General features: G+C 38.5%; 4 protein-coding genes and 2 pseudogenes across 4 annotated transcripts; 5 read left to right on the forward strand and 1 right to left on the reverse strand.

The window, feature by feature from the left end:
* Positions 1-1,288: 1,288 nt before the first annotated feature.
* LOC122114054 lies at positions 1,289-4,296 on the forward strand (annotated as a pseudogene).
* A 5,739-nt stretch (positions 4,297-10,035) lies between these two features.
* Positions 10,036-10,962, reverse strand: LOC122114069 (putative olfactory receptor 52P1). The gene has a single exon (XM_042687164.1). It carries the CDS (start codon positions 10,960-10,962, stop codon positions 10,036-10,038), a length of 927 nt encoding a protein of 308 aa, XP_042543098.1.
* Positions 10,963-25,666: 14,704 nt separating this feature from the next.
* Positions 25,667-26,656, forward strand: LOC122116627 (putative olfactory receptor 52P1). Its single transcript, XM_042690379.1, has one exon. The coding sequence runs from the start codon at positions 25,667-25,669 to the stop codon at positions 26,654-26,656; it is 990 nt and encodes a 329-aa protein (XP_042546313.1).
* Positions 26,657-47,702: 21,046 nt separating this feature from the next.
* Positions 47,703-48,662, forward strand: LOC122116398 (olfactory receptor 56B1). Its single transcript, XM_042690080.1, has one exon. It carries the CDS (start codon positions 47,703-47,705, stop codon positions 48,660-48,662), a length of 960 nt encoding a protein of 319 aa, XP_042546014.1.
* An 8,758-nt stretch (positions 48,663-57,420) lies between these two features.
* On the forward strand, positions 57,421-58,386 carry LOC122115914 (olfactory receptor 52N4). The gene has a single exon (XM_042689523.1). It carries the CDS (start codon positions 57,421-57,423, stop codon positions 58,384-58,386), a length of 966 nt encoding a protein of 321 aa, XP_042545457.1.
* A 1,614-nt stretch (positions 58,387-60,000) lies between these two features.
* LOC122114085 lies at positions 60,001-68,653 on the forward strand (annotated as a pseudogene).
* The last annotated feature ends 3,436 nt before the right edge of the window (positions 68,654-72,089 follow it).

The raw sequence follows: 72,089 nt of genomic DNA on the forward strand, positions 1-72,089 counted from the left end.
AGACTTTTCTACCTGGGCTACTTTGAACCACAATCCTCAGATTTCAGGCTCTTGAGTATCTAGAATTACAGGTGTGAGCCACCAGCACCTAGCAGCAAGGTACTTTAAAAAAAATCTTCAGTAAATTGCTTCTTTTGCATTAATAAAAATACATATGGCCATACCAGGACCTAGCAGGAAGGACGCTGAGGCCAAAGAGGCTGTGTAGGCAAAGGTAATGTGGATTGCAGAAGATATACAGATGAATGTCTAGGATGAAACCCTTGGTCTGGGACAAACATTAGAGAGTGAAAGCCAGAAAGGATTGGGACTGACTGCTGGGTGTGTGGGGGAGGGCTGTTATCAGGAATTTTGCTAAGGTATTCATCAACAGGTGTTGCCCCTCTAATGGCTTAATGGACCTGATTATTATTTCAGCCAGCGTAAAGTCTCTTCTAGTTCTCACACTGGCTCATGCCACAGTTAGTTCCAGATTATGTTTAAAAAACTGTTACTGTGTACATTTAAGGAGTATAATATGCTTTTATAACATACCTATCAGATTAAAATGGTTAGCATAGTAAAAAATGTTCATTATCTTATATTCATTTTTTTCTCCACTGTATCAAGAGAAGCTACAATTTACTCCTTCAACAAGTCTTGATACAATATGCTGTTACCATGTAGAGTGTTCACGTGTACATTACATCTTTGGACTTGTTAACCTTACAAATTTCCTGTTTTATGTCCTTTGACCTACATTTCCCCATTTCCTCTGTCCAACCTGCCTGCTAGTAAAGACCACTTTATTTTATGTATCTATAATGTGAATTTCCCCCCAAACTCCACACATAAGTGAGGCCATGCAATACTTTTCTTTCTGTGTCTGATTTATTTCACTTAGCATAATGCTCAATAAATGCATCAGCGCTATGACAAATGTCAGAATCTGCTTTCTTGAGGCTGAAAATATATATACACATATATGTGCAAGTGCGTGTATATACACACCCATCACATTTATCTGTTCATTCATTGATCATCTTTAACTTTGTCTGCTCCTCAGGTTCCTACAAAAAGGGCAAAGACTGAACATTTCCAGAATCTTTAAGATGAATCAGCCCCATGTCCTGAGAGCTCAAGCAACCACAAGGGACTATTTTTTTTTTTTTTAGCTTAATAGTAATGGTGCCTTTGTATATGGGAGTATAGCAACCAGCTAATTCTAAAGCCCTTAGGGATCCTTTATTTACATTACTTAAAAAGCCACCTCATGAATTTTAGATGTCCAGAAGTAAGGTGTGAAGAGATGTGGGGCCATGAATACATCCATCCACACGAATGTTTGCTAAAAGACACCTGCATGTATATTCTCACCCAAACACAGCTGCAGGTGTCTGCGAACAGCTTCCTATTCTCTTACTGCCTCACAGTCAGGTAAGGGGTTTTAGGTGAAGGTGGGGTTCCTTTTCACATTCCATAGTCATCTAGTGCTCGTCATCTACCACCCTATGCCTCACTGTGTTCTTCATCATTATGGCAAAGTTATTAAAAAGCTTTCCGTTCACTCAGGTCCCACAACTGCTAACACTATTTGTTAAGTTTGGAGGGCAGAAATTATTTTGAGCTTTTAATTTTTTGTTAAAGAAAAACTATTGTTGGTATATCATGTCTGTGGGTTTCCGAGAGAAAGTTATTTCTATTTTTTTTTTGTAGTTTTGCCCGTAGTTTTACATACTTTGGTGCAAGGTTTTTGGTGGAAATGTTCATTTTATAATATGTCATAATACATTATTTTTTGGTCGATCATGAGGCGTGAACTATGGGCCTGAGCACTGTCCCTCAGCAATTCAGCTCAAGGCTAGTGCTCTACTACTTGAGCTACAGCGCCATTTCCAGTTTTCTGGTGGTTTATTGGAGATAAGTGTTTAACACTTTCCTGCTCGGGGTGGCTTTGAATGCAACCCTCAGATCTCAGCCTCCTGAGTAGCTAGGATTACAGGTATGAGCCACCGTCGCCCAGTTTCATTCTTATATTTAATAGCATTTTTTACCGAATAATAAATTAAGATTCTTTTTTGTTCATTCTTTGTTTTTATCTATCTGAAGAATTGCAATGTTTTAATTTTATTTTATCTCATTGTAAAGATGCTATACAGAGTGGTTGCAGTTACATGAGTAAGGTAATGAGTACATTTCTTGTTGAACATTGTTGCCCCCTCCTTTGTTTTTCTCCTACTATTCCTTCCCTCCCCACCTCCCCCACTCACCCCCCAGAAGTTGTAAAGTTCATTTCCAACATAGTGTCCTGTGGGTATCATTGTTGCAATGGGTCATCCTGTGTCCTTGTTTCAGCATTTTGTTATTTCCCCTTCCCCTCCCCAAATTAGATAAATGTATATACAGGATGCAGGGAACCAAAATCAAATACAGTGACAACAGGGGTTATACTACAGGGGGAAGAAAACACAAAAGAAACAAAAAAAATACATAGTATGTTAAAAACATCAAGGTTAAGGAAAAATCTCTGTGTCCATATCTTGGGGTTCATTTCACTTAGCATCATCTGATATGGTCATATGTACACAGCTTTTGAGCTTTTCTGCTCATCTGATAAGATTTTTCTAGACATATACTAATTATTGCAAATAAGGGAAACCATGGGATCTATATTTCTTTGGGTCTGGCTTACTTCACTTAATATGTTTTTTTTTTTTCCAAGTCTTTCTATTTCCTAACAAAAGAGGCAGTGTCATTCTTTCTGATGGAAGCATAGAAATCCATTGTATGTATGTATATATATATATGTATTATATACCAAATTTTATTGATCCATTCATCTACTGAGGGTCATTTGGATTCTTTTGCTTTTGTTTTTATTTTAAAAATTACCCGTAAGTAGTTGTGTGCAGGGTTTCAATTCAACATGTCCCGTAGGGAGTACCATGCATCTTGATCAGTTCACCCCTTTCTTTCATCACTCGTCTCTCCCAACCACACCCAGACCCTCAAATTATCTGGTTCCATGTTTTACATAAATATACAGATATAGGTAGATAATATATATAGAGATATATAGCTGTAGATATATTAGCATGTTAGTAAATGAAAACATGACAAAATATCTTCTCTACAACATGGATGCTATTATAGAACATTGTTAATCAATGTTATATATACCACTGTACAGTGTGATGTGCACTCTCCCAATTGCAGAACCATTTGTGTGCATTTTGATATCCTAGTGTTTGTTTTTCATTTTGAAACTCTTTCTATCTTTTGGCATTAGCACTCAGGTCATTTCATGATGGCTTTCCTCAGGTACATCTCCAGGGTGCCACCATGAGGATGTGCAATGCCACCGGCCACCCTCCTTTCTTCATTCTCCAAGGCATTCCTGGGATGGAAGACAAACACCGCTGGATGTCTATCCCCTTCTCCTCCATGTATTTTGTCACTGTGCTCGGGAACTGCACCATCCTCTTCACCATCTCCACAGAGCGTTCCCTCCACAAGCCCATGTTCCTGCTTCTCTGCTTCTTGGCCCTCACAGACCTGGGCATGTCTACAACCACCATTCCTAAGGTGCTGTGCATCTTCTGGTTTGGTCAGAGTAAGATCAGCTATGAAGGCTGCCTGGTCCAGCTGTTCTTCATCCACTCCATCTCTGCCTTACAGTCTGCTATCCTAACGACCATGGCTTTTGACCGCTATGTGGCCATCTGCAAGCCCTTGCATTATGCCACCATTCTTTCTAACAGTCGCATTGGGATCATCGGCCTTGTGAGCTTGGTGAGAGCCATCGTGTTTATTATCCCCATGCCCATCTTCCTTCAGCATATGCCCTTCCATGCCAACCGTGTCATCCCTACCACCTACTGTGAGCACATGGCTGTGGTAAAGCTGGTGTGTGTGGACACCACACTCAACCGTATATATGGTCTCGTGATAGCCCTGTTGGTGGTTGGGCTAGATATCTCAGCCATTGCCTCCTCATACGTGCTGATCATCCGGGCTATCATGCGTCTGTCTTCTAAGGAAGCCCACCACAAGGCAGTGAACACCTGCACCACACATATCTGTGTCATGCTCATCTCTTACACACCTTCGCTTTTCTCCTTTCTTACCCATCGCTTTGGCAAAGGCATTCCACCTCATATTCACACGATCCTTGGCAACCTCTATTTCCTTATACCTCCAATGCTCAATCCTATCATTTATGGAGTGAAAACGAAGGAGTTTCGGGACAAAGTGACCAAGTATCTGTGCCTGAGGAAGGAGCCCATCACCACTGCTCATGGTCAGAAAATCGTTTGATAATTCAGCAGTTACAGGTATGGGGAAGGAGTAGTCAGTGAATGACGTTTGAAGGGAATCAACAAGTGGCAGAAAGAGGCCAAATTGGTAGGTTAGCTACTAAGAAATTTATGAGAGACCTTGGTTTCAGGAACCCAAAAGAAAGGCAATTATCCCTTGTGAATAAAGTAGCATCTGCTTTTCATCACCAACAGTGTAATTGAGTAAATTACATTATGATACAATATGTAAAATTTTTTAAAAAAAAATTGTAAATCAGTTTATTTTCTTGGAAAAATATTTCATCTTCTGACAATTGGGAATTACACTTGCTGAAATGCTTCTTAAAAATCCAGAAGCCTTTTACCTACTTTGATGTCTCCCCCTTTACATGTAAACTTTGTTAAAATTCTATTTTGAATCACAACATAAGCATTTTTTCCTGAAAACACTTGTAAGAAGTATTTCTGCTTGACCAGTGAGACATGCATCTTCCCGCAATCATTACATTCTTTTGTATTGTTCACATGTAGGCACGAGCGAGTGTGTGTGTGTGTGTGTGTGTGTGTGTGTGTGGTAAGTGCGGTACACCCCAGCTCAACATTGTTCTTTCTATTGGTGTGTTTAATATCATCAAAGCTTCTAGAAATGCCATGCTAATTCACACTTAAAATGAATTATTTGGCATTTAAAACAAGGCTTATCTTTCTGCTTTTTTTCTTTTCTCAACAATTTACACTTTTCAAACCCTTTGTCTTTGGTTTATTTCTAAATACTTTATTATTATTGTTCAAATTGTTAAGTGATATCTTAAAGTTTGGTCAATTCATTGTTAGAGAAATGCAGCTGATTTGTGTTAATTCTGTTACTGTACAAGTTGCTGAGCATTTGTTGAATCTTTTAAGGTTTTCTACATGTAGCATCTTCCTTTTCAATTTCAGTGTCCTGTTTCTGGCTTGATTGTGTAAAAACACTTTGGACAATAACACCCGTTCATGCAGGATAAAGTGGTATGTTTTCATATGGTGAATAACATAAGAGCAAACAATAACTGGCCCACCACCAGTGAGTGCTAGAATACTACTACTTGGCTTACCCAGGCATGCTTAAGTTAAATGTGGGTCTGGGCATGTATCTCTATTTGTGTGTTCAAAGGGGAATGGAGGATGAGAGTCATTTATTTAATTATCTCTAATGAAGAGACTTACATTTGGGCAACAGAACTTGCTGCTTCTTCATGAGCCTAGAAAAATTAGGTAGAGGAAATACCATCTCCAACTTCTAGAGAAACATTCAAGAAAAAGGAAGAAAATGAGAGGCTCCTTGGGTTCAAAGGCTGATATGCATTTTAACTAATCTGGTGTTAGTAAAACCTTCTAGAGTCAGCACTTCTGCTTGTTTCCACTAATTCCAGCATCTGTGAAGGTTCTCCTGAGACAAGTCAACTTGGAATACTTTTTAAGTGTCATAGTTGTAAAAGTTAATTTCATACCACAAATTACTATGAAATGATGGGTGAGGATTGTTTAATAGAAAACTCAATTTCATTGAATACAGATTTAAGACTTCCTTTGATATTAATCAAGGATTTACTACTGAAGGTCTCTCTGTAGGTTAAAAAATTTCCAACTTTTAGAACCTCAAAGAATCTATTTTTAGTAAGAAAAAACAATTACACCTAATTTAGATAAACTTAGAATATGTTCTTTCAAAAAACTTACAAAAGACAACTTCAACAAAGAAAAAGAGCTTCAAGAAAAGGTGTTGATAGTTTCTCAATATATTTACTTTTATTTCATTAGTTTATTAATTTTGTGCCAGTATTGGGGCTCAAATTTAGGTCATTGTGCTCTACTTTGCTGTTTTGCTACTGGATAATGCTTTTCTACTTGAGTCACACCTTTAACTCTAGCTTTTTTTTTTTTGGGTCCGGTCGTGGGGACTGAACTCTGGGCCTGGGCGCTGCCCCTCAGCTCTTCAGCTCAAGGCTAGCGCTCTACCACTTGAGCCACAGAGCCACTTCTAGCTTTTTTCTTTTTGCTTATGTGGTGCTGAGGAATCGAACCCAGGGCCTCATGCATGCAAGGCAAGCGCTTTACCACTAAGCCACCTTCCCAGCCCTCTAGCTCTAGCTCTATGCTGTTCATTGAAAATAAGAGTATCGGACATGATCTGCCCCAAGCTGGCTTTAGGTCTCACTCTCATTTCCCAGTCTCCTCAGTAGCTAGTATTATAGGCATGAGCCATCAGAGATTGACTGCGTATTTACTACGTTCTGAGTCTTATTTTGGGGGCAGAACTAAATAAGAATGTATTATCATTCAAATTTTATTATCCATGTTTTATTGTTTTTGAGAAAAATATGGTTGATAAAATAGTCCAAGGTAGTAGGATATTCAAAGTAATAAGCAAGTCTCCATGCAACTATATTTCCATAATTCTATAGAAAAATACTTCAAATTTGATTCTTTCTAAAATATGAGGAGAGAGGATAGACATAGACTATTTTAAAGTTAAGTCAAGATGTTGACATCAGAAGCAAGGGGAATGTAGGCCAGAGGTACTCATGTAAAGCACCAATGACTTTAATAGAAGCAAACCTTGTCGGTGTTTCCAAGATTGTCATATAAACTGTGACAGTTAATCCAATGTAAAGTTAAGGGGTTAGAGGCTGAGATCTGAGGACTACAGTTTGAAATCAGCCTGGGCACACAAATCTGAGAGACTAATTACCAGCTAACTAGCAAAAGCCAGATGTCGCTCAAATGGTAGAGATTCAGCCAGGAATGAAAAAAAGCCATGCAAAGTAAATAAATATTATGTGTTGGTAAAATTGAATCTAGTTGTCAATTTATACAAATGAGAATACAACAGTTAAAATCTGTGTTATTTACTAAATAATATCTTAGTGACTATTCCATATCTATCATATTTTAGATGTTTTTTTCAAAGCTTTGTAGCATTTCTTATACAGTGCTAACATACATTTAAGCAGTTGCTTATTGATGGACAGATGATTGTTTCTAGACCTTTGTTGTTTAAAAAGCTCACATGCGAAGCTATGTATGGTGTCATGTACTTGTATTCTACCTGTATTCTTAGCATTCCATAGGCTCAGGTAGGAGGATCATGAATTCAAGCCTAAGCTACCTAGGGAGACCTTGTCTTAAAAACAAAAACAAAAGCCAAAAACAAACACAAAAAAGACTATTAAGCATGCTGCTGTATTGACAGTTCATTCGTTTGGAGAAAGTAAGAATCACTCAAAACAGGTAGAAATAGAGTTATTAGAACAAAGGGACAAAGCACTTTGTACTTTTTACCATAGCAATTTTGAATAGTTATCAATATACACAACAGAAATGGTAAACATTAAAATGCATTTTGTACAATGTAAACAATCCTTCCCCACTTTCCACCAGATGATGTCTAGGAGGTATTTTAATCTATTTTTGAGATTTTTTAGAGCTGAAATAACATATAACCAACAGCTTGGCAGCTTAAAATAATAGTTGTTGCTGTTGTTGTTGTTTTTCCTCTTATGGTTCTGGAGACTAACTGCAAATCAAGTTGTTAGCAGGGCCCGGTTCCCTTTGATGGCACTGGGGAGACTCTTTCCTTGCCTGTGTCCTAGCTTCTGATGGTTGCTTGCAATCATTGGCATGCTTTCCCTTGAAAGTGTATCAATAACCTCTGCTTCTGTCATCTCTTTTGATCCTTCATGGGTATGTCTTCATACCATCCTCCTTTGAATCAAATACTCCTCTTCCTACAAGGATGCCAGTCATTTAGGTTAGATTTCCCTCTCATCCAGCATCATCAGCTCATTTTAACTTGATTACACTACAAATATTTATTTTATTTCTAAATAAGGACACATTCTGAAGTCTTGAATGGCCATGAATTTTGGAGGGCAAACCATTCAGCATAGTAAAACAGGTCTGTTCAGGCATATTTTTTATGCAAACAAAAATTCTGCAAGTGTTATTACTGCAAAAACAAATCAGTGGGGGAGGAAAGGGATAGTAGGAGAAAAACAAAGGAGGGAGTAACAATGTTCAACAAGAAATGTACTCATTACGTTACTCATGTAACTGTAACCCCTCTGTACAGCGTCTTTACAATAAAATAAAATTTAAAAACAGAAATCAAGTTTACAAATACTATTTTACAATTTATTGTTTAAATGAATACTATTTGACTTCAAGCCATGATAGCATATATCAATTTATCTCACTTTTAAAAACCTGTCTTGTAGTATTATTTAACCAACCCCATGTTAATAGACGTTGATTCCACTTATTCATTTTTTATAAATGATGCTGTGGTTTTAGAACAGAGGCTAGAAAATTACAGCTCCTGCACTAAATTTGATCTGCTGTCTATTGGTATAATAAAGTTTTTTTTTAATTTTTGGAAGAGAGGGGAATTTGTTTACTCATTATATGTGACTCTCATTGCACTACAGTAGAAGAGCTGATTAATTGTGACCTCGACTACATTAACTGACAAGTCAAAACATGTTCAGAAAAGTGTACTGATCTGTGCCTTTAAGGAATACAGGTGTAAGAGAGAGTGTGTATGTGTGTGAGAGTTAGAAATAGATTCTTCTTCCTTTATTGGCAAATACTAAGCTATTTCATCATATTTTGTGAATAGGACAGTGTGTCATGTAGTATTAGCTATTTTTCTCTCATGATACAAACCTCATAATATGTAGGGTTTGTTGTCCTCAAGGAAAACTCTCAAGTCATTTATTCTGATAAGATTCCATTAATTTTCAAGAAACATAAAGAGCTACAGGCAAACAAAAAGCTACAGGCATCACTGTGTTTTTGAAAACATTGTTAGTATATAATTAATACAATGGTATCTCATTGGTATAGTTATATACATGCATACAATGGTACTTTAATGAAATCTACCCCTCCATTATTCTTTCTTATCACATTTTCCTTTTTAATAGTCTCTGGATCTCATCTATATCCATCATCAATTTTCCTCCATTTTCACCCTAAGTATCATCATTGCCCACTTTGGGAAAAATATCAGAATCCTATTAAATTAAAAAGTCATGATAAAAATCAATTGTCTAAAGAGGTTTTACATGTGAAGGTGCAATGCAAAGACAAAGGGTGCCAGGTTCCTTTAGTAAGAAGGTACTAGTTAGAAACAGATACATACACACACACATACACACACACACACACACACACACACACACACACACACACACACACACACACACACACACACTAAGCAATAGCAAATACCAAAAAAGCAAAAAAGGTGTCAATACAAACTCTCCATCAAGACAACAAAAGAAAATCTGTTTCTATATAGAAAGAAACTTTGTGTCTAGTTGATATATGTGAATGCAGATATGAACATCATCAGAGAACTTGTACTGTCCTTGTCCTTGTTAAATACACATAGAAAGAGATCCCTTAAGATCTTGCTTTTGAAGATCATAGCTCAATAAAAGTACAAACACATTAGCCCTTTGTGAATGAAAGAGGGAGGGGAAGAAAAGGGGGAAAAGAGGGGGAGGGGAAAAGCAAGGAGAGAGAGGGAGAGGGAGAGGGAGAGGGATGGCGGGAAAGAGGGAGGGAGGGAAGGAAGGAGGAAAGAAAGAGAAAGAAGGAAGAAAGGACGGGCAGGTGAAGCAAATAATTTCTTTGTGGTCTATTCTTTGCACAGTTCACGCGGAGAAACAACTAAGTCTTAGATGGTTGAAGAAAAGTGTTGTCAGTTGTCAGCCTATGAAGTTCTTCTGCATAGGCATTTGGCCACCCTCTTCCTCATTTCCTTCATCTTTATACCGTAGATGATAGGGTTGAGCATTGAAGGCAAGAGAAGGTAGAGATTGGCAAGGAGAATATGGGCATGAGGTGGAATGTGGCGACCGATGCGGTGGGCGATGGAAGAAAAGAGGGCAGGCACATAAGTAACAAGGATGACAAAGAGATGGGCAGAGCAGGTGTTGAGGGCTTTGAAGGTGGCATCTCGAGAGTTGAGGCGTACCACAGCCTGCAGGATGAGGGCATAGGAGAAGCCAATGAGAAGCAGATCGAGTCCAACCACAAGCAATACCACAAAGAGCCCGTAGATGCGATTGGGTCTAGTGTGGCTGCAAGCCATTTTCACCACAGCCATGTGGTCACAGTATGTGTGAGGAATGACTCTTTGGCAGAAAGTCAGCCTTTGAAGTAGAAGAGGCATAGGCAGGATGAGGATCACACCCTTGGCCAGAGCCATTAATCCCAGACGCCCAACTAGAGAATGACTCAGAATTGTATTGTAGCGTAATGGCTCACACACCGCCACGAAACGGTCAAAAGCCATCGCAACAAGTAGAGCTGATCGGACGACAGATGCCCCATGGATGAAAAACATCTGCGTGAAACAGACATTAGCAGCTATGTCTCGATCCTTGAGCCAGAAGATGCACAGGGTCTTGGGCACAAAAGCAAGAGTGGATATAATGTCAGCCGTCATCAGCAGGGCCAGGAGTAGGTACATAGGTGTGTGAAGGGTGGGCTGTGTGGCCACCAGGAAGAGGATAGCTCCATTACCAAGGAGGATAGCCAAAAACATTGAAGAAAAAGGAACCGATAGCCACGAATGCTGTGACTCTAAGCCAGGAATGCCCACCAGAATGAAGCTGGAATGGTTGAGGAGCAGCATGGCAGAAACTGCTGGTGGTGGTACAAGATGATTTATACACCTGCCAATGAGACATGTTTGGTGAGATCCTTGTATTAGTCTGAGACTAATGACATGCTGAGTTGGGGTCTAGGGAGTGATTAATTACCTGTTTGAATGATGAAGTCTACTTCTGATTTTAGGTCAACCTCTAACCACCATGATCAGTTTTACAATCTGTCTTTTCTGGGGCTTTGTTTTCTTTTCTGTGTCAGAATGTTGTAGTGAACCTTTATTTTCAACCCTCACATTTGAGCAATTCAGGGACACCTGAAAAAAGAATGGTTGTACCTCTTTGGGAAGATTTCAATGTATACCCCTTATTCCAAGAGTGTTGAGTGGTTGAAGGCACAATATTTGCACTTTTATGTGCTCTCTTTCTTTCCAGGATCTGATTTCTATTGGTGATAACCTTTTCTTCTTCCTGCAGCTGTCTTTTTTTTTTTCTTTTTGAGGAGATATCAACCTATGGTACTTACAATGTCCAAATAAGGACACTATCAATTGATCATCTCCTAAATTAGTACATATGTGCTGTTAGACAATTAAAAAAAAAAAAAAAAGATTTCCTGAACCAATTTGTGAATCTCTTTCTCTTCTTAATTGGTCTTCATGTGTCAATTGTGTTTATTCTTAATTCTAAAGTATTTGCTCCAAGCTGGTCTGCTGGAATATCTAAGGACATTTGTTTTCTTCATTTCCTAAGATGAATTAATTAGAATTTCTGTTTTCCAGAAATCTACAGGCACTCTAAGCAGTAATTAAATCAAGAAAACTTTGCTATTTCCCTTCCCTTTCCCAAATTAGAAAAATGTATATACAAAATGCAGGACACTGACATCAAATACAGTGACAACAAGGGTTATACTGTGGAGGAAGAACATATAAGAGAAACCAAAAAATCACATAGTACATTTTAGATACATTAAAAACAATAGCAAGAAAGAAAAAAAAAGTTGTGTCCCTATCTTGGGGTTCATTTCACTTACCATCATCTTTAAAAAAATTTTTTAATGTGAAAATACCGTACAGAGGGATAAAGAAATTCTATATTGCCATTGTTACTTCTAGCAAGAATTCAATTTTCATACTACTGTGTTCAGTATGGGAGAAAAGGATCAGCAACACAAAGGAAAACCCTTGCCTGTATCAGGAAGTAACACTGTCACCAATATTCTTAGCACCATATTAGCACAACCATATGATTTATAAAAGTGATTCGAGGAACTCTTAGAAGACTTGCATTCATACAAACTAAGGAGATACAGATATGTTAGTTCTGACACAAGCAGGAAGCATCTCAGATAGGGACTACAAGAAGTATTTAAGATGAAAGTAGATATTAAACACTTGGACATGAAAAATTATACAGGACTCTAGACATCCACACAATGAGACTAATAAAGGATGTTCTTAGGAGAGGACCACAAAGGTTCAATAGCTTTGTGCATATGATTATGTACAATTTAATGGTTATCAAAATGAGCTCCAAGAAATGGAAACAAGGGGTATTTTGTTATTTTGCTTTCTGTTTTTGTTTTGGATTTTTTCTCCTTTGTTGCTTTTTTAAATTTCTGTACCTTTTGTCTAGTATGTAAGTTTATCTGCTTAGGGGAAGGTAGGGGGTGCACAGAAATGGTGGGAACAAATGCAGCAGCAATACTCACTGGACACTATGTTGAAAATGAACTATACAACTTGTCGGGGAAAGGGGTTGGGAAGAAAAAAACTGAGAGAAAATGAGGGAAGAGGTGACACCGTTCAAATAGAAATGTACTCATTACCTGACTTATGTAACTTCAACCCCTCTTTACATCATTTTTACAATAACAAAAAAAGGAAAATAGATATTAAATCAATTGTGCTGCATGGAGCTTCTTCCTATGGTAAAAGTGTACCTTGGAAAGCCTATCTATAGGAGGTGGCATAAAAGGATGTGATTTAGATATATTGAGTTAGAAGCCCACCACAGAGGACACACATGATTTTAATGATTTTATGATGTGAATCACTGAATTCACTAAAACTATTATAAGATACTATTATCGCCATAAAATGTAACATTAAGTTACTCTTTTAGAACCTAATAATATCTGAAAAATGTGTTTCAGGTTCTTTTTGTTCCTTTACCATCCTACCTTCTCACCAAGCTATAAAAGCAGTTCCATCATTGTATTTACATTCTTGTGTTTATATTCTATATCTTTGGTCTTCACTCCCTGTGCTGGACTAATAGAGTAATAGTGTTATTCTATTGAACAACCTCCACCTACCCTTCTCCTCCAGCTGAGCAGCTGAACATAACTTCCAAGAAACATAACCACAGCTCTCAGGTGAGTTCCCAAACACCTAGGCAATCATAACACATGTCCATCCCTACATCTATGTGAAACACCACACTATTGTTCTCCTTAGTCTGCCACCTCCAAGCAAGAAGATGGTGGTAGGGGGAAACTTTCTGGAATACAGTGTAAACACATGTGGAAATGTAACAATGAAATCCCTCTTGTATAAATAGTGTAAGCTAATAACATACCCAAGAAGATGATCCTTCTACTTTGTAGAAATGAAAATGAAATTTACTTATTGTAGAAATGAAAATGAAATTTACTCATTTCTACAACGCCCCCTAGTGCTGACCAGGGCCATTGGCACCCACACTGTCTTCCTATGAATTCTCATTTAAGGTTTACCCATCTGCATCTGAAATGAGTCACAATTGCTACTGCAGTGAGGCCCCTCTCTCCCACCTCCCAGACACTGAATCTGTGAGTCTCACTTCTTTCACGGTTACAGCTAGCTTTCAAACAGCTGCTGGCATCACTCCTCATTGCTCTTTCTGCTTCTCTTGCCCCTACAAATTACTTGCTGCTCACAGAGCAGCTATGCCATCTTGAAAATCTTTGGAAATAGAAATAACATGCTATCTTAACCCTCAATGGCTTCCTATGCTATAAAGAAGAAAATCAGGATTTTTTATGCATCATGATGTTTAAAGCACCCTGGCATAGGGTCCCCATGAGTATTCTCAATCCTCACAAAGTATAAGGCAGCATCTGGGTTCAGCTTATTCTATCTTCTACCACCTCTCACCCTGTGTGTCCTGTTCTTAGCCATTTCACTGTGTCTGTGTTAGTCCTGGGGCTTGAACCCAGGAACTTGCACTCTTGTTTGACTTTTCCACTCAAGTCTGGCACTCTACTGCTTGAACCAGACATCCAGTCCTAGCATTTTGCTGGTTAACTTAGCTGGTTTTGAACCATGATCCTCAGATCTCAGACTCCTGAGTAGTTAGGATTACAGGGGTTGGCCACCAGCACCTGGCTTGTTTTTCAGTCTGATAAGCTTTTCCTGCCCCACAGTGCTTACTCTGGCTCTTCTATCCCTGATAACCTTCATGTCACTGGCTCCCTATTTAAACATGAAGCTGTGCTTCATTGCATCTTGAACTTCAATTTTATGTGATATGAAATGGCCTAATATCTTAAAAAAACAACCTTTGTTTCTAAACATCTTTATACTTCATGGAAAAGAAAAGTGATTCACAGCAGACTGAACATTAGATAGATATTCTGAGGACTTTCACAATTCTGAAACCTAGGTTCCAGCAATTGAACCTGGAAGTACAGATTGGTGCACAGCAGCTTCTATTCTTTATATTTTATTTTTTTTTGCTGGTCGTGGGACCTGAACTCTGGGCCTGGGCGCTGTCCCTTAGCTCTTCAGCTCAAGGCTAGTGCTCTACCACTTGAGCCACAGTGCCACTTCTGGCTTTTTCTGCTTATGTGGTGCTGAGGAATCTAACCCAGGGTCTCATGCATGCAAGGCAAGCACTCTACCACTGAGCCACCTTCCCAGCTCCAGCAGCTTCTATTCTTTAGAGCAGGAACTTCCCTGTGCAGACATATTAAGAACGACTCAGCTCAAGAGTTAAGGCTAAAACTAGTTATACGAGTATATGAAGTAGGTCTTCATGCTTAGTTTCTTCTCTGTTTTTTGTCTCCTATCCCCCATTCTTCTTTGTTTTTCTTTCTTCAGTATGCACATTTTATAGATAGCCACATCAAAGTTATATATATATATATATATATTGCCAGTTCCGGGGCTTGAACTGGGCACTGTCCCTGGGCTTCTGTTGCTCAAGGCTAGCGCTCTACTACTAGAGCCACAGTGCCACTCTGGCCTTTTCTGTTTATTTGGTCCTGAGGAATCGAATTCAGGGCATACGAGGCCAGCACTCTACCACTAAGCCACATTCCCAGCCTCAAAGTTCAATAAATTTTATAACAGATTTGAAAGAGTCTATGGAGCTTAAGATGACTCATCCTCACACAAGGCATAGAAAATCTTGAAGAAGTCAAATTTACCATAGCCGCAAACAAGAAGATAGATGCAAGTTGTTTTAATTACATAAGTAAGAACTTACCTGGAAATGGTCTACTACATTCTTCCTACCAACTGCTTTGCTTTTGGTAACCAGAGTCTTGACATTTGAAAGTCACAGCTTGGATCTGCCTGTCAAAATCTTCAGAGCTACCCTCCCTCCCCTCTCCTGTGCTCATTCACTGGAAGGGAAAAACCCACAGGATGAGCTTTCTGCCCACCCCAGCTCTCATCCTGAATTTCTTTCCTGCAATATAACACAAATGCTTTCTTGTTACAATGGGTAGAGGCTCTTAGGATATATAAAGAGAATTTGAGCTCTATTATTTCATCCTTTAAGAATTCTAGGCACAGCCATGGCTCTTTAGAGACCAAGAAAATAAGGAGAGTACAAGAAGTTCATTAAGAGATCCCACTGGACTTTCATTTAAAGGGCACTCTGACCCCAGAGGAAAGGGGGTAATTTTACCTGTTCCTAGCTTCCCTGTCATAGTAAGTCTTTACCTGGATATGTAGTTTCTTTTCACTTTTGCCAAAATAGGAGCAGCTTTGTGGTGACATCTTTACCCTGGGAAATCCACAGATTCTTTTCATCATCTGGATTTTACAATTAAACTCTCCTCTCTTCCTGTAGATAAACTTTAAGTAATTTTATACATCATTTTGAGATCGTAGGGAAATAGGTGTGGTACTCTGGGAAAATCTCAATGATATTGAGAAAAATTTTGCCCTTTTGTGTTCATTGATTAATACATTCTTTTATTTCTGATTAACAATGCCAGATAGGTAACTTGAATGTGTGAGTCTACTTTGCTTTTACTCTTTTCACCCAAGTGATACTCCAGTAGTAATTTGACACTAACTTCTATGGCTTTTAATAATCTACAGGGCCTAACAAAGCAAGTCTTTTCACCTTGCTCTCATAAACTTGACTAATCTTAGATTCTTTTATTTTCATATAAATTCCATTATCCATCCATAGAATTCTTCTTGGAGTTTTCATTGGAGTTGCATCTACTTCATAGCTTCTTAGGGGAGATTGGATGTCTTCTTAGGATCGAGTCTTTTGTCCAGGTTCATAGTGCTGTTCTCTTTAATCACAGATATTCTATTCAAGAAGAACACTGACAACAATTTTTCACAATTTTGCCCATCTATTTATGTTTATATTGTGTCTGTCAATAATCATATTGAATACTTTTAGCATGCTGCCAAATTCTCTGCAAAATCTCTTACACTTTCCATACAAAGTTATGCTTCTTTATGTAGAAATTTTATTAAGTAGTTTTACACAAACAATCCAATTCCACAACTCAAAGTATGAGTACTGTGCATCTTGAGCAATGTCGCCCTTTCTTTCCTCATTTGATTCCTACCCTCAAGTTACATAGTTCAATTTTTACATAATATACTTTGAATATAGTAACTGCATTGCTCACCCTTCCTCCCTCCGTTGCTATTCATTTCTCCCTTCACTTTCCTCCCCTCCAAACAAGTTTCTGTTTCCTGCTATTCACGTTGTTAAACCGTCCTTTCATGCTCCTCATTCCCTTTATTAGTAGGCTCCCCCTTATGACATGGCTATGACCTTCTAGATGGTGCTCAGGACACAGGGCAGAGCTCAGAGTAGATACCTCAGTATTATTGCCCCAGGAGTATTTAGGTGTGCTCCAAATCTTCACCATTTGCCTCACATTTCTTTCTTTTTCTTTCTTTTTTTTTTTTTTTGGGTCCAGTCGTGGGGCCTGAACTCTGGGCCTGGGCACTGTCCCTCAGCTCTTCAGCTCAAGGCTAGCGCTCTACCACTTGAGCCACAGCGCCACTTCCGGCTTTTTTCTTTTTGCTTATGTGGTGCTGACGAATCGAACCCAGGGCCTCAGGCATGCAAGGCAAGCGCTCTACCACTGAGCCACCTTCCCAGCCCTTGCCTCACATTTCTAACTGTCTTGAGTCACAAGTACCTGTGACTACTGGCTTCTCATCATATTATTATATCAGTCTATATGACTTTCGTAGGCTAATATTTTTATAGACCTATGATGCAAATTTTCATTAGGGTTTTATAACATTGTATAATACTTTTACTGCCTTATATTCTGTATCTATCTTATGGCCTCCCCCACTCCATGATAATACTGGAGTTTAGATTCAGGATCCTGGACTGGCTAGGCAGTCCTGGATAGGCTACTTGAGCCACATTTCTAGCTTTTTTTTTTTCCTTTTGGATTTTGGAGACAGAGTCTTATGTAGCCCAGTTTGATCTCAAATTTTTATCCTGTCTCCTCTTCATAATTTCTGGAATTATAGGCATGTTCCACCCTCAGTACTATTTCCTCTTTCTGAGAATGATTTTATGTGTTATTTTCCTTCTCTCAAACACTTCAGATTCCTTACAGAGTACACAAATAATGAGACAAGGCAGGAAGAAAGAGAGAGAGATAGAGACAGAGAAAAAAGAGAAGAGGAGAGAAGAGGAGAGAGGAGAGGAAAGGAGAGGAGAGGAGAGGGAAGGAAGGAAAAATGAAAGAAGAAAGAAAGAAAGAAAGACAGACAGACAGAAAGAAAGAAAGAAAGAAAGAAAGAAAGAAAGAAAGAAAGAAAGAAAGAAAGAAAGAAAGAAAGGAAGGAAGGAAGGAAGGAAGGAAGGAAGGAAGGAAGGAAGGAAGGAAGGAAGGAAGGGAGGAAGGAAGGAAGGAAGCCCACTGAACAGATAGCAGGAATTACATTTTGCAATCCTAGGCATGCGAGAAAGCTAGTTTCAAGCCTCTCCCCTGTCAAGGAAGTTCTAAGCTCTCTTCCAAGCTTTGCCCTCTGATTAAGTCAGGCCCACTCATTCTCTAACTCATCAGACTATGGTGTTTTAGTGCATTTGTGCAATCCCTTTGAAGCAGCACCTCTGTTAAGGGTTTCAATAATGAATGTGTGTGTGTGTGTGTGTGTGTGTGTGTGTGTGTGTGTGTGTAAGCTGCTACTTCCCTTTTGTATACTAACTCTCAAAAGAGAGTATTTCTAATAGTCAAATGGAAGCAGAAGGAAGGTTCTAAGGAGTACAGTTTAGCCGAGCCAAGATGACATGGCACAGAACTATTATTATCCATATCTCTCTCCAGAACTTAGGAGAGGTGGGCCTGTTTAAGAAACATGAACAAGAGACTTTCAAAAGATTACTTTTGCCTGTTTTATTTTAATTTAAAGAGTATTAAAGGGTTCTGGAATGTACTTTACACTCTGGACAGAGAAGAATTTTTAGGATAGGGATCTAAAAAAGGAAAGCGGCTATAAATTGTATCTGCTTTAGATTTTTAAGACAATTTATTGAACATGGTAGTGGTAGCTACATTGTTCTGTAGAACAATCAACCAGGAATATGAAGTAGATAAGAATTTGGAGAAGAATATCTAGTTAATATTCTTTCTTCTTACATAAGAAGAAAAAATAAGACTAAAAATAAAAATAGCCAGCCAGGCACTGGTGGATCATCCCTGTAATCCTGAAGAGGCTGAATCTGAAGATCGCAGTTTGAAGCCAGCCTAGGCAGAAAAGTCCTGGAGACTCATATCTCCAATAAAGTACTTAGAAAAAGCCAGAAGTGGAGCTGTAGTTCAAGTGATAGATCTCAAACCTTGAGTAAAAGAAGCTCAGGGACACTGCCCAAGCAATGAGTTCAAGCTCCAGGACTGGCAAAACAAACAAACAAACAAATAAATAAATAAGAAAAATACCAGGGAAGGATGGGATAGTGGGGGAAAAACAAAGGAGGAGGCAACAATACTGGATACGAAATATACTCATTACCTTGCTCATGTAACTGTAACCCCTCTGTACAGTATTTTTACAATAAAAAAAACAGTGAAAAAAAGAAATACCATTTGACTGCTATACCACTTACTTCTAGGTATATATAAAGGAATTTAAGCCAGCATATAATGAGATGTATGTACACCCATGCTTAAGGCAGAACTATTCATAAAAGCTATGGAGTTAGCTCAGGCACTTGGTCAACTGATGAATGGATAAAGAAACATGATACATATATATAGGGCTGGGAAGGTGGCTCAGTGGTAGAGTGCTTGCCTTGCATGCCTGAGGCCCTGGGTTCGATTCCTCAGCACCACATAAGCAAAAACAAAAAAGCCGGAAATGGCGCTGTGGCTCAAGTGGTAGAGCGCTAGCCTTGAGCTGAAGAGCTGAGGGACAGCGCCCAGGCCCAGAGTTCAGGCCCCACGACCGGACCCCCCCCCCCCCACCAAAAAAAGAAAAGATACATATATACAATGGAGTATTATTCAGCTATAAAGAATGAAAATTTATTGTTTCCAGGACAATGGATGAAACTGGAGATCATTATTTTAAGTGAAATAAGCCAGAATCTGAAAGACAAGTATCACATAGTCTCTGATATGTAGACTCTATACTAAAAAATCCTGACAGCAACGTAAAAATGGATTTCATATTAATTATGTACAATTAACATATACTAATAAGATTTTAATAAAGTAAAATACTTTGAAGTATCCATTTTCTTCAAGGAGTGGTCCTTAAAGTATGATGTATTTACTAGCTGCATCAGATTCCATTGGGAGCTTATTGAAAGAAGGGAAAATTTTGAGGTCTGATTCTTAGCTTACTGAATCATAAACCATGGGGCTGTAGATGAACGGTCTATATATTTGCAAATGCTACAAGGAATTTTATAGTGTAATAAAACATGTATACTAATGGTTTAGAGAGTCTCTTGGGAGCTAAGGTTAAGCATATGTAGTTGGCCAAAACTCATATCTAGTAGGTGCCTGCAATTTTTTTTTTTTTTTTTGGGTCCGGTGGGGCCTGAACTCTGGGCCTGGGCGCTGTCCCTCAGCTCTTCAGCTCAAGGCTAGCGCTCTACCACTTGAGCCACAGTGCCACTTCCGCCTTTTTTCTTTGCTTATGTGGTGCTGAGGAATCGAACCCAGGGCCTCAGGCATGGAAGGCAAGCGCTTTAACCACTGAGACACCTTCTCAGCCCGGTGCCTGTAATGTTTAATGCAAGTATAGATTGCCTTAGAGAAGATGTAGTTGGAGGAGAAGATAATCAGAGGAGCATTACAACAGGTAAAGGGGTGAGGGTAAAGCAAATTTCAGCTGCAATGTCAATTTCTGACAGCCACTTTGTATAATGTCAAGTCCTACGTGATACAGAACTGTTTTTCTGGGACAAATAGTTTAATGACTTGCAGCAGGCCTGAGATATACAGTGGATTAATTATATTAAGGCTATGCCAACTGAACTCTGTATATGGAAGTCCTGGTACCAAGAGTGATTGAGTCCCATAGGAAACAGGCTGTAAGCTTAATGTAATGATCTCTTTGACAGCACAGCTTATGGAGATGAGCATAATGAGTAGGTTCCCAGCAAAAGACACCAGGAGATGCAAGTTTGATAATGTTTAATATTCAAGCTGTGTTTGCCTTTCTCTCTTCCTAGGTAAGTGTTCTACCTACATTCCATATAGGAGTACAATTTCCTGTGAGTTATATTACCATAGGTATCTTTTACAGGCATCATAAAATCATGGCAATGCATCTTACAAAGCCAGTCATAATGTAACCGTGCAACCATGGCCAGTATGAAAGCATGTACAGTAACTTCTTCATAATAGTCAAGTCCCAGGAAGGAAAGAACACAGCAGAATGGCCAGGAGCAATCACAGAGAAGAAAGGAAGGGAAAGCACATTCTAGGATTCTTGAGGAATGGGCTGCAATAGAAAAGAGGTGGGCCCCAGGTCATGTGATCACAGCACAGTGACAGATCCGTGGCCCCCAAATGTTAACTGTGTTTAGGTAAGAAGTGTCAATAGGGCAATATAAGGAACAAGGGAAAAAATGAAAAGGAAGAGAACAAGTTCCCAGGGAATAGAACTACAGCGACAATTTCCTGCCTCTTTAGCAAAAGTATTTAGCTCCACTTTCACATTTGGACCTGGCCAACTAGAAGAGAAAAGTGTGGATGCTCAATTTTCTTAGACACATAGAAACCATCTCCCTAGATGGTGCTAGTTTTAAATCCACTGCAATTCACCCAATTCTCAGGGGCCTGTGGTAGATTTCATCAGGATAACTACCTTTGTGTCCTGTATTCAGATAGTTGAGGATGGGCAGAGATTGGTAATAATTCTTGTAAGGATGCTTCCACAATGTGGTGACTTCTCATTTCTTCTCTTTCAAAGTCATGTGAGTCTGGGCTCGGAAAACTCTGGAAAAGCATTCCTTAGCTTTTAAGAGAAGTTTGTATGTGCAATTGGTTGTGGGAAATTTATTTCAAAGCAGGGCTAGTAAGACTTATAGATTAGGAAAGCAAATTCTTCTGAAAACTGTTTCTATGAAGTTTGATTTGGAGTTTGCAGCAACAGTAGCAGCCGCAACTTCTGGAAATGGGAGTTATTGTTTGGCATTAGGCTGAGTCCTTGGAAAGTAGGGCATCTTGGAGAATTGCCAATGAAGGAATAAACAAGTGATATACTTAGCCAGACAGCCAAGGCAGTGGGAGGCACAACCGTAGGCATTTACTATGATATTCCTGCAATTGCTAGTAAATAATTCCTCAGAAAATGCTACAGCATTGCCTAACGAGGCAGACACAGCCAAGATCAATAAGAAACAGGGCAAAGGAATCATCAGAACCTGAACAATGGTCAACTTTGAGCTCCCCTTCCCCAAGTATTCTCACATTAGACAGAGGTAGCCCAGTTTAGTTGAGTTCTTCTTCAAATCGACTTTGTGGCATGGTTTCAAAGCATAGGAAGTCTTTCATTTGTATTCTTCTCTTACTTGTGATGTTAGAACTTCTGTCTTACTGAAATGTCTTTAAGGTCATCATAATTGTTTAGTGATAGGGTCAGAGGGACAGCTTCAAAGGGGAGTGCACATGAGAATGGTCAGACAAGTTTATCAGTATGACAAAGTATTTGGTACAAGGAACATGTGAGAATAGGGATCTGGGAGTTCGGTGGAATAACAATGCGAGTGGAAAGGAGTAAGAGAAGGAGTGTGTGGTCCCACAAAGGGTGTGTGTGTGTGTGTGTGTGTGTGTGTGTGTGTGTGTGTAAAGGTTGAGGTTCCTTAGAAAGAAAAGACTATGGGACTTAAAATTGATGATGTTATATTAATCAAATTAGGACCCAATCTAGTCAGGTGGTATATGGAAATCCATGCCAATTTATACAGGGGAAAAATAGTTATAGAACATAGAACCAAAAATCTCAAGAACAGGAAGGCCTTGCAGAGAATTATCAAATTAACCTTCATTATTCAGGTGAGTGATTCTGTGAGGAAATTGAAAGCTGTAAACACGTATGGCATACACTAAGTGGTTGGGAGGAATGTGGTGGTTGAGGCTCCCCTGCTCTTCAGGCTGACTCCATGTTTATTCCGTGCTCTGTAGAGACTCACGTTAGTTCAAGGAACATTCCTGGATCATAGCTGACTGTATCTAGTTTGGCTGAGAGCAATCATTGAAACTGATTATTTTCTCATCTCCTAATGAGACACTATAGTACATACAGAAAAAAATTACAAAGTTTATTTGTTTATCAACAAGTTGGTCTTACAAAGAGACAAACTACATTGAGTATAAAGCAACTAATTATTTATAGAGATATAAGACTAAACTCTTCTTGGTGAAAAAACTGCAGGGAAACACTTGTTTTGGCTATGAAATTATTTTCCCATTAAAAAGAAAACTACTGCATGGTAAATGACACCTATTCAGCACCTACTATAGGCCACACAATTCCATAGCTACCTTTTTTTTTTTTTTTGCAAAGAGTTGTTATTCCAGGTTACAGAGGAAACTCTAGGATTCCACTGAAAATTGATTTATTTGACCCAGCACTGTTAATCGGAGGGAAATATAAAGTTTTATGTCCAGTTTGGTGTATTCCAAAGTCAAACTGATTTTTAACCATAGCTCACTGATGCTTTAAGAACTCCAAATCCCTGTGCCTCAAAAATGTCCTTTCTCTTCAAAGGATATAAGCAGGTAAGCATGGAATGGGGTGTGCAAACTAGCCTGAATATTAAGAGGAGGTTTACAATATGTTAAGTTACTAATTGTAGGGAACTCTGAAGCTGAGCTGTGAGATCTGGAATGGGTTAAGAGGTTGGAAGGCCACCTCAACAGATAGTGCTAGAAGGGCTGAGAGCTGGACCTTGAAAGACAGATAAAGTGGAAAGCATGATTGAATTTGCCTGGGTTGCAATCTTCTCTCCCAAAACAATAAGGGAGTCAGCTATCCACACAAACCCTGTTTTGTCTCTATGATTGTGATAATAGTAAACAGCCTTGTCCTCTGCACGTACCCATGGTAACCCTCCCTGTACTAAACCTAATAGATAAACTTGCTAACTGGAATTTGGATTTCAGAAACTCGTGAGTACTGAATCCTCTAGCTCCACACTTGCTTAACTCTCTCTCTATCTTTCCTCATTTCTTTGGCTCCAGTATCCTGTTGTGCAGTCCTAGACTGTGGGTAGCAACAAATAATGGTCATGTATTTGGTCAAGTCCATATGTTTTTTCCTCTGGTATGTTTCTCCTTAGGGAAGATAAATACCTTGCTTGAATAGATTGGAAACCTAGCTATTTGCTGGCACTATCCTCCCAGGCATAATCTCACATAGCAGTGTGTTCAAGGCCTTTCAACTCCCCGTTGAACTATCCTTCTCTTCAGGGAAGGCCATGTGGTTTATTGGCTCTGAGCTGCAATTAGAGGAATATATTGTCACCAACCTCCACTCCTGTTTGTTTCCATCTCTGTGAGAACCACACTAAAATGTTGGTAATTGATCTTGTTAACTGACATATTTGGGCTTTCTGATATTGTGTAGTCTCTTAGGAACCTTTTACATGACAACAAAGGAACACTTGTGTGGTCCAAAAATGCAGTATCTTTTCTGAATTTATTTTTCCAGTGACTACATACACTATGTGGCTGGTCCATGAAGGAGTAGGAGAGTTTGCCTCTCCTCCTTGTTTACATGTCCATGCAGAGTGAGAGAATTGTGGCAAACTCTTAGTTTCCCCTGGAATATTCTCCAGCTCCTTACAAATCCTGGCTTTTGTTTTTTTTTTTTTTTTGTACAGACCTGTGCATGATCTGATTTCTAGAATAGGGCTGGTTATATACAGCATGCACATTCAACAACTGTGCTTCAATAAGTGCATGTGAATTTCTGAGTAGTGAATTTCTCATTCTTATTTTTTCAAACTCACAGGGAAAATGATTTCTCACCTTACATCCTAACAACCACTATTGTTTTTCCCTACTTCCTTTTCCATTGAGCCCTGTCACACAAAATTTCTTCTACTTAACTCTCCCTAACTATGGATGAGTCCCTTTTGGGACTAGCGGTGTAGGAAATGAAGCATAATAAGGGAATTGAATTAGACTTTTCCACAAACAGCAAGTGATTACTCATGAGGTACAAGTCAAGGTAAGCTTACAGAATTCCTGCTTGTCCCTGTGAAAGAATGAGACTTGGGCTGTACTTTTTTAAAAATCACCAAACACTGCAGACAGAATATAGTAAAGAATTGGTAGAGGAGAGGGTAGGTACAGGTTGAAATTTTCTGTTTTAGACATAGAATGAAGTTCAAAGAAGTTAACTTCAACACATTGGGGAAAGGAAAAAATAGATATGTAAAGGGTAGGCAAAGAGCCTTATGCAATTTCAGATGGTACAGCAGGCCTATATAAAAATATCAATATAAAAAAATATCAAAGCAGATGGAAGCTACTAGGGTAATATTAAAACAAAAAAATAATCACTAAGAATCAACTCCACATCTCAATCTATTCTAACTCGGAGGACATGAAGATTGAATGTCCAACATTACTCAGCGAGCTGTGCTTTTGGCTTGTGTTTTAGGCTAATTGTTTCATCTAATCTCTTCCTATACTTCATAAAATCATGTTGGGTATTTGGTATATTCCTAAAATCATGCGGTATGTTCTCTCCCCCCCACCCCCACTCTCTCTTTTTTAAGATGAGAACCTTCATCCAGGAGATAATTAGGGTTTGTCTAAATGCTTACTTGAGACCTTTCTCATAATTATTTATTTTATTCAACAAGTATTATATGTTAAGAATCATGCAAAACATTTTACAAATATTAAGCCATAAATCTAAAGTATAGATACTGATCTAATTACCATTTTATGGATGGCGGAGTTTTGCCCCCATGGTAAAGCTAGGAGCCATCATATTCTTGTTGTGTTGTCTTTCCAGGACATAGATATTGTATGGGAGCTTCTGACCACAGAAGATGTCCAGCACGATTGGCCAAATCATGGAATCTCCTAATTACACTAACCTGGATCCTTCTATCTTCTTTCTCCTGGGCATCCCGGGTCTGGAACAATTCCATCTGTGGCTCTCACTCCCTGTCTGCTGCCTCGGCACAGCCACAATTGTGGGCAATGTCACCATCCTTGTGGTCGTTGCCACTGAACCAACCCTGCACAAGCCTGTCTACCTTTTCCTGTGTATGCTTTCAACCATCGATTTAGCTGCCTCCTTCTCCACTGTTCCCAAGCTACTGGCAATCCTCTGGTGTGGAGCGGGGCACATCTCTGCCTCTGCGTGCCTGGCCCAGATGTTCTTCATTCATGCCTTCTGCATGATGGAGTCCACTGTGCTGTTGGCCATGGCCTTTGACCGCTACGTGGCTATCTGCCATCCACTCCGCTACGCTTCTGTACTCACTGACACCATCATTGCTCGCATTGGGGTGGTAGCTATGGTGCGAGGCTCTCTGCTCATGCTCCCATGCCCCTTCCTCATTGGGCGTTTGAGCTTCTGCCAAAGCCATGTGATCCCACACACGTACTGCGAGCACATGGCCGTGGTGAAGCTGGCCTGTGGAGACACCAGGCCGAACCGTGTATATGGGCTGACAGCGGCGCTGCTGGTCATCGGGGTGGACTTGTTCTGCATTGGTCTCTCCTACGCCCTCATTGCCCAAGCCGTCCTTCGCCTCTCATCCCACGAAGCTCGATCCAAGGCCTTGGGGACCTGTGGCGCCCACGTCTGCGTCATCCTCATCTCTTACACGCCAGCTCTCTTTTCTTTCTTCACACATCGCTTTGGCCACCACGTGCCACACCATATTCATATTCTCTTGGCTAATGTGTATCTGCTCTTCCCACCTGCCCTTAACCCTGTAGTCTACGGAGTTAAGACCAAGGAGATTCGTGAAAGGGTTATCAGAGCATTTCAAAGGGGACAGGGAACAGCGTCCAAGGCACCTAAATAACCCTAGAATAGAGAAGAGATATAGTAAAAGTAAAATGCAAAACACAGCTTTCCAAGATTCATAAGGCCTCAGTATTTGAGACTAGAAAACGTTTGATAATATCCTCTGTAGAAACTTCTGATCATTTTTCTTTATCCTCTCTCTCTCTCTCTCTCTCTCCCTCTCTCCCTCTCTCCTTCTTTAGTCCGGTTGTGGGGCTTGAACTCTGGGCCTTGGCACTGCCCCTGAGCTCTTCAGCTCAAGGTGAGCGCTCTACCACTTGAGGCACAGTACTACTTCTGGTTTTCTGGTGGTTAATTGGAGATGAGTCTCATGGACTTTCCTGCCTGGCCTGGTTTTGAACTCCATCCTCAGACCTCAGCCTTCTGAGTAGCTTGATCATTTCTAAGAATGATGATCACAGGGAGAGCAAGGAGCTTTAGCATTCTTCCTTTTGATCTAGGCAAATGTAAACACAGGAAGATTCTTGCAAGCTTGGTGGTACCTAGACATTGAGAGTAACTACTTCTGCCTTGGAGAAAGTCTCTCCATTCCAGTTCAGAAGAGCCTCTGCATGGTTATGAGGTCTCCTCATGTCCTGGCCCCTTCCCACTACTTATAGCAGGGATTTCTGGTGTCATATTTTAGTCTGTCACTGATACCTTACCGTGGGTAAGGATTTGGACATAGGACAATAAAGCTCCAGTTAAAGAAATAAGAATCACAAAGGATATATGATGCATTTGCACAAATCCTATATTCTCCATCAGAACTTCAAATGAGGAAAAATAAAAAGATCCATTACCACCCACAATACACCTTAGCAGAAGAACAAGGGATTGAAATAAAATTTTTTGGTATAGAACATTGAGACTTCTCTGGTTGAGGGTACAGGAGAGATTGGGAATTGGCTATCTACCTCACAAATACATTACTGTCTCCAGCCCTTAGAAAGCAAATCTAAGCAAGCCCAAATGACACTGGATTTAACCTTCAGTGCATAACTTGCAAATATTTTTACACATTAATATCATTGAGATGGACTTCCAGAAATCACTGCTTCTTATTTTTTGAATGGGTAAAGGACAGTCACTTATCAAAATCAGAATGAAGGCTTTAGCGATTCACTCACTCACTTGTGATTTGGAAGAAAAATGCAGATTAATCTTAGTTAATTGTAAGTGGTATAAAGCTCTAAACTGCATCTATGAAATTAGGACAGGAAACTGGTTATTATACTTGCAGTGCCTTCTGAACTCTAAGACAAGTAACTTTAGAAATTGCTCTATTAGAACATTCTAGTAACAATGATCATTTTTTAAATTTTGTAGTTACCTTTAGTTTACAAAGGAATTGCCATGTAACAAAGCAGTTTATGAATACAGTATATCGTGATCAATATAACCTTTTCAACATTTTCATCCATCCCTTTCACTTTGACTTTATTCCTATTACATATTTTCTGCCTGTCAATCTCTCAGTAAGCCACCCTGTATTGTTAGACTGATGATGCAGTCCCTACCAATGCCCTAACATTCACAGCATTCACAAAACTTCCCATTCTTGGGAAATATCAGTACCGAGAATAGAAAATCAAAATTCATCTGTTGAAAGCTTCGAGTCTTGGGAAAATAAATGTTCTGTTCTGATTGGAATACTTCAAGTAGGTGGGGAAAACTATATATATATATATATATATAGTAATTTAATAAAGTATATTGGGTAAATTTTCAAAAGGAAAGTTAAACATTATTTCACTATAGGAATCGGTAATGCAGGGGATGACACTGATTCTAATAGTTTATTTTAATTCTCAAAGGTTGATAGTCTTCATATCTTTTTTAAACTGACCCAAAATTCTAGTGGGCATGGTACTAGGTTAATATAATCTCAGCACTCAGGTGATTGAGATAAGAAAGTCATGAGATTACAGTCTGCCAGGACTATGCAGCAAGACCTTAAAACACAACAATTACATACAATTTTAAATACTATATTTCCTCCAGTAGATTTACTTTGAATTATTTTCAAATGGACAGTCTTGCCAGCTCAAAACCCTACAACCCCAATTCTGGAACAATCCTATACTGGAGGGCATGGGTTCCTGTACTCAGAGTGTGGAGCACACCTGAGAAAAATTCACAGATACATAGATCTGAAGCACTGTCTGCTTATAAATTCTCACTTTAACTGAGATTTCAATGTCACATGTCCATGGTTTAACCTGTCCATGGTCTATATTAGTAAGTTTGACCACATTCAGCTCCCTATATAACTTCTGCTCTAAAATGTTTCATCAATTTATGTCTCATAAATATACACGATACCATTAGAAGTAAATTATCTCTCCAGGCATTGGTGGCACTTGCCTGTAATCTTAACTATTTAGGAGGCTGAAATCTGAGGATCGAGGTTCACAGCCAGCCTAGGCAGGAAAGACTGTGAGATTCTTATCTCCAGTTAACCACCAGAAAACCAGAAGTGGTGCTGTGGCTCAAGCGGTAGAGTGTTAGCCTTGAACTGAGGAGCTCAGGAACAGTGCCCAGGCCTTGGGTTCAAGCCCTATGACTCACACACATGCAAAACAAAACAAGAAAAACACAAAAAATCCCAACAACAACGAAAACACAACTATCTCATTACACAACTATCTTCACACATTTTTTTTGAATATGTGTAAACACAGGGCTTTGAACTCAGGGTCCCTAGCTTTTACTTTGCTTTTTGCTTACAACTGACATTCTACCATTAGAACCACACCTGTACTTCCAGCTTCCTATTTTTGTTCTGATTTTGGAGTTGAACTCAGGGCCTGGAGCTTTTGGACTCAAGGCTGGCATTCTACCACTTGAGCCACAGCTCCACTTCTGTATTTTGGAGTGATTAGTTGTAGTTAAGAGTCCAGACTTTCCTATCTGGGCTGTCCTTGAACTGTAATTCTTAGATCTCAGCCTCCTGAGTAGCTAGAATTACAAGCATGAGCCACAGATGCCCAGTCCATCCAGCATTTTGCTAGTTAACTGGAGATGAGAATCTGCCAGACTTGTCTGCCCTAGCTGGCTTTGAACCATGATCCACGTATCTCAGCCTCCTGAGTAGCTAAGATTACAGGTCCTTGAAGTTACAAATCCTTTCTCTCAGCCTCCAGAGTGTTGTATCACCACATATGGCTATAAAATTTATAAATTTCCAATCTTAAAGGAATTGCAAAAGGGTAAAAATTTTGAATGAGGCCCATAAAGAAAAAAAATAAATAAAAACAAAATTTCAAAATATAGAAATAAAGTATCAGTATCTTTAGTTACTAAGCTATTGTAACTTCAGAATTTTCCAAACTAAGTTGGCAAATTTAAATTTATGATTATCACTGTCACTATGGTTTAAGTTTAGCCAATGTATCATTTAACTGATATAGTGAAACTTCATGGGTCCTAAAACTTTAAATATATGAATAAAACTAATTCTGAATGATTAACATTGTCTTTATGAAAAAGAAAATCGAATAATTAGGTACTTTTAATATGTTTTAATATCTCATATTGGAAATGTCTTGGTCACTTTAGTTACAAATAATCGAGAAAATTATCTGTTCATATTTTAGGAGACTCATATGGGTAATTAAATTTTCAACTGACTGTTGTATGGGTCATGTAGCTAAAAAGATAGCAGAATTAAAGACAAAAACTAATATATAATATATATATAATATAAAAACTATATATAAAATATAAATATATTTATATATAAATATATAAATTTATATATATAATATATAATATAAAAACTAATATAAAATATAGAGAGATAAATTAAAAGTCTATGTGTATATCTATCTATATATATATAATATACTTTTTTGTGCAGGTACTAGGGTTTGAACTCTAGTCTGGCACATTTGTTCAGCTTTTGTTGTTGTTGTTGTTGGTTGTGGGGGCTGAACTCTGGGCCTGGATGCTGTCCCTCAGCTCTTCAGCTCAAGTCTAGTGCCCTACCACTTCAGCCACAGTGCCACTTGCGGCTTTTTTCTGTGTGCAAGGCAAGCACTTTACTACTGAGCCAACTCCCAGGCCTGTTCAATTCTATTGCTCATAGCAGTAACTCTAACACTTGAGCCAAACTATCACTCTGCCTTTTTTCCTGGATAATTGAAGATAGAGCCTCACAGAATTTTCTTTCTAGGTTGACTTTCGACCAAGATCCTCAGATCTCCAAATCTTATGTAGCTAGGATTACATGCTTGAGCCACTGGTGCTCAGCTAAATTTGTGCTCTTGTAAATAAACATAAGAAAGTTACTTAAAACATGTCATTTATAAGTGAATTTAAAATTCGAACAAATTCAAATTCAGGGTTTGCATGCATTTTTTGTAACTGCAGGAAATACTGGCATAAGGTTGAGAGTGCTGAATTTTGATTTTTCTAAAATGTAAATGAATATGCTGGTATTGTAAAGCTGAAATGTCATTTAAAATTTAGTCATTAACATTAAATCAAAGATTGGAAGTTTCATAAGGTTTGCCAAATTAAAAAATATATTCATGAGAGAAGGTGTGACATTGTTCAAAAAGAAATGTACTCATTACCTGACTTATGTAACTGCATTCCCTCTGTATATCACCTTTACAATACAATTTTTAAAAATCTTCATATCTATACATCTGTATATTAATAAGTAAGGAGGGGAATGTTTATGCCTTCCCTGATCAGGGGAATCAGACAAAACTGACATTAGCTTCATCCATTCTCAGTGGAATCCCAGGACTGGATGACAGGAACATCTGGTTTTCCTTCCCACTTTGCTCCAATAGGTGGCTGTGATTGAGAATGGCGCATTCCTCCATTTCATCCACTAAGGATTTCCTACACAGGGCTATGGATTACTTTTTAGTAATGCTTTATTAACATGTCTTGTTGTGTGCTCTAGTAAAATCTTTTAAAACTTGAACATATTCTGATTCTATCTTAAGGAAGTAGGCTTTGTTGTAGTCTGGTCCAGATATATTAAGTTCAAGGTGGTTCAACCCAAGGATGGAGTCTGAGGAGATCATTTCTGCCCTACACAACCATTCTTACCAATTCTGCATTTGTGAAGTCTGGGTTCTTCACCGTTGAAAGGTGTCACTTGTAATTCCATTCACTTTCTTCCCTAAGTGCTCTCCCTACTGCAGAGAAAATATAATACCCCATACCTACTGTGACCAAACCTTGGTAGCCCCATTATCCTGTGGAAATATCATGGATAGCCTGGTGTTGTTGTCTTGATGGGGTTTTTTTTGACATTCTGTGCATCACAGTCTCCTTAGACTATGTTCCTCTGGGCAGTGGTCAGAAGTCCAAATGGTCTAAACTCTTCTATTTTACCCCTACTACTTAGAAAGTCATATAGTCTCTCCATTTTGCCACATTAGGCCAATGTTTGTTCACTCTTGCTCCTCTCTGTAAAGCCTGTTGACTGTAGGATGAAAGCTGAGTCGATACAAGACTGTGCTGTAAAGATACTTTCAGCGTAAAGGACATCAAATTTCAGTTCATATAATAAACCCACCAGTACAGGTGAAGGGGTAGAAAGGGAAGGATGCGTTGTCATGTCTGTCCAGACCGAGCCTTTCTGGGAGAGATTGCTACTGTCCAGTGAGTGTGATGATAGTCCTTCCTCATTAGTTTTTCTTTTACAGAACATGAAAATTATTGGCATGGCAAGCACCATCCAGGCATATTTTTCACCCCATGATCTTTGTAATTCAAGTCTCACTGATAGCTTCTAAGAAAAGTAAAAACAAAAGCAATCACCACAACCAACCACACAAATAAAGAGTAGTAGGATCCTGGAGCTATTACTCAGAAGACTGAATTTTATGGAAAATACATGGCAGAATGATGTAAAGTAGGCAAATATTATTATTTAGGACACAAAACACAAAAATTTAACCAATAAAAATGGAAATTGGAACTTCTAATATAAACTTGGATATTTACACAAATGAAAAGGCATGCCAGAAAAGAGGAGAAAATTAGTTGTAGGTTGAGCACCTTACAGTATATGAGAGGAGAGAGTTTTATTGTCTTCAAGTCTATCAAATGTTTAGCTTTAATATTTTCATTATACCCAAGAATATTTTAGGGTGAATTCATTCTCTCCTATAGTTCAGTCCTCCTTTAACCATTCTAGGTGTGACAACACATTCTATTGCCATGCCTAGAGTAAGATCTTAGAATAATTATTCTTAGCTGATAGGGATGAAAATGTTAATTTATAAATATTATCTTATAAAATGAATATATTTGTTAATAAATATTATCATTCCTATCATCTAAGAATAAATCTCCTTGAAGCCTCTCTGTAGCTCTATATTATTTTAGCATAATTTTATTTACAAGTCTTTGTCTCCTATTAGCTGAAGCTATCGTTCATACTCTGTATCTTAGGGAGTTGATAAGCCACATTTTTGTCTTTATTACCTTAAATATGCTAGGATCCCTCCCATTTTAGCATTTTTAAGTTCCCAGAATAATGCTCCTTGCTCCCCAAACATGCAACATAATTAAATCTTTTTTCATGTATTTGGTTTTTAGGGGAAATCATTATTGTTTGATTTTTAAATTCAGTATTGTATTTTCGTTTTCTTTTTCTTTTTTTGGGAGGGGGTCCGTTCGTGGGGCCTGAACTCTGGGCCTGGGCGCTGTCCCTCAGCTCTTCAGCTCAAGGCTAGCGCTCTACCACTTGAGCCACAGCACCACTTCCAGCTTTTTTCTTTTTGCTTATGTGGTGCTGAGGAATCGAACCCAGGGCCTCATGCATGCAAGACAAGTGCTCTACCACTGAGCCACCTTCCCAGCCCCAGTATTGTATTTTCTTACCCCCACTAAACCAATTTCTATGAGAATAGGGAAAAGGACTGATTTTTTAAAAATTAAGTTTTTTATTGTGAAAATACTGTACAGAGGGGTTAGTTACATGAGCTAGGTACATTTCTTATCCAGGATTGTTGCCTCCTCCTTTGTTTTTCCCCTGCCATCCCTTCCCTCCCACCTCCTCAGCTATACCCCCCTTACCCCCACCCCCAACCTCAGGACTGATTTATTCTTGTTTGTAACCACTACCAACAATGTTTTCTAAACATAGGAGAAATGTTCCCTAGATTTAAACCCATTTAAAGAAAGCTGCTAAACACAGAATTTTCAATCTTCTAAAAAGTCCAGAACTTCCCACCCATTGTACCTTGTTTTTCTAAATGAAGATATTTAACCATTTCTGTAACTTCTCATATAACATGAATAGGAAACATATCTCTGAGTTCGTCTCTTTGCTATGCTTTGGGGATTTAACCTCAGAGGAATTCAGCTCTCTTGTGCGCCTGTCTCCAAAGGAGATTGTCTGTGCTTAGATCATTGAGCTGATAATACTCTCCGTAAGTTCTGGAAGTTATGTGCTGTTACCTCAGTTGAGAACATACCTTCACCGCATACAAAACTTCCTTTCCAAAATGTCATGTTTGACTTTCCAGAAGCTCCTTCCTTTGACAGGACCTCAGGCTCTGAGTCTCCTCTCATAACCACAGTAAGTTCTGAAGACTAGCCAAGGTCACCTTGGTTAATATCAGGGCATTTGATCTCCCATTCTAAACTTAAAATTGTTTTGGCAACAGCTTGCCAAGAGTGCCAAACACTTTTTTTTTTAAATGTTAGGATACAGAGGCTTGCAATTCCTTTATAAGGGAACTGAGTGCAGGATTTGGAACAACAACAACAACAACAACAGGCTCCTGTGGCACAATAGATGCTGCCTGTCTGAAAACTGCTAGGTGACCTTCATCTTCAGTATTTGTAAATGCACTATTGTTTTTTTTTTGGTGCCAGTCCTGGAACTTGAACTCAAAGCCTGGGCACTGTCTGTCCCTGAGGTTTGTTTTTGTTTTTGTTTTTGTTTAAGGCTACTATTTTTTTTTTTTCTCATTCTACCATTTGTGCCGCAGTTACACTTCCAGCTTTTTGGTGGTTAACTGGAGATAATATAGTCTCCCAGATTCTTTTTTTGTTTTGTTTTGTTTTTTTGGTTTTATTTTAGGTCCAGTTGGGCCTGGGCGCTGTCCCTCAACTCTTCAGCTCAAGGCTAGCGCTCTACCACTTGAGCCACAGCGCCACTTCCGGCTTTTTTGTTTTTGCTTATGTGGTGCTGAGGAATCAAACCCAAGGCTTCATGCATGCAAGGCAAGTGCTCTACCACTGAGCCACCTTTCCAGCCCTCCCAGATTCTTTTGCCCGCTGCTTTGGTGCTGTGATCTTCAGATCTTTGCCTCTTGAGTAGCTAGGATTCCAGGAATGATCCACTGGCACCCTACTAGATTATGAGGTTTATCTGCACACTGGAATGGCATTTATCAATAACTATGAAGACATTTGTGAGCACATGAATGGGATTGGAGAACATTATGTTAATTGAGATAAATCAGAGAGTTAATATCATATGTTCACATTCATATGTGGAATCTACGTGGAAGTTTGCTCAGAAAAGAAAAATATGCTCATGTTTACCAGAATCTGCAGGAGGGGGCACACTTGGGGTCTTAATAGTCTAAAGAATCTGTTTGGGGGAGGGTAAGGGGGAGCACAGAAACAGGGGGGACAAAGGGTAAACAAATGCAGCAGCCACACCTATTAGACATGACGTTGAAAATGAACTATACAACTTGTGGGTGGGGTGGGGGTGGGAAGGAAAAACTGGAAGAAAGTCAGGAAAGAAAAAGAAAGAAAGAAAGCTTCATTAGGTAAGAGGAATAAGTCATCTTTTTAGATCAATTATACAGAATACCATGATTGAGCACTGCACATTTCATCTTAGCTGAGAATAAAATTCTAATGTTCTAATCACAAAGGCTAAATATTTGAAGTTCTGGCTACATTAACTTCATCATATGTAGTATTAAAAACTATGGTACCACTTTGTTTCCCATAAAAATACACAATTATGCTTTATCCGTATATAATGAAAACAAATTAATAAACTATTTAACTTAAAAAAAACTGGGAATACATTAACTATAAAAGGCCATATGATTACTGCACTGCAAATAAATAAATAAATATATCCCAAACATACCTGGCTTGGCACAATAAAATGGCTCACATCTTTTGTTGTTGTTGTTGGTTGTGGGGCTTGAACTCTGGGCCTGGGCGCTGTCCCTCAATTCTTCAGTTTAAGGCTAGCACTCTAGCACTTGAGCCGCAGTGCCACTTCTGGTTTTCTGGTGGTTTATTGGCGATAAGAGTCTCACGGACTTTTCCTGCCCGGGCTGGCTTTGAACCGCAATCGTCAGATCTCAGCCTCCTGAGTAGCTAGGATTACAGGCGTGAGCCACCGGGGCCTGGCTGTGGCTCACATCTTTACACAGTGCAAAGATGGAGCTATTGTGATGAACTCTTTTGGAACTCACAACTGAAAGCTCAGAGCAAAACTAAGTTATTTACAAAGCTGTCTGTGCCATGTAGTCACTAAATATTTTATTTTGAGGATACATTCACAGGATCTTACTGTTTGTCAGATTTTATTTATCATAAATTAAAGATAGTTTGTCACATCTATAGGGCATATACATTTAGTAGAAATGTCTGAAAGGAAATTCATGTAGTTATTAATAATTGATTCTTGATAACCTTTTTATTTTCCTTCAGACTTTTTTTTTTTTAATTTTTATTTATGTTTTATTGTGAAAATACTGTACAGAGGGGTTACAATAGCATGGGCAAGATAATGAGTACATTTCTTATCAAGCATTGTAGCCTCCTCCTTTGTTTCCCTTCCCCTCCCTTCCCATCCTCCCTCCACTCCCCCTCCTTCAGACTTTTCTACGTTCAGTATTTATATATGAAGAACAAACCTGTGCCATAATTAAATTACCAACATCCAACTGAAGGGTATCATTTTAAAACCTTGACACATAACTTTCTAGATCCTATTCATGGTCATAAATCTGAAAATCATTTCCATGGTAGCAAAAACTGAGAATGAACCATATTGAAAAAAATTAAAAAAAAAAACCAAACAGCCAGGTGCTGGTGGCTTAAGCCTGTGAGCCTAGCTACTCAGGAGGCTGAGATCTGAGGATCACAGTTCCAAGCCAGCCGGGGCAGGAAAGTCAGTGAGATTCTTATCTCCAGTTAACTATCAGAAAACTGGAAGTGGTGCTGTGGCTCAAATGGTAGAGCGTTTGCCTTGAGCTGAAGAGCTCAGGGACAGTGCCTGGTCCCAGAGTTTAAGCCCCACAACTGACAATAAATAAATAAATAAATAAATGCAAAAAAACTATTGTAAATACAAAATTCCTTCAGACACCATGTACCACTGGAGTGCAGGGCACACAAGTTAAAGCCAAGGGCTGGGAAGGTGGCTCAGTGGTAGAGCGCTTGCCTTGCATGCAAGAGGCCCTGGGTTCGATTCCTCAGTACCACATAAGCAAACAGAAAAAAACTGGAAGTGGCGCTGTGGCTCAAGTGGTAGAGCGTTAGCCTTGAGCTGAAGAGCTGAGGGACAGCGCCCAGGCCCAGAGTTCAGGCCCCACTACTGGACACCCCCCCCCCCCAAAAAAAAAAAACAACAAGTTAAAGCCAAGAGGATTCAAGTCAGACCTGAGAGGGCACTAGGCCCTGGCAACTACAATGTGGGCTTTATTTGAATGATGAATAAGCATAAATTAGTGTAAGCAAGAGAACAGCAAATTTAGAAGGATTTTTATTGTTGGAAGAAAGAAAGAAGTATGAAGAAATAAAAACAAAGATGACCAGGAGGATTGATGCAGGGTTGTTTCTACTGAGTAGAAGTTTAAGTGATTGAAGTAGAGGCAGGAGGACTCCAGGGAATTGTACCTGAAGTCCTACCCTCTGTGGAAAGGATAAGCTTGTTTGCCAGTCCCAGATTTGGCTTATTGCATAACCATACAGAATAAAATGTACGTGAACAATAACAGAATTGGAGGAAAAATATTGAGCCTGGTTTGGACATTATTCTGAGCCTTTCATGGGCAGTAGTATGGGTAAATAATTCCTAGGTATGAATGATGTTGCAATTGTTCAGTGCTTATAAAGCTTCAGTTTTACAGATTAAATTCTAGAGATCTGCTCTGCAGCAAGGTAGCTATTATCAACAGCATTATGCTGTGAACTTGGATTTTTAAATGGATCTCTATCATATTAAACACCCTTACCTTAGTAGTATACCTCAATCCTAACTTTATATTGTGTTTAAAGGTTCTCTAGGACTCAACTAGAAAACCATGCAAAGGTATGTCGCCATTAAATATCTTGAAAAACTCGGCTAATATCACTCAAATTTTGTCAAACTATTCTTTACAACCTCTTTTTTTTTACGTTTTTTAATTGTAAAAACACTGTTCAGAGAGGTTGCTGTTACATGAGCAAGGTAATGAGTACATTTCCTATCAAGCATTGTTGCCTCTTCCTTTGTTTTTCCCCTACCAACCTCTTCAGAGCAGTACACAAAATAGAATATGAAAGAAAACACATCTTCAAATTTTCAACATAGGTTGTTCCTGTAGATCTTTAATAGTCCATAATAACAGATTTCTAGTAGGCTATCTATAAAAAATATTAATTTACAGCCATACCAACTTTGCAAGGTGTGGCTACAAATTTCAATTTTCCATTATTATATAGTACTAGAAATGGAATATTAGACAATAAACACTTGAGTCAAGAAACAGGGAAAATATGAAGAAAATAATCATATTGACTTGATTCTGCAAAATTTGGAAGAGATGCAAACTAAAGGTTTAGCTGGGCACTGATGTCTCATGCCTGTAATCCTAGCTACTCAGGAGGCTGAGATCTGAGGATCTGTGTTCAAAACCAGCCTGTGCAGAAAAGTCCCTGTGAGACGCTTGTCTCCACTCAACCACTCAAAAACTAGAAGTGAGCTGCACCTGTGGCTCCAAGTGGTAGAATGCTGGCTTTGAGCAAAAAGAGTTCAGAGACAGCATCCAGGTACTGTGCCCCCACGATTGACTATAGAAAACAAGACAAAACAAAACAACAACAAAACCCCCAAAGGCTTTGAGCATACCTATGGGATGATCTTAGCCTAGGAGAGCTGTGATCATACAAATGGAGATTGGAGATACATGCTGATATTTTCCTAGTCAACATTGGCAATTGCCGCGGACCAGGTTCTGTCGGGACGACGGAAGACACCTAGGGGAGGAACCTGGAATAGGATGGGGAGATGGCAAACAGACAACTCACACACAAGAGGAGTGGATGCTGAGTGCTGAGTGCAATTTAATGCAGAGGATAACAAACTTTTATAACAGAAGTCTTCATGAGAAAGGGCAAAAGGTTACACAATCTTGCTGCAGGGCTTGATAATTGGGTGGTCATCAGCTGATCACCTGAGAGGCACTTGTTTCCGGCTTATCTCTAAGAAATACAACGATTACGATTACGATGTTTGTCACCAATTAACCATTACCTATCTTTATAGAGGCCTTAACTTTCCCATAAGATCTTTCCTGTTTTTTCTTTAATAGTAAACCTCAAGGAGACCTGGATCTAGCAAGTCTCTTAGTAAATAGCAGGAGATTCTTTCTCCTAAATAATTATCTCAGCAATTGCCATACATTCTTTCTGTTCTAGCTGAGCCTACAGCTTCTTGTAAGTCCCTTACAAACAATTCCTTCTGCTGAAGTGACTTCGTGAAACCCCCAATACTTTTATATTTACTTATAACTTGTCTACTAGCCTCCATAAGAGGGGTTTCAGGGTAGCACTTAACTCTGGTGAGTTAGCCATATTTTTAAGACACTCATCAGATATTGGAGTCGTCAGCACTCTTAAGAAAGAGCTTTGAATAAGGGAACGTTGACAATGAGTAAGTACAAAGAGCAGTAGAAACAGTAAAAGATTAATAGGCACTCTTATGAGGAAAAGAAAGGCAGAAAGACATCTTTCCCAGGGGATTGCCAGCCTTTCCAGGAGTGGGCCTCTTAGAAGCCCTATTCCCCGAGGTAGACTTCGGTGAAGTCCCAAAACTTGGAGACAGGTTTCTGTAAAGCCCCATTCTCTGAGGTAGACTTCGGTGAAGTCCCAAAACTCAGAGATAGGTCTCTGAAGCCCCTTTCTTAGGTCTGATAGATGGTTTCCCATGCTAAGCAGACTCCACCAGAGTAAGCGTGGCATTTGCCCCTTTTTTATTTTTTAGATGTGCCAGAGAAATTTCTTCTCGTATAGAGGAAATGGAGCGGAAGACTAGTTTGAAGAGAACTGGAAAGACAACAAGAATACATATAACAATTAGTGTTATGACTCCAAAGGTAACTAAATAGTGCCACCAATCTAAAGGATTAAGACTTTTTAATCCTTTCTGTAAGTCTTCTGCTAAAGAATTTATCCCTGCGGTTTCCAAATGAGCTTGACTAAAGGCTGAGATGTCTTCCTGTAGCTGTCCTATATCATGAGTTAAGCTATTGTCCTTCCAGATTCCTTGTAAATGCACTTTGGTAGCTTCCCAATCTAAGCTGTCATTATAAGGTAATGGGGTAACACAAATATACTTAAATGACTGATGATATCTAGTGGTCAGCTGGGTTTTAAGATTATTAACTTCAGTCCCTAACTTTAAGACTACTTCCTCCAAAGCCTCTAGTTTGCTGTCTAACTTTTGATCAATGATTTGCTGCTCTGTTAATGCTAGAGAAACATTCTTATTTAACTCATTAACAAAATGTGCCGAGTGCACTTGTTGTACTAGCGCAGTGGTGGATACAGCAAGCGAGGTTACTAATGCTATAAGGGAAGCAATTCCAAAGATCAATGTTGTAACAAATCTTTTTGGTCGTATTAATTCATACAAAACACGAAGTGTTTGCAAAGCAGAATTATCAAACCAAGGATCATTATGCAAATTCACAGGAAGCATTACATATTCAGGTCTTTTTACAATAATTACTACTGAAAATTCTTTATCTATGGAAGCATCAACACAGTTGGTCAGCCAAGAGTAACATTGAATTAAAAAGGAATTTCCTACATGTGTAATATTAATTTTTTATCACTTCCAATTAAAGCTGCATATGGATAAAACAAACAAGCTCTTAATGCAATTGACTCTGGTAGGTTAGCTTTGGGCTTTTTTTAGCAATACCATATTTGCAGCTGCAGCAAATCTAAACAAATTTTTATGGGTAACGGTGGTTCCATAATGACTAGATTTAGCAACCCACATTGGGGTGACAAACCCAGGCGTGAACCAACGCCTTACCGGTTCCGGGCCAATCGGAGCTCTATAGCTTGTGAATTTTACTTTCTCATTTTCTTTCAAATATTTTTTATAGTCATAAGTTGGATTGGCAATGGAAAAATCAAATACCAAATCTGTAGTACCCCTAGGCCAATGTACAGAGGCAGAATGTGGAAATCCACAATCCAACCATGTTGGAAGTTCTTTTTCTGTTTTGCTGTCCCAAAATTGATCTTTATCCCGGTAAGTTGTTAAACAATTTGGAAAAGGCATGCTAACATTGTTATCTTTGTCAAAGGTCTCATTGTAATTAAAATACCCAAGTGTTTGAAAACTCAATTCCCACATCACTCTCTTACTGCTAGAAGCAGTATTAGTCTTATCAGGTGCATCAGCATAAAGGGTCCTGTAGTTAACAGGCAAGCATGCAAAGGGAGCACGGCCTTTTAAAGCCAAGCATATAGGGGTGACATCAGATCTTCCCTCATAATCTAGATACGTGGAGATCATAGGCTTTTCTGACCCCACTGGAATGCCCCCTAGTATAGAGGTATCATTCATCAGTACTTTTATGTTAGATGGGTGAGTCCAACCCACGGGATGAAGCAAAGGTGGATCAGGAGCATACGCCCAATACATCGTACAAAAAGCGTACTTCACCTGTAAAGAAACAAGGGCAAGCATGGCTAAAAACATGTTTTCCGGATTGGGTTGATTTCCGGTGATTTCAACAGTGTGTCGAGCTTCCTCGCACAACTTCTTGATCTGTTCCCACGTAGGTGGTGCAGCGATTTTTGTAGAATCAGCCTGCGGTGGTGATAAAGTCTTCATCTTCTGCACCAGTTTTCTCTCCCGATGTATTTTCACTTTCTTCTTGACTCGTTTTTGGGCCCGAGAAAGGCCTGATGAGTCTGTCTGGGACCCAAATGGGGGATTCTGCATCCTGTGGGAAAACACAAGCATAGCCTCTCCCAGATGTTAACAGGATGTCTGGCCCATGCCAGGTTCCAGTGAGCAGATCCTTCCATTTTACTAAAGGAAAAGTTGTAGTTTTTTCCATGCCCCAATGTCTCATCATCGGGGTTATTCCTTGCTCATCAGCATTGAAATGATTAAGGACCAGCAAAGCATGGTTAAGAGTGTAATGGGGGGAGTATTGCTTCCCTCCTCCCCGTCTAATTCTTGTCAATTGATTTTTTAAGGTCTGATGAGCCCGTTCTATGATTGCTTGGCCTTGTGGAATCCCTGTTTTGTGCACAATTTTCCATTGTGCACAAAATTTAGCAAAAGCTTTGGAGGTGTATGCTGGTCCATTGTCTGTTTTTATTTCCTTAGGAATTCCTAGGTCCACAAAGGCTTTAACCAAATGTTGAATAACATCTTTCACAGCCTCTCCAGAATGGGCTGTAGCAACCATGGCATGAGAATAAGTATCTATACTAACATGGACAAAGGCAAGTTTCCCAAATTCTGTTACATGGGTAACATCCATTTGCCATAACGCTCCAGGCTTTAAGCCTCGAGGATTAACTCCCATTTTCTGTGGATGAAAAACTTCTGGGCATGCCTCACATTCCCTGATAATTTGTCTTGCCTGTTCTCGAGACACTTGAAACATCTTTCTTAAGGCATTAGCATTTTGATGATGTAGTCTATGACTTTCCTGAGCTTCTTCTAAAGCTGACATTACATGACTTCCCTTAGTTAATAAGTCTGCAAACTTGTTCCCTTGAGACAAAGGTCCGGGGAGATTGCTATGTCCCCTGATGTGTCCCACAAATACCTTTGCCGTTCTTTGTTGTAATAGCTGTTGTAATCTTACTAAGTATTCTTTAACTTTAGATTGACTAGTAACTAGGGCTGTTTCAATGGCAGGAAACAAGGAAACCACATAGCGGGAATCTGTGCAAAGGTTAAATTCCTCTGAATAATTTTGAAATGCTAGCAGAACTGCAATGAGTTCTGCCTGTTGTGCAGATACAGTTGGGTTATAAGATATTAATGGTGGTCTTGTACTGCAATAAACCACAGACTTTCCACTAGAAGATCCATCTGTAAAAATAGTTAATGCCCCGCCCAAAGGCTCTGTAACCACAACCTTTGGAAATATCACAGGAGTTTCAGTATAAAAATGTAACAAAGGATGTTGGGGCATATGAAAGCTTATTTTACCTGTATAAGTTAATACAGCAATTTTCCAATCATCATCAAATTGTATCAAATGATCTAATTGTTTCTTATTATAGGGGACAATAATGTTAGGTATTTCTTGGCCAAATAATTCTCTAGCTCTTAATCTAGCCTTTAAAATCAAATTAGCACATAAGAAGGGATATGAAGCAACTATTTTTCCAAGGTTATGGGAATAATGGATCCATTCCAGTATCCCATCCTGCCAAAAACATCCTGTGGGAGTGAAGCTTGTAGCCAGAATTATAAAGGACCATGTTTGTGTAATATTAATTTGCTGTATTTTAGCTGTATTTAATGCTTCTTCTACTAATCTTATACAGGATAGGGCTGCAGGAGTTATTTCCCTGGTAGATTTAGGATGAGGATCTCCATTCAACATTTTCATCAAAGGATCTAATTGTCCTGTAGTTATTTTTAAACTAGGCCGAATCCAATTAATATTTCCTAATAATTTTTGGAAATCATTTAATGTTTTTAGTTTATCTATTCTAATTTGTGTCTTTTGGGACATAATATAATCATGTCCAATCACTTTTCCTAGATAATTTAAAGGTCGTTCATGTTGAACTTTATCAGGAGCTATTATTAGCCCGAATTTTGTTAATTGTTCTGTCATATCCTGTAATATTTTCTCTGTCTTTTCTCTAGTTTCATCGGCCATAAATATATCATCCATATAATGAATAATATATGCCTCTGGATATTTTTCTCTAATTTGTTTTATAGCCCTCTTCACATATTGTTGACATAAGGTAGGGCTGTTTTTCATGCCCTAAGGTAGCACTTTCCATTGGTACCTATCATAAGGTTGTTTAAAATTAGCCGAAGGGACACTGAAGGCAAATCTCTTGGAATCTTCTGGTTGTAATTTTATTGTAAAAAAGCAATCCTGTAAGTCTATTATTATTATATATCTACCCTGTGGGATTGCAACAGGAGAGGGTAGGCCTGGTTGAAGGGCTTCCATGTCATGCATGGTCTCATTCATTAATTGCCCTTAGATCCTGTAATAACCTCCATTTTCCTGACTTCTTTTTTTATTACAAAAATTGGAGTATTACAAAAAATGGACTGGTAGTCTCTTCTATCCTTCCTTGACTCAATTGTTCTAGAACTAAATCCTGTATGGCTTGAATCTTCAGCATAAAGCTGTTCCTCAACGGCCCCTATGAAAAATTTTGCTCCTTTGATGAGGAGTCTATTTGCCCTATTTGTATATTTGAGTCAAGGTGGGATTAGGCAACTTTAGATATGAAAGTAAAAGTATTTGGGCTATCCTCTGCCCTTTATGAATTTGAATAGTCTCTTTTAGAGACCTTATCATGACTTTTATAGTGGTAGGACTGTCTGAGTCTATTACTCCTGGTAAAACCTCAAAATTCTTTTTATAGTTTGAACTCCGGCCTATGATTAGGCCCATCACTCCCGAAGGGAGTTCCCCTTTTATGTTTGTCTCTAACAATACAACCCCATTATCTCGGGATATGATATGATCTTGAGTGGCAGCCAAGTCCAATCCAGCACTCCCTGGAGTGGCTCTAGGCAAGTCATGAATAGTTTGCTTTAGTTCCTCTCTTGGGGAGGGGCTGAGAGGTTGCCCCTCCGTCCATTTTTTGTTTCCTCTTGAAGAGGAGTTCCATCTTTATGGAACTTAGATTTACATTCATTTTTCCAATGGTTCCCTCTTTGACACCGAGGACATAAGCTTGGTGCTTTTCCTTCTGTTGCTTTTGAGCTTTACACTCTTTTTGAACGTGGCCTGGTTTGCCACAGTTATGACATACTCTTTGTTCAGGATTATATCCTGAGCCTCTGGTTACCTTTTTCACATATGTTTGAAAAGGCGTTTCTTTTATGGCAGCAGCATACGCAAGTCCCTGAATCATAGCAGGAGAAGCATCTATGCAAGCCTTAACATAGTCTTGTAGGCTTCCTGTTTTTCTTACTGACCTGATCAATTCCTGACACACAGTATTAGCATTCTCCCATGCCAATTGTTTGAGAATGATTTGTGATCCCTCAGAAGGAGGGAACATTCTTGTAATAGCTTCCTCCAACCTAGCTATGAATTCCTCATATGGCTCCTCAGGCCGTTGCTTAATTCCTGATAGAACAGTGGTCTTTCCTTCCCCTGATGGTAACTTTTTCCAGGCCATAACAGCAAGCTTAGTGATGGTTTCTAAAATCTCCTTTGAGAAGTTGTTTTCTAATGTCTGCATAATCCTCCTGACCAGTTAACATGGAGACTGTAGGCTTAGGGCCTGAAGCAGTGAATAATCGCCGTTGCACTTCTCCTTTAACAAGGTCCTCATATTCTGTTCTCCACAATACGTATTGCCCCGGGGTTAGCACCGACTTTGCAGTTTGATACCAATCATAAGGAGTTAGCCAATCAGTTGCCATGGAGTCAAGGATTGTTAAAGTAAAAGGGGCAGAAGGACCCATAGTTTTTACTGCTGTTTGTAATTCTTTTAGCACTTTTAAGGATAATGGCTCCCACTGAGGCGCGCCATGGTCTAGGTCAATAACAGGGAAAGTGAAAGTAGTATCACCGAGCTTTTTTGCCTCTAACATAGCTGCTCGAAAGCCTGTGGACGGAAGTGCGGGCATTTTCACTTTTTCAGTATTACTGTCCCCGTCTCTATCCAAATCTATACATGGTTTTTCCTTATTATCTAAATTTGTAGCTTCCATCATTGTGCCATAGTTTGGGCACTGATTGGAACTCTTTAACTCAGAGGTTTCTTTGACTGCAGGACCTGCTTCCTCGGCTAAGCATTTTAGCTCAGTCTTTTCCTCCATAAGATCTCTTATCTGAGCCCATAGTGAATAGGCTGTCATAGGAACTGCTGCTGAGCCATGAGCTTGGTAGAACTCTTTTATCCCTTGTCCTACCTTTTGCCAATCCTGTAGAGAAAGGCTTCCTTCCTCCGGGAACCAAGGATTAGTTTGTAACACAAAATTATAAATTTTTTTCACTGTTGCTGTGGAGATTTTAATACCTCGTGCTTTTAGCATATGTTTTAAGATAGAGACAAACCTATTCTTATTCTTAGAAGATGAACTCCCCATGATTTACTTGTTATCTTTCCCAGCTGCAACTGAGGGGTCTGCAGCACACCAACGAGTTTCTGACTACTATTCCAGGTGAAAAGAAAAGAGAGAGATGCTTACCTCCCAAGGTTCCTTGACTGAAGAGACTGCTTCGTGCCCCGCTTCGAGCCCCACGTTGGGGGCCACCTGCCACGGACCGGGTTCTGTTGGGACGACGGAGGACTCCTAGGGTAAGAACCTGGAATAGGATAGGGAGATGGCAAACAGACAACTCACACACAAGAGGAGTGGATGCTGAGTGCTGAGTGCAATTTAATGCAGAGGATAACAAACTTTTATAACAGAAGTCTTCATGAGAGAGGGCAAAAGGTTACACAATCTTGCTGCAGGGCTTCATTATTGGGTGGTCATCAGCTGATCACCTGAGAGGTACTTGTTTCGGCTTATCTCTAAGAAATACAACGATTACGATGTTTGTCACCAATTAACCATTACCTATCTTTATAGAGGCCTTAACTTTCCCATAAGATCTTTCCTGTTTTTTCTTTAATAGTAAACCTCAAGGAGACCTGGATCTAGCAAGTCTCTTAGTAAATAGCAGGAGATTCTTTCTCCTAAATAATTATCTCAGCAATTGCCATACATTCTTTCTGTTCTAGCTGAGCCTACAGCTTCTTGTAAGTCCCTTACAAACAATTCCTTCTGCTGAAGTGACTTCGTGAAACCCCCAATACTTTTATATTTACTTATAACTTGTCTACTAGCCTCCATAAGAGGGGTTTCAGGGTAGCACTTAACTCTGGTGAGTTAGCCATATTTTTAAGACACTCATCAGATATTGGAGTCGTCAGCACTCTTAAGAAAGAGCTTTGAATAAGGGAACGTTGACAATGAGTAAGTACAAAGAGCAGTAGAAACAGTAAAAGATTAATAGGCACTCTTATGAGGAAAAGAAAGGCAGAAAGACATCTTTCCCAGGGGATTGCCAGCCTTTCCAGGAGTGGGCCTCTTAGAAGCCCTATTCTCCGAGGTAGACTTCGGTGAAGTCCCAAAACTTGGAGACAGGTTTCTGTAAAGCCCCATTCTCTGAGGTAGACTTCGGTGAAGTCCCAAAACTCAGAGATAGGTCTCTGAAGCCCCTTTTTAGGTCTGATAGATGGTTTCCCATGCTAAGCAGACTCCACTGGAGTCGGCGTGGCAGGCAATAGTGGTGGTGGTGGTGGTGGTGGTGGTGGTGGTGGTGGTAATATGTGTGTGTTGTGTGGCTCGGAGATCAATTCCAGGGCCTCACACATGGTAGGTAAGTATTTTACCACTGAGCTATGCCAACTCAGAAATGTGTGGCTTTTAAGTTTCCTTTCTTCAATGAAGATATAAATAGTTCTATCGTTTGTTGCAAGTTATTATTAAGAAAGGGCCCACAAAGTTCCTTATAACTAAATCTTGTTACAGCACAAAACTATGCTTTACGAAGACAGTTTAAAAAATGTTTAATTATGTTTATGCTCAGAGAAAGAAACATTGAGAAACATGTTGTGGTTTATCTTTTCTTTTCTTTTATGCCTCTTAGAGAAATATGTCTTCATCACTCAAAGGCTCCAATAGCTCCAAATTCCAAGTGTCTGAGTTCATCCTACTGGGATTCCCAGGCATTCACAGCTGGCAGCACTGGCTGTCCCTGCCTCTGGCTCTGCTCTACCTTTCGGCAATAGCTGCAAACCTTCTCATCCTCATCACCATCTCTCAGGACCCATCTCTGAAGCAGCCCATGTACCTTTTCCTGGGCATCCTCTCTGTGGTGGACATGGGACTGGCCACCACCATCATGCCCAAGATCCTGGCCATCTTCTGGTTTGATGCGAAAAACATCAGTCTTCCTGAGTGCTTTGCTCAGATTTATGCCATCCACTGCTTTGTTGGTATGGAGTCTGGGATCTTCCTTTGTATGGCCTTTGATAGATACGTAGCTATCTGTCACCCTCTCCGTTATTCATCAATTGTCACCAATTCCTTCATCTTCAAAGCCACCCTGTTTATGGTGCTTAGAAATGGCTTGTTGGTCATTCCAGTGCCTGTACTTGCATCTCAGCGTAATTATTGTTCCCAGAATGAAATTGACCACTGCCTATGCTCTAACCTTGGCGTCACCAGCTTGGCGTGTGATGACAGAAGGCCAAATAGCATTTGCCAGTTGGTCCTGGCATGGGTTGGAATGGGTAGTGACCTCAGTCTTATTATGCTGTCTTATGCCTTGATTTTGCGTTCTGTACTTAGACTCAACTCAGCTGAAGCTGTAGCCAAGGCTCTGAGCACTTGTAGCTCCCACCTCATCCTCATCCTCTTCTTCTACACTGTTGTGGTAGTGATTTCAGTGACTCACCTGGCAGAGACCAAGGCTACTTTGATTCCAGTCCTACTCAATGTGCTACACAACATCATCCCTCCTTCCCTCAACCCTATGGTGTATGCACTTAGAACCAAAGAACTTCGGGAAGGCTTCAGAAAGGTGTTACGTTGGGGCTCACAAAGGAAATGACACACTAGAAACCATCATGATGCTTGTGAACTTCAGCTTCTTCCAAGTTAACCATGATTTCTAAGGAGAATGGAGGAGGAAGTCAAAGCTTTTGGGATTTCCCTTTCCTATTTTTAAATAATCAATCATGAAAGCATCCAAAAGAAAAAAAGAGAGGAAAAAATTTCACAAAAGTTCCAAACTTGGATAAGGCAAAAATTATAAATATATGCAAGGTTAACTTATTAAATCAATAACATGGGTAAAAAGCTGAATACATTATTTATATCCATTTGCTGAAATTAAAACATACTCACAAACATACAGAAACATACTGACATATATATATAATACACACACATATATATACATATATATTTAATGTAAGAAATAAGTGAGTGGAACATGAATTGCAGGTTAGGCTTGTACATTGTGACCAGTACCTTAGGAGCAAATCAGTTTAGCTGAGTAATAATGGTGAATGACTCCATTAACACGTGCTGCAGGGACGGGAATACTAAATGCTTTAGATAGCAAAGCCAATCCAAATATAATGAAGTTCTCCCCCCCCCCCCCCCCCAGTCCTGGGGTTTGAACTCAGGACCTAGTCACTGTCCCTGAGCTTTTTTTGCTCAAGGCTAGCACTCTACCACTTGAGTCACAGCACTACTTCTGGCTTTTTTTGTGTATGTGTACTGAGGAATCAAACCCAGGGCTTTGTGCGCACTAGGCAAGCACACTACCACTAAGCCACATTCCTAGTCCCATTTTGAAGTTTTTTTTTTTGTTTTTGTTTTTTTTATCGGTCATGGGGCCTCAACTCTGGGCCTGGGCACTGTCCCTCAGCTCTTTAGCTCAAGGCTAGAGCTCTACCACTTGAGCCAAAGCGCTACTTCCAGCTTTTTCTGCTTATGTGGTGCTGAGGAATCGAACCCAGGGCCTCATGCATGCAAGGCAAGCGCTCTGCCACTGAGCCACCTTCCCAGCCCTCCATTTTGAAGTTTCAATGCATGAGGAGATGGCCTAGCTTTAACATGCGGAACCCCAAATCTATCTCTCTGTCTATCTGTCTTTCTATCTGTCTTTCTATCTATCTATCTATCTATCTATCTATCTATCTATCTATCTATCTATCTATCTATCTATCTATCTAAACATCAGAGAGAATTTGGCTATTTATTCTTCCATTTCCAACCTTCTTTGACATCAGGTTTTTGACTGGATATATTTCTGTCTTTCCAGGTAGCTCCACTGCTTCAGCTGCAGTGTTTATATAAATCTATTTAGTGATACTATCTTTCCTGTCCCTTCAGGCAAGAGCCTATGTACCATCCCTGAGTTCTTCTTTTTTTCTTTTTCTTTTGGTATGTATTTTTTATTGTAAAAATACTGTACAGGGGGTTACAGTTACATGAGTAAGGTAATGAGTACATTTCCTATGGAGTGTTGTTACCTCCTCCCTTGTTTTTCCCTTACCATCCCTTTCCTCCTCCTCACCTCCTCAACCCTTCCCTGCCCCCTCCCACTGTAAAGTTCATTGTAAAGTTGTAAAGTTAGTTTTCAACATAGTCTTGTACATCTCGTTGTTACAACAGGTCATCCTATATCCTTATTTCAGCATTTTGTTATTTCCCTTCCCCTCCCCAAATTAGAAAAACGTATGTACAAGATTCAGGACACCAAAAAAAAAAAAAAAAAAAAAAAAAGATTCAGGACACCAGAATCAAATACAGTGAAAACAGGGGTTATACCAGGAGGGAAGAACATACAAAAGAAACAAAAAAAATCACAGGGTACATTGTAAATACATTAAAACAACAGCAAGAAAGGTAGAACCACTTGTGTTTCTATCTTGGGGTTCATGTCACTTAGCATCATCTTATATGGTCATATATACATAGCTTTTGAGCTTTTCTGGTTGTCCTAGACATATACTAGTTATTGCAAATAAGGGAAACCATGTGTCCCTGAGCTTTTCTACTCACATATGCCACAGCTCAACGTCTGGCTTTTTGGTGGTTGATTAGAGATAAAAGTCTCATGGTAATTTTCTAGCCTAGGCTGAGTTTCAACCATGAGTCTCAGATCTCAGCCACCTGAGTAGCTGAGGTTACAGATGTAAGCCATGTGCGCTGAAGTAAAACTGGGTTTTTATGAAAGTTTTGTCCTGGCTAGCCTCTAACTCCTGATCCCTGTCTTGTGAGTAGATATGATTAAGGGCAGGAGGATCATAGCTCAGCTTAACAACGGCTTCAATACTGCACTCATACCATTCTTGTCACAAGAATTTGCACCTGATAATTCATACATTTTTTGTGTTTATGCTGGTACTGGAGCTTGAAATCAGGGCCTTGTTCTCTTACTCAACTTTTCCTCTCATGGCTGGGGGCTTACCACTAGAGCCACACCTCTACATCTGGTATTTGGTGGGTTAATTGGACAAAAGATCCTCAAAGTTTTGTCTGTCCTGGATAGACTTGAACAGCTACTGTTTGATCTCATCCCTGTGGGTAGCTAGGATTATTATAGTCATAAGCAGCCATATATGCATAAGTCTGAACTATGAGTGAATTTCTACACTGGGATAAAATTCTTCAGTAATCTCACTTGAGAGTAGCATCAGAATCAGAGTTCATGTTATCTGATGCTTTTCATGTATTTCCTAGTCTGACTCAGTGAGCAATAAGGATTCAGTAGTGTAATTTAAATATCAACAGGTGGAGTGACTACAGAAGAAAAAGTAGGAGTGTATTTGTAAGTGTGGAAATACTGTATTTAAGTGCATTCAACATGCATGCCACCAGAACCTGCACAGAAAGAGACACCATTCTGCAATAATTGTCAAGATCATGAATTTTTATTAAAGTTGTATTGTTCTGTCTAATCCCCACATGCATTGGCATGCAAACACTCAGGGAAAGGTGAACACTTACATGCTGACAGCATTATGTATGCCTCATGTCCTCTCTCTTCCCATGGTGTTCATCTTCACAACAGCACCTGCTTTTCCCATCTTCTGAAACGTTCCCTTGGGACATAAAGCTCAGCCTATCCTTTAAAAGCTCAGCTCAGTAACAGTTATAATGGTCTTTAAGAGTTGATGGGCATGCCTGTGCATACGTAGTAAGATGGTGAGATTTTTCAGGAAGCAGATTTGAACACCTGGACAAGATCACTTGCATCTTTGTATTTCTCTTCCAAGAAACCAGGTATTCATGGGAATACAAAGGTGCAGAGGGCTAGAGGCATGGCCTTTTCTAAGGCAGTAAGAGCTAGTGGAGAATGCTTTGTGATTACCTGTGACTTAGTTATTCTCAGAAATAAAGGTTTGAATCCATTCAGCAGGCTTGAAAGCAGAAATGTTCTGAAAAACTGGGATTCCTTGCAAAATATTTTTAAGACAAAATTTCAGGCTATGATTTAATTTGATGCTTCATGAAAATTATGAACTTATTATTCCCCAAACCAAAAAGATATAATCAAGTGTGACAACACTAAGTAGAAAATTAACCTTAGAACACTCTCTCATTCATCAGAACACTATTGTCTCTTACTACTGGTCCTTCCCTGGACTCTCAAAGAGGACAGTTCTTCTTTTTGTTTTTTTCATTGTTAAGGTGATGTACAGAGAGGTTACAGTTACATGAGTAAGGTAATGAGTCCATTTCTTGTTGAACATTGTTATTCCCTCCCTCGTTTTCTCCCTCTCTCCTTCCCCTGACTCCCCCCTCCCAAGTTGTAAGGTTCATTTCCAACATAGTGTCTTGTGAGATTCACTGTTGCATTGGTTCACCTTTTGTTCTTTGTCTCACCATTTCTGAGATTCCCCTTCCCATTCCAAATCAGATAAACTTATATACAAGACAAAGGGTACCAAAATAAAAAATAGTGACAACTGGGTAAGCCAGAGGGGTTGGGGGAAACAAAGGAAGAAAGAGAAAACTACATACAGTTGTTTATAATTGTGGGTGTGTTTCACCCACTTTGATAGTAACACTTCATTGGAAACCTCCATTTCCATGTGAAGAGCAGAAAATAGTTCTTTTTTTTTTTTTTTTTTGGGTCCGATCGTGGGGCCTGAACTCTGGGTCTGGGTGCTGTCCCTCAGCTCTTCAGCTCAAGGCTAGTGCTCTACCACTTGAGCCACAGCGCCACTTCCGGCTTTTTTCTTTTTGCTTATGTGGTGCTGGGGAATCGAACTCAGGGCCTCATGCATGCAAGGCAAGCGCTCTACAACTGAGCCACCTTCCCAGCCCCGAGAAAATAGTTCTTAAAGATGATTAGTGAGAAAAGCAAACTTGCTATTTATGATATTGACAAGGAAGAGTAGATGCCAGTTGATATCTGAGTTATACTTTATAAGCAATGACATTTCTGCATTAATGTTACTTTTTTTTTTTAAAACACATCTGTTCATCCCCACTGAATCATATGAGTTAATTTCCTTCCAAGAAGAAATGCATCATAAAGTATTGAAATAATTTGAAATTGATTTTGGTAGGAAAATATCTAATTTGTTTTGTGTTAAATATTGTATTATTTTGGTATCAGTGTGGCTCTCTTACTGACAGATTTGTGCATGTACTAAACATCAGATCTAAAACTGTTGTATAAAATTTAAACCAGTTTTAGTGATTACAATGGTACCTACTAGAATCACAAGGAATCTAAAGTAGGATTTTTATCTTAAATTGTGGAAAGCTCTTTTTTTTTTTTTGGCCAATCATGGGGCTTGAACTCTGGGCTTGGGCGCTGTCCCTGCACTCTTCAGCTCAAGGCGAGTGCTCTACAGCTTGAGTCATAGCACCACTTCCGGTTTTCTAATGGTTTATTAGCGATAACAGTTTCACGGATTTTCCTACCCGGGCTGGCTTTGAACTGCGGTCCTCAGATCTCAGCCTCCTGAGTAGCTAGGATTACAGGAGTGAGCCACCTGCGCCTGGCAGAAAGCTCTTCTTTAGAATACAGCACAGGTGGGGCTAGGAAAGTGGCTCAGTGTTTGAGTGCTTGCCACGAATGCATGAGGCCCTGGATTTGATTCCTCAGCATCACATAAGCAGAAAAAACAAAACAAAACAAAAAAACCAGTAGTGGCACTGTGGCTTAAGTGGTAGAGCACTAGCCTTGAGCTGAACTGCTGAGGGACAGCGCCCAGGCCAAGTTCAGGCCCCACGACTGACAAAAAAAAAGAAAAAGAAAAAGAAAAAAAAGAGTACAGCACAGGTTTTCTCAGAAATACATGTTCTATTTTTGACTTATGCATAGCTAAATCTTTCTTGATTTTCTAGTACACTTTGATTGTAGGACTATATGGATTTAAGATTGATTATTCAGTTTTATTAAGGAAAAATGAATATTGTTAGATCTTTCTTATCAACTGTGACAATTTAGTGTGTCTAGACTGTTTATAATAAATGAATTTTGTTCTTCATTATATTTTCTAAAAATCAATTATGGAAATTTATATTAACATACACAAATATATACATGCATATGTAGGCACACACATGTATTGTTTCTCTTTAAAATATTTGTGAAAGTAATCTAAAAAAAATATATATATATACAACAATATATATAAAATGAAATATTTATTTCCCAATCTGACAAAAAGAAACTTTGGGGATTGATGCCATTGTGTTATTGCAAAATCTTCCGTGCATTAACAAGGGAAGGAACAAAATTATTTCAGTTTTCTGATATTGTTGTGAAGAAAACTCACCAAATATAGAGGGAAAATAATTAGGTACATTGGCTTAAAATGTTATAGTAAGTTTTTATAAAATTGTTTCTCAAAAGTAATCTTGATATAGCATAGTCTTCCTGTTATTTCTGTAGTGAGAGGAATTAATATTATTTCCCTAATTTGTGCCATGCTTGATATGTTGCTATGTGTTCTTTTCACTCAAAAACTTTCTGCCTACTTGGAAGGTGATTTCCTTTCTTATTCTCCATTTTTAATTGCAGTGAGATTAATTGTTTTTTTTTAATCACTGGATTATGTTCAATATGTAGTGTTGTTCAAATAGTTTCTTTCTTTCTTCCTTCCTTTCTTTCCCTTCTTTCTTTCTTTCGTTCTTTCTTTCTTTCTTTCTCTCTCTCTTTCTTTCTTTCTTTCTCTCTTTCTTTCTCTCTCTCTCTCTTTCTTTCTCTCTCTCTTTCTCTCTCTTTCTTTCTCTCTTTCTTTCTTTCTCTCTCTCTTTCTTTCTTTCTTTCTTTCTTTCTTTCTTTCTTTCTTTCTTTCTTTCTTTCTTTCTTTCTTTCTTTCTTTCTTTCTTTCTTTTTTTGCCAGTGATGGGGCCAGAACTCTGGGCCTGGGCACTGTCCCTCAGCTCTTCAGCTCTACCACTTGAGCCACAGCACCACTTCCAGCTTTTTTTTCTTATGTGGTGCTGAGGAATCAAACCCAGGGCCTCATGCATGCAAGTCAAGCACTCTACCACTGAGCCATCTTCCCAGCCCCCAAATAGTTTATTTCTAAAGTCAACATATATGATCTGGCTAATACATTTTTTCTTATTTTTTTGGATTTTCTCTTGTTTCATGCAATTAAAGATAAGTTTTGAAAAATTTATGTTTTCCTGGTAATTTATGAATTAATTTTGCTTTCTTGTGTTTCCATTTTTGCTTTACAAGTAAGAGTATTATCATATATGTTAACAATATCTAAAAATAAAATTAATGCATTCATTCATTAATCTGACTATCCATCCGAAGTATTTATTTTCTTTCCATTTAACTTTGACAGAGAAGTTACATAACATCAATATATATAGAAAAGAAAATGTGCCTCCAAATTAAATTTTGAAAATCTATGAGATCCTGGAATATTGTAAGAATTATATACCACTCTAATGTTAAAAATGCAAGAAAAGATGGATTCCTTCAATGTAATTATTGACATATATTTGTTTGCATAATTTTATTTAAATTTTTATTTCATGTGTTTATTTTGCATTTAAATTTCATGTTTACTTTTTCTTTTGTTAAATTAATTTTGTTAAATAAATTTTTTATTTTAAATTTCTGCTAAAAATGTAAATAATTTAAACATTTAAATTTAAATATATTTACACTTTACCTACAATAATAGTAACCTCATTTGCAGTCTTCATGCTACCAAGAAAGTTAATTCTTCCCAAGTGGTGAAGCTTAAAACATTTTTAGTGGTTGAGGCTGGATATAGGGCTAGGTAGGCCTACAAACACCCTGACCTAAGGTACCACTCTGATGTGAATAGTTAATAAAATAGCCTCAGGAAGAGATTTGCCTCAGTTGTTTAAGTTCAGCAAGCTATAACCCTGGTCCTATTCTAAGAGAAATAGTCTATCTCCCCATGAAACTTTTTCTCATAGGTCCCAAAAAATTGAGTTAGAATTTTGTAATGACCCAGGAAGGTTGTTTTTGAAGAGCACTGTTATGAATATATAGATTAAAAAACAGCTGATATTTTCAATACCATGTCTGCTGTGTCCAAGGAAGCCAGGTAAAGGCAAAGCAAGAATGGTGGCAGAGTATCTGAATAAAGAATAACTCGATGCCTTTAACCATTCCACAGCCTGAACAATGACAGCTAACCACTTAGGATGAGTGAGAGAAGAAAGTTCAACAAATACTGTTAGTGGATATGTGTCAGGTGTGACCAAAGCTAAATGTCAGTCATCCTAGAAATCACAGAGTTAATGACATTTTTACCACACAATTCCAAGAAAACAGAAAATCAAAGAGTCACACAGTGCTCCAGAACAATGATTTCTTTCTGGAAAAAGTGAAGATCCCTGGGAGGGGTAGGGAAAAATCTGTGAACCCTAAACAAACTCTATCCTGGTCACGATTTATTCATCACTCAACATTTCCAGTTAGCTTTCTAAGACTCTAAGGTATGAATTAGTCATCAGAGATTATTACAAGTTAAAATACTTTGAATGTACTTTTTTGTTTCAATATAAAATACAGAAATTCCCATGCTTGCTAGCATCCGCTTGCAATTTTAGCTCCCTAGGAGACAGAGGCAGGAAGATTGCAATGGTCAGTCCAGACTAAATAGATAGCAAGACATTATCTCAAAAGAAAAGAAAAGAGAACCCTGGGTGCACAGTTTAAGTGCTAGTGTATCCATTTATCACAAGGGATAGCCTGGCTCTGACAAAAGTATTACCAAAAGCTAAAAACATGAAACATGAAATTTATGAGAATAATATTGATGAAGCATATTCTATGCCATAAAGTTATATTTAGTAACTGCCAGAATCACAAGAAATAATAAAGAGAAGCATTGTTTTACTGTTCATATATAAAGAAGCCTCATCTACATTATGCTTGTATTTACTCAATTGTAATGGTCAGGTTTTTAAAAAGTGGGAGTTAGCGGAGTGCTGGTGACTCACGCCTGTAATCTTAGCTACTCAGGACATTGAGGTCTGAACATTGTGGTTCAAAGTCAGTTTAGGCAGAAAAGTCCATAAGACTCTAATCACCAATAAAAAAACCCAGAAACGCTGGAAGTGGCTCTGTGGCTCAAGCGGTAGAGTGCTACTCTTGAGCAAAAGAATCTCAGGGCCAGTGACCAGGCCCTGAGTTCAAGCCCCAGGACCAGAAAAAAAAAAGTGGGAGTGATTCGTGACAATAACTGTAATTTATATTTTCTCTTGTCTTTTATTTTTAGGAAACTCACATTAATTACAAGCCCTTTATTGCATGGCCATAGTAGCTTCATCATGCTTCCTTTAGGAAAACGCATATGAACTTGAAACCATTTCGTGGCCATTCTAGTCTGAGCATGTTAATACAGAATAAAACAGATCTGCCTCCAGCTTCATTTATTCTGAATGGGATTCCAGGGCTGGAAGACATGCACATCTGGATTTCCTTCCCATTCTGCTCCATGTACGTGGTGGCTATGGTAGGAAATTGTGGGCTCCTCTACCTCATCCGCTATGAGGACTCCCTGCACAGGCCCATGTACTACTTCTTAGCTATGCTTTCTCTAACTGACCTTGTCATGTGCTCTAGCACAATTCCCAAAGCCCTCTGCATCTTCTGGTTTCACCTGAAGGAAATTAGTTTGAATGAATGCCTGGTCCAGATGTTCTTCGTTCACACTTTCACAGGGATGGAATCTGGGGTGCTCATGCTGATGGCGCTGGACCGCTATGTGGCCATCTGCTACCCTCTACGCTACTCTACCATCCTCACCAATCCTATCATTGCAAAGGTTGGGTTTGTCACCTTCCTGAGAGGTGTGTTGCTCATTATACCCTTCACATTCCTCACCAAGCGCCTGCCCTATTGCAGGGGTAATATCATTCTTCATACCTACTGTGATCATATGTCTGTAGCCAAATTATCCTGTGGCAATATTAAGGTCAATGCCATCTATGGTTTGATGGTGGCCCTCCTCATTGGAGGCTTTGACATCCTGTGCATCACGATCTCCTACACAATGATCTTGCGGGCAGTGGTCAACCTGTCCTCAGCAGATGCCCGGCAGAAGGCCTTCAGCACCTGCACTGCCCACATCTGTGCCATCGTTTTTTCCTACAGCCCAGCTTTCTTTTCGTTTTTTTCTCATCGCTTTGGAGGCCACACGATCCCTCCATCTTGCCACATCATAATGGCCAATATCTATGTGCTTCTACCTCCCACCATGAACCCTGTTGTCTATGGAGTGAAAACCAAGCAAATACGAGAATGTGTCATGAGGATCCTTTCAGGCTCTAAGGATGGCAAATCCCACAGCATATGAATAATAACTTTCGAGAAAGGGAAAAAAGTAATATAGCTATGAATGTCTTACCTCTGCCTCCTGTGAAGAGCTAGTGTACTAAGCACTCCATGTTTCTTAATAAAACCTAATGAAAATTAAAGTGAAAATACACGATTTATGTCCTATTCCTAGATAGTGGTTACAGTTTACAAGTTAGTTGCCAGATGTTAGTCTCCCCTGGAAATACATGTTGTATATTTTCATCATTACTAAAAGCAATAAACAAAACAGTAATTATCACCTAAGACTTCTTCCTGAAGAAGTGTACATACTGCACTCCATGCACTCATGCTTAGCTGGAGCTCTAAGTCTAGCATTTTAAGAGACACAAGTTATTATGATGGAAAATTCTCTCCTACCCAGGTCTGTCTTGGTTAACTATTTTACAACAGAATAATCATATGTTCAGTTTTTTGCAAGAGGGCCCTGCTAAGCACACAGACAAGAAAAAGATGTAAGAAAAATAATATGCTTTCAAAGAATGTAGCAAAAGGGACCAATACCACTCTGTTTTGCCCATCTCCCACTGTGAGTGCAATAAAAAGAAATAAATCACTATTTCTAATATTGTAATACTTTTGCAAATTAATAAAGGAGAAACATTGATAGTTGTTTTGTATTAATGTTTCATCAACTAAGCCAATTATGTATGGCGTATGAAGTAAACTGAATTTTATCCTTTCCCTTCCTACTTCATTTTTAATATGCCATCTCTCATTAAATAGACAAAGGACTTGAATAGATATTGGCAAAAATTTTATTTATTAACATAGATCATTAACTATTTTCTGAAATTTATTTTTTCCAAATTAATTTAGAAAATGAGAATTCTTATATTATTTAAGTAAAAAAATATAGTTAAAATCAGTAATATTTGTGGTAATGAGTTTGAACACAAGATCTTGTACCTATCAATCAGGCACATGGTCTATCTATGAGTCATACACTTAACATATGTTTACTTTGTTAACTTTCAAATAGCGTTTCCATTGTCATGGCTACAATCTTCCTGTTTATGCTTCCTGAGCAGCTACCCTGCAAAATGGCTATCACTCTGCACAATTCTCATCAGTTGAGATATGGACACGAGAAAGTTTTTTCTGGTTGTCCTAGAACCCAAATATTACCAATCGCGGTCTCTGGAGTAGATGCAATTACCAATATGAAGCACCACACCTAGCTCAATAATTGTTTTAATGTTACACTCATCACCATCCTTATTGTCATAGCATCAGTGTCATTATTTAGGAATTTATATACATACCTAATTATAGATGGATTCCTATAGTGCTATAATATTTATCATTAGCCTCACTTGAAAATAGTATCAGAATCAGAGTCTGTGTTGTCAGATGCTTTTCACTTGGTTAATGGCCTGACTTAGTGAGTGCGAAGAACTCACTGACGTAATTTAAGTAGACATGCATGATGAATATCTGTAAGGACAGGCAAGTGTGTGTTTGTGAGTCTGGAAACACTCTGTACTTAAGTGCTTACTTGGCATAGAACCTTACACAAAAGGAAATACAGCTCTGCAATACATGTCAAGATCACTAATTTTGATTAAAGGTGCCTGTGCCCATTTGGATCCCCATGTGCACAGCAGGTATGCAGCCTGAGATGAGCACACATACACAGTGGTAGCCTTGTTTTCATATCCTCCACTCTGTCTCCTCTCATGATGTTCTTTCCCCAAACCAACACCTGTGTTTCTAACCTGTAATATACCCTTGGGACATAAAGCTCAAAATATCCTTTAAAGGCTCATCAATAAGAGTTATGAAGCTCTTTACGATTCAAAAGGCATGCATGCGCGTTAAATTACAAGATTGTAATATTTTTCAGGAGGAGGATTCCGAATACCTGGACCAGAGTGCTTTCATCTTTGTTTTTCCGCCAGAAAACCAGGTATTTTTGGGAATACAAAGGTGCGGGGAAGTAGTGGCACCATCTTTTTTAAGGCAGTAAGATCTAGTGGAGAGTGGTTCTAAATTACATGTGAATTGACAAAGTTATGCTCAAATACAGATTTGAACCCATTCATCATGCTTGAAGACATTTTTTTAAAATAAAAACTGGGTTTCCTTGAAAAACATTTTTAAGACTAATTTTTTTACTTTTTTGTTGTAAAAATACTGTACAGAGGGGTTACAATTACATGAGCAGGGTAATGGGTACATTTCCTATCAAGCATTGTTGCCTCCTCCTTTGTTTTCCCTTACCACCCCTTCCCTCCCACCTCCCCAACTACTCCCCCTCATCTGCTGGAGTTGTAAAGTTTGTTTTCAACATAGTGTCTTGTACATATCATTTTTACAATGGGTCAACCTGTATCCCTATATAAAAAATTGTTTTTTCCCTTCCCCTCCTCCAAATTAGAGAAGTGTATATACAAGATGCAGGGCACCAGAGTCAAATATAGTGAAAACAGGGGTTACACTGTGGGGGAGGAACATACAAAGCAACAAAAAAATCACATGGTACATTATAAATATGTTAGAAACAACAGCAAGAAAGGAAAAAATATTTGTGTCCCTATCTTGGGGTTCATTTTGCTTAACATCATTTTATATGCTCATATGTACATAGCTTTTGACTTTTTCTGCTTGTCTTAGACATGTACTAGTTATTGCAAATAAGGGAAACCATGGGACCTATGTTTCTTTGGGCCTGGCTTACTTCACTTAATACAATTTTTTCCAAGCCTTTCCATTCCCTAACAAATGGGTGATCTCATTCTTTCTGATGGAGGCATAGAATTCCATTGTGTATATATTCCACATTTTCTTGATCCATTCTTCTACTGAGGGGCATCTGGGTTGGTTTCATATCTTAGTTATGGTAAATAATGGTACAATAAACATAGTTATGCTGGTAGCTTTAGTATGGCCTTGTTTGTGATTGTTTGGGTAAATGCCCAAAAGTAGGATTGCTGGGTCATATGGGAGCTCTATGTGGAGTCTTTTGAGGAACCTCCATACTGCTTTCCAAAGTGGTTGAACAAGTTTGCACTCACACCAACAATGCAGTAGGGTTCCCTTCTGTCCACATCCCCTCCAGCATCTGTTGTTATTAGAGCTCTTGATTATAGCCATTCTAACTGAAGTGAGGTGGTATCTCAATGTTGTTTTGATTTGCATTTCTTTTATGGCTAGAGAGATTGAGCATTTCTTCATGTGTCCATTGGCCATCCTTCTTTCCTCTTCAGAGAAGTTTCTCCTTAAGTCTTTAGCTCACTTATATATTGGACAGTTGTTTCTTTGAAGATTTGTTGTTGGGGGATTTAATTTTTTGAGTTCCAATTATATTTTAGATATGGACCCTTGTCTGTTGTATGGCTAGTGAAGATCTTCTCCCAGTCTGTGGGCTTTCTATTAATCTTGCTAGCTATATGTCCTTTGCCATGCAGAAGCTCTGCAGTTTCATGCAGAGTTTCTTGTCCAACCTTTCTTTGATTTGTTGTGTAAAATTAATTTTCAGCCTATGATTTAGTCTAATTTTTCATGAAGATTGTGGATATTCATGTGATTTCCCAAACTAAATAGATATAACTGATTCTGTCATGATGAAAGGTAAATATAAATCATTCCTTACCAGAATGACCTCTTACTGCTTACTGGCCCTAACCTGGGTTCTCAGAAGAGAACAGCTGTTCTTGGTTCATTTCTAGTACACTTCATTGGGTTGTGTTTCACCCACTTATAGAGCAATACCCAGTCGGAAGACCTCACATTCATGGGAAGAGCAGAAAATTAACCTTACAGGCGATCTAGTGAGAAAACGCCATGTTTATTTGTGGAGAGCAGACGCAAGGCAATACCTTTGATATACTTCACAGACAATAATATTTCTGCATTAATGTTACTACTTTAATACCTGTTCTTTCCTCATCAAACAATATAAGTTAATTTCCTCAGCTTAATGATATGTTTTGTGGAGAAACTTCAGTATCCAGAGATGAAACAACCAGACACATTAACTGAAATAGCACTATACTAATCTTTTTAATCTTTCCCCAAAAGTGATCTTGATAGAGCATTTTCTTCCTTTTATCTCTGTAGTGAGTAAAATTAATCTTATATCTCTGATTTATAAGATAGTATTTATTCAGTTCATCTAGAAAATCCATCTACTTGAAAGGTGATTTTCTTTTTTCATTCTCTTATTTTTTCAATTTAATGATTTGTAAAAAAAGTTTTTCTGATGATAGATATATTTTTGACTCTTCTGGTCACTGCACCTCTCCTACAAGTAATGGTCTCTGAACCAGTTGCTTAGGCTCAGTCTTTTCCATGTGAAGCCAGAGCCAGTGAGAAGCATCCAAATTCATTTTCACTCATAGAACTGTGTGCAGGAATGATTTCAGATTAAAGCTCAGCTCAGGGATTAATTGTTTTTCATTATGTTGCTCATATTTTTAATAATCCTGCTTTGCATCACAAAGCCCAAGTTCATCTATCTCCATGTTGCATCTATATTACTGTTAGAGGAACAGAATGACACTTGGTACATCTTTCTGTTATAGCTACTTAACAGTAGCAGTAACAGTACTTGCCATTGACTGGAGAATAATAACATTTATAACATTTTAAAGACTGTATTTAATATTTCCAATAAAACTCAGCTTCATAGGCCTGAAAACAAAGAAGGGATCAGAAGGCACCTCTACATTGTAGAATTTATTTAGTATCTTGTAAAAACTTCATTGTATTCTATTTTAATTTTTATAGTTAATATGTAATCTGTGCATGATTGTGGAACCAGTTTATTTTTTATTTGTTTAATTTATTTTTGTCAGTTGTGGGGCTTGAACTCTGGGCCTGGGCACTGTCCCTCAGCTCTTCGGTTCAAGGCTAGTGCTCCACCACTTGACCCACAGCGCCACTTCCAGCTTTTTCTGTGTATGTGGTGCTGAGGAATCGAACCAAGGGTCTCATGCATGCAAGGCAAGCACTCTACCACTGAGTCCCCTTCCCATCCCTGTGGAACCAGTTTAAAGGAATACAAAATTAGAATCATTTATTGTGTTTAATTATCACCATATTTACTATAATCATTACTATCTTAATCACTGAATGTGTAATTACATCAAATTGAGTTGTGCATGCATTAATAAACCTGTACTTTTGATGAATCACTGCACTGAGATAATGTTTACTATCAGTCCCAATTAAAAATTAATTTTGTGAAAACCAGAGACCCAATCTTTTGATGGTCTTCTTTCACATTTGCTAGCCTAACTGGCAGAATGCGCATTACTCAATGGCATCATAGAGACAACAAAATATAAACAAATTAAACAACCCATGCATTTATGTATATGAATGACTGAAATAATTTCTATTTAAGTGCTTAGGTCTGAAACAGAAAGAAATGACCGAAACTATAAAAATCGTAATTTTTAGTAAAAACAACATGTGTGTCTTCTCATTTCACCCAATCCATGTGTGCATACACACCAACACATGCAAATGAGACTTATTTGCTGATATCCTGTCACAGAGGCAATTAGGATGGAAGCTCCCACTAGATTTCCTCATCCCACAAATTATCTTGTTCTCCCAGCATTGTCTGTGTCTCTTTTTTTTTTTTTTTTTTTAAATTTTATTTTATTTTATTTGAGAACATACTGTACAGAGGGGTTACAATTACATGGGCAGGATAATGCATACATTTCTTACCAAGCATTGCAGCCTCCTCCTTTGTTTACCCTTCACCTCCCTTCCCAGCCTCCCCCCTCCCTCCCATGTCTGTGTCTCTTATGTCTTTTCATATCCTTTGGGATAGAGAAGACTATTTTTTCTTACAGACTCAGGATAATTTTACTGCTAGCAAGGGATTTTGGCTTTGAGGGACAAGCATGTATCTATATTGTTGAATAGTTTCAACCAAAACTCTTAACATCAGGACCAGTATTGTTTTCAACACCTCTGTTTTGGCATTCAGAAAGATGCAAAAGGTGAGCCAGTTACAATAAATCCTTTTGTTAATAGTTGTAAATACATAGGACAGAAACTTGGCTAATACAGCTTTGAGTATAATAATTGGTTGTTATATGCTCAGAAATCGTCTTGATTTCATCCATCTAGTTTGAGGACAGTGTTGGAAAAAGTTTTCCTTTGTCTTGGTAAATGTTTAATTCTACAATTTTCAGATTTGAATTTTCAGTGCAGCTTTTCATGGTGAGTATGAATCTTATGTTTTCCCTAAATTAAACAGACATCCAGAAGTGGCAGAAGTCAGGTCTGAATCACTCAGGCCAAAAAGAAATGAAGAAAAGATGCTGGTGATGGCCACAATACTATTTCTTCTTACTTAGGCTCCTCTTGTTCTCCAGAAGCAAAAACTAATGAGTTTTCTTCATTTCTGCAGAGACCTAGTTATGATTCTGTTTCACTCAGGTTATGGAAAATAAATTGGTTGAACCTACTGTCATATCATGGGGAAAACATTGATTGGAAAGTCTGAAGATGGTTAAATGAGAAAACAAATAGATTATGGATTTGGAGGTGAGGGTAGACTATAGATGCTTTCAAAGTTGTACTTTCTAAGTGGTGAAATTCATGTTTAAAATTAATACTTCTAAACAAATCAATACTTCTTTGTATCTACTTACTAAGAGAATAGTATATAAGTCCATTTTTCTTCCTGCAGACAAAAAAAAACATATGGTATCAAAAACATTTATTTATTTATTTTTATCAATAAGTTTTTTTATTGTGAAAATACCATACAGAGGGGTTACAATTACATGAGCAATGTAATGAGTACATTTCTTATCAAGCATTGTTGTCTGTTGCCTCCTCCTTTGTTTCTCCTTCCCATCCCTGCCCTCCCATCGCCTTCCCCACCAAAGTTGTAAAGTTCATTTTTCAAACGTCTTGTACGTCTCTTTGTTGCAATGGGTCCACCTGTATCCCTATTTAAACAATATGTTTTTCCCCTCCCCTACCCAAATTATACCAACATCAAATACAGTGAAAATGGGTTATACTATGGGGGAGGGACATACAAAGCAACAAAAAACATTTTTAATTTGTTTTGGAAAAGTCGAATTTAATCTACAGTTAGATATATTGCTTAAAAAATCAGTCTGCGGTGGCTCATGCCTGTAATCCTGACTACTCAGGAGGCTGAGATCTGAGGATCATGGTTCAAAACCAGCCTGGGCAGGAAAGTCTGTGAGACTCTTATCTCCAATTAACTACTAGAAAACTGGAAGTGGCACTGTGGCTCAAGTGGTAGAGCACTAGCTTTGAGCTGAAGAGCTCAGGGACAGCACCCATGCCTAGAGTTCAAGCCCCATGACTGACAAAAATAAATAAATAAGTAAATCAGTCTCAATCTCTGAGAAAATCTATTGAAAATGAGATCAAACTTTCCATGTAAGAATAGAGCAAATATTAATAATTAAAATTGTAAATACAAAGGAAATAAGAGGTATAAATAGCAGATGATTTTCACATTCAACAAGCTCTCAAATACAGTAGAAATAATTTGAGACATAATTCTTATTTTTTTCCCCTGTTACTGGGGCTTGAACTCAGGGCTTAGGAACCGTTCCTTAGCTTTTTGTCTCAAGGCTAGTCCTCTACCAGTTGAGTTTCAGCTGTAGTTTTAGCTTCATTTTTCTTAGTGGTTGATTGGAGATAAGTGTCTCATGGATTTTCTTCCTCAGACCATGATCCTGAGATTTTAGTGTCCTGAATAGCTAGGATTATAGGCATAAGCTATCACCTTAATCTTATTCTTAATTTATAGGTTCTCAAATTTCCCTACTTGTTCCTGATGTACAGATATATAGTAGTTAAGAGGTGAACATGAGTATCTATTAAGAGTTGAATAAGGAATAATCCTATTTTAAAGTGATTTGTGGCAATTTTGAAGCTAAGAAGTATATCTCTATATTATTTTATTCATTTTTAGATATTTAAACATTTTTTATAGTAAAAGACATGTATAAAGAGATAGAGTTGACCTATAATGTTATTGCTTAAGATCTTGGTTACACTGGGGGATAAAAGGGTGGTTGTTAACAAAATGAGAAAAGATGGGATTTTTTCTTTTCTTTGCCCAACTATATTTGCTTCGTAATAAAACATTTAATTTTACATGAATGTTTTGTGCTATTGTTTCTGTAAGTATAGCACTTTCCCAATTTGTCAAGGCATTAAGCCTTAAAACTGCATTGAAAAGTCTAGCTTATTTTTATAGTACTGTTGTAACATACATACATTTCATTAACTATATTATGTATGTACTTGAGTTTATAGTTTTTTTTCAAGAAAATACAACTGGAAAGAGTTCTCTCTCTCTCTCTCTCTCTCTCTCTCTCTCTCTCTCTCTCTCTCTCTCACACACACACACACCTAAGTTCCAATAAATGAAGTCTCTTAACAGACAAATTTCAACTGATTCTAAACATTGGGTCTCTAAAGCATCCATCTCACTAGGATATCAAACAATAATTGGAGAGACGGATGACATTGTTCAAAAAGAAATGTACTTATTACCTGACTTATATAACTGTAACCCTTCTCTAGATCAGCTTTACAGTAAAAATGATTCTTAAAAAAGGAAGGAAAAGTCAAGACAAAGATGAAAATGAAATATTCACCATCTTTCTCTATGATAATTAATAACGTATGAATGACTATAATAATACAGAAGAAATAGTCTAATAGAACCTTAGATTTTTTTTTTTTTTGGTTGTGGGGCCTGAATTCTGGGCCTGGGCACTGTCCCTCAGCTCTTCAGCTCAAGGCTAGCATTCTACCACTTGAGCCACAGGGCCACTTCCAGCTTTTTCTGCTTATGTGGTGCTGAGGAATCGAACCCAGGGCCTCATGGGTGCAAGACAAGCACTCTACCACTGAGCCACCTTTCCAGCTCCAATCTTAGATTCTTGAAATATATTTTTCTTCTATCTTTCATCTGTTTAAAAATAATTTAAAACAACCATTGGACTATGATACAAGATCATTTTTCATCTGACTCAGTGATACAGAAGTTCACAAATAAGTCCTAATTTTCTCTAGTATCTTCTTCTTCAGGTAGGAGATGATGGGAAAATGTCTTGGTTGATGGAATGTTATGAATAATTTACTGAGTTAACAAATAGGATATTCCAGCTACTAGATAAGAAAATCTCTCCCATAAGAAAATGATAAATGTGATAACAAGATGAGAATAATGAAGAGGATAAATCCCCACTTTATCTCAAGATCGTAGGTAAGTTTGTATCAGACATTGTCACTGTGACAATAAAGACTAGTCATATTAAGCTTTTTTTTTTTTTGTCTCAGAGAAAGATGTTCCAATTTCTGAGACTCCAGCAGCTCTAAGTTCCAGGTGTCTGACATCCTGCTGGGATTCCCAGGCATTCACGGCTGGCAACACTGGCTCTCCCTGCCTCTGGCTCTGCTCTACCTCTTGGATTTCATTGCCAACACCCGTACTGTGATCATCATCAACCAACAGGCAGCCCTGCACCTGCTATCCTGACAGTGGTGGATGTGGGACTGGCCACTACCATCATGCCTAAGATCTTAGCCATCTTCTGGTTCAACACTAAGACCATTAGGTTCTCTGAGTGCTTTGCTCAGATGCATGCCATCCATTGCTTTGTGGCCATGGAGTCAGGTATCTTTCTCTGCATGGCTGTCGACAGATATGTAGCTATTTGCCGACCACTTAGATATCCAGCAATCATTACTGAGTCCTTGTGATTAAAGCAACTGTGTTCATGACCTTCAGAAATGTTCTGGCCCTTGTGTCCATGCCTGTGTTGGCTGCACAGAGACCTTACAGCTTCAGGAATCATATTAACCACTGTTTTTGTACTAACCTTGGTGTCACCAGCCTATCTTGGGATGACAGAAGAATCAACAGTATCAACCAGCTATTTCTGGCACAGGCAGTCATGGGAAGTGACCTGGGTTTGATCATTTTATCCTATGTTCTCATCCTTAAGTCTGTGCTGAAGCTGAACTCCATAGAAGCTGGAACCAAGGCTTTAAATAGTGCACTTCCCACCTCATCCTAGTATTTTTCTTCTATATGGTCATCATTGTCATGTCCATTACTCATAGTAGAAAAATGACAGTTCCCTCCATCCCAGTTCTGCTCAATGTGCTACCTAATGTCATCCCCCCCGGCTCTTGATCCCATGGTGTATGTACTTAAGAATAAAGAGCTCAGGCAGGACTTATCCAAGGTGTTTCGGCTGGACACCAAGGGGAATTAACATGGAGAAACTACATTTTTAATGTTCTCCACTTGTTTTTCCAATTACATTTTCCAGTGATTTCCAATGGTGAAAGTAGAAACATTATTGCAAGTTTTCAGTTTTTTCTTAGGGAACTATCATCAATAGATGAAATGTTCAAAGAACTGATGTTTGAATCCCTTGGTGTCAAGTAAAAATCTTCATCACAAAGAATTTTATCACAGTGCAACTTGTATTAAGAAATGCAAGAGAAAGGCACCCAGAAAGCACATTTTATTCTTTCATGCTATGACTAGAACTTCCAGAAATTGTTAGACACACATTCAGACAAGAGACTTTTGCCAATACATAGTTTTATTTTTTAAAGTCTTTCAAGTTTATTTCCTAGTATTAACTCATAACATTTTTTTAAAAAAAAGTCTTACTTACAGAGTTGTCTTATTATACTCACTATATTTAGGGAGAGAGTACTAGTTTTATTTTTTATTTTTATTCACTTTATTGTCACTTTTTTTACTGAGCAAATAATTTTAATATGCATTTCCCTAAGATTTTATGACCAAAAAGTAACTGAAGATATTGATTATTAAGAAAAATAGAGCTGGGCGCTGGTGGCTCACGCCTGTAATCCTAGCTACTCAGGAGGCTGAGATCTGAGGATCGCCGTTCAAAGCCAGCCCGGGCAGGAAAGTCCGTGAGACTCCTATCTCCAATAAACCACCAGAAAACCAGAAGTGGCGCTGTAGCTCAAGTGGTAGAGTGCTCGGCTTGAGCTGAAGAGCTGAGGGACAGCGCCCAGGCCCAGAGTTCAAGCCCCACGACCGACAAAAAAAAAAAAAAGAAAAATAGAGCCAACATCATGGCATTTCACTACAAATCCTAATTTAGCAATACTTTTTAAAACAAAAGGAAATCAAGTGATGCAGGAAGGAGTGTGTGTGTGTGTGTGGGCAAGCGCATTGTAATTCCACTATATTCATAGTGAGATGGAAACAGTACAAATAGAGATGGCCATGACTTGTAAATTAAACACAGTTGCAATGTACTCAGTTGAACATGGGTTAGCACACATCTTGTCTGTGAATGTGTACAGTGCCACTGTTACTAAAACAGTAAAAACATCTTATGGATCCTTAAGTTGCTGGATGGATGAATGATCTTTATCTATAAAAGAGGTTAGAATTCACTCAAAAATGTAGCTGAGGTAATAAATTACCACTGTGGTAATTCTTTTGTGCTCTGTATGGACTCCAAATATCATGTTTGGCAAATTTCCATATACACCGTAAAATTAATTTTTAGAAAATTCTAGATTTTTAATGAGTTAAAGGAATGTTTTTGTCTTCTAAAACTGAAATTTAATTTTTCTTTGGAGACGTAAAAGTAAAGAGTAAATCTCCAGAAGCAATAGTAATGCACTATTGATACATGTGGAAACACATGAAAACTTTGAAAACATTAAAGTAAGTAAAGAAAACAAGATAATTTCAATATTAGGAATATCCAAAAAAAAATATATATCCCTGGAAGTAGAAATCAAGTTGTATATTAAAGGGGATGGAAGCAGTAGACAGAGATTGAGGAAATTCTACAGAGTTTTCTTCTAGGTTTTCCTCTGAAATAGTTTGGAATTAGGTGGTAGTGATAGCTATACTATATTCTGAGAGTAGTGAAAGTAACTGTACATGTTTTTTTGTTAAAAGGATGAAATATATCATGTGATTTTTAGCTATGAGATAAAAAAATTGTCCTCTGCTTCTATCTTAGGTGTACTGTTTGCTGTAAATAAAGGAATAGGAAAATGGATAGAGAAGCATGTAGATATGATGTGTTTTTATTTAAGCTTTATACAGAGTAGTCATTCTATGAGTCCATATACAATGGCATTTGAAAATAATGGAATGGGGAGGGAATGGTGTCTGAACTCTAAATTTCCTACTTGCTAGGTAAATGCTTGGCAAGCCCTCTTCTACTTGAGCCATGCCTCCAGTCCATTTTTGTATTTAGGCTTTTTTTGGTTATGGTTGTTGTTCAGGATTCCCCTCCCCCCCCCCAGATATTGTCTTGCTTTTGGCATGGGGCCAGCAGCAGGCCATGATCCTCCTACCTATAACCTCTGGAAGAGCTAAGATGAAAAGTACACCCCAGTATGATGAGTTTTTTTTGTTTGAGAATGGAGAGTTCTCACTAACTTTTTGCCTGGGCTGGTATGGAGCTTTGATCATTCCTATCTCTACATCTTGAGAACCTGGAAATACCGGTTTAAGCCTCTGTGTTTAGCATTGAGTACTGTTTGTGATCATTTTTGTTGTATTTCTTCCTTTTGCAGTGCTGGTGAATGAACTCAATGCTTTATACATGATAGTTGACCACTCTGCCACTTGAACCATGTCCTCACTCCAGAAATTTTGTTTTAAAATAGTATAATCTAAATGTATTTTTTTCAGAAAAGTACATAGAATTTGTTTTAAGATAATCACAAATTACCTCTACACTATAGAATTAATATAGTTCTCTCTCCAAACTTACTTTTACTTTCCAATTAATGAAACATGCAGGAGTTTTTCTAAAAAAAGATATGAAAGTTTTGCCTCATTATTGCATTTTCCACATCAATATTACAATTTCAAAGCTGTGGTATCTAATTATTACTGACAATTTTTTGCATAAAATATCCTAGCATTTTTTGTGCTTGTCTATGATGCAATAATATTCTCATCTACTTTATCAGAAAATAAATTTCTTGAAAAATTATTTAGAATAATAATTAATTAGAATATCTAATGCTCTTTTCATAGTCACTAGGCTGTCTTGGAGAGGAGCAATAACTCATTGAAATTGTTCAGATAGACTATAAAAACAGATATATCCAGATTTAAATCTGCCATATGCCTAGTTGTTATGTTTCAATATTTTTCTATTGATCTTTGAAAAAAATTAAGTATGTCCCATTTCTTGTCTAAAAAAACACCAAATAGACATCTGAAGTCATAGACAAATGAAACATACAAGTACATGTGAGTATTCTTTATATAAATGCTTTAACTTTGTGTCCCATGAGCTTAAAGAAGAAACAACTCTGAAATAATGTTAATAATAAACAATCAATAAATAATCATTAATATCATGAATTTTTTACCCATACTCTCCTGTTTCTACTCATTTACATGTATGGCTACAAACAAGTTGGGTATCAATACATGCATTAGAAAGCTCCCACTTTGATGAGAAGGGATAGGAAGGGGAAACAAAGGAGGAGGCAACAGGCAACAATGCTTGATAAGAAATGTACTCATTATCTTGCCCATGTAATTGTAACTCTTCTGTACAGTATTTTCACAATTAAAAAAAAAGAAAGAAAGCTCCCACTCTTTTTACTCCTCCTTTATTGGTTCTATTGATTTTCACACCAGCCTTCCAATTTTAAAGTTCAGAAGTGTCCCCTTGAGCTTTT

This window comes from Dipodomys spectabilis, unplaced genomic scaffold (assembly GCF_019054845.1).
Source record: "Dipodomys spectabilis isolate Male_0828 unplaced genomic scaffold, ASM1905484v1 ptg000003l, whole genome shotgun sequence".
NCBI lineage: Eukaryota > Metazoa > Chordata > Mammalia > Rodentia > Heteromyidae > Dipodomys > Dipodomys spectabilis.

What these genes read in the sequence shown, in the direction of transcription:
- LOC122114069 (XM_042687164.1), bottom strand. Translation starts at nt 10,962, where the DNA reads ATGCTGCTCCTCAACCATTCCAGCTTCATTCTGGTGGGCATTCCTGGC.
- LOC122116627 (XM_042690379.1), top strand. Translation starts at nt 25,667, where the DNA reads ATGTCCAGCACGATTGGCCAAATCATGGAATCTCCTAATTACACTAAC.
- LOC122116398 (XM_042690080.1), top strand. Translation starts at nt 47,703, where the DNA reads ATGTCTTCATCACTCAAAGGCTCCAATAGCTCCAAATTCCAAGTGTCT.
- LOC122115914 (XM_042689523.1), top strand. Translation starts at nt 57,421, where the DNA reads ATGTTAATACAGAATAAAACAGATCTGCCTCCAGCTTCATTTATTCTG.